Source organism: Eurosta solidaginis, chromosome 5 (genome assembly GCF_040869045.1).
Source record: "Eurosta solidaginis isolate ZX-2024a chromosome 5, ASM4086904v1, whole genome shotgun sequence".
Classification (NCBI taxonomy): domain Eukaryota; kingdom Metazoa; phylum Arthropoda; class Insecta; order Diptera; family Tephritidae; genus Eurosta; species Eurosta solidaginis.
The window spans coordinates 228,165,215-228,237,303 of NC_090323.1; the positions used below are offsets into that span (position 1 = coordinate 228,165,215).

The 72,089-nt window shown below is 38.6% G+C and overlaps 3 protein-coding genes across 11 annotated transcripts; 2 read left to right on the top strand and 1 right to left on the bottom strand.

Moving 5' to 3' along the window:
• Positions 1 to 6,517: 6,517 nt before the first annotated feature.
• Positions 6,518 to 9,636, bottom strand: LOC137233748 (uncharacterized). Its single transcript, XM_067757078.1, has 2 exons — positions 8,463 to 9,636; positions 6,518 to 8,398 (listed from the first exon to the last, which is right to left on the bottom strand). Exons 1-2 carry the CDS (start codon positions 9,196 to 9,198, stop codon positions 8,106 to 8,108), a joined length of 1,029 nt encoding a protein of 342 aa, XP_067613179.1. The 5' UTR covers positions 9,199 to 9,636; the 3' UTR covers positions 6,518 to 8,105.
• Positions 9,637 to 18,393: 8,757 nt separating this feature from the next.
• Positions 18,394 to 49,944, top strand: LOC137252672 (calcium-binding protein P-like). 8 transcript variants are annotated; one of them, XM_067788717.1, is made up of 8 exons: positions 18,394 to 18,512; positions 43,780 to 43,858; positions 43,931 to 44,163; positions 44,229 to 44,446; positions 44,511 to 44,739; positions 44,797 to 45,137; positions 45,190 to 45,763; positions 46,589 to 49,944. In XM_067788717.1, exons 3-4 carry the CDS (start codon positions 43,954 to 43,956, stop codon positions 44,367 to 44,369), a joined length of 351 nt encoding a protein of 116 aa, XP_067644818.1. In that variant the 5' UTR covers positions 18,394 to 18,512; positions 43,780 to 43,858; positions 43,931 to 43,953; the 3' UTR covers positions 44,370 to 44,446; positions 44,511 to 44,739; positions 44,797 to 45,137; positions 45,190 to 45,763; positions 46,589 to 49,944. The 8 variants fall into 8 exon arrangements, with proteins under 8 accessions (XP_067644818.1, XP_067644819.1, XP_067644813.1 ...); XM_067788718.1 differs by having other exon boundaries at positions 43,934 to 44,163; XM_067788719.1 differs by lacking the exon at positions 18,394 to 18,512 and adding an exon at positions 42,757 to 43,296.
• A 27-nt stretch (positions 49,945 to 49,971) lies between these two features.
• On the top strand, positions 49,972 to 54,726 carry LOC137252670 (tropomyosin-1-like). Of its 2 annotated transcripts, none has more exons than XM_067788710.1 (2): positions 49,972 to 50,503; positions 50,566 to 54,726. In XM_067788710.1, exon 2 carries the CDS (start codon positions 52,596 to 52,598, stop codon positions 54,150 to 54,152), a length of 1,557 nt encoding a protein of 518 aa, XP_067644811.1. In that variant the 5' UTR covers positions 49,972 to 50,503; positions 50,566 to 52,595; the 3' UTR covers positions 54,153 to 54,726. Both variants share the same exon structure in this region, with proteins under 2 accessions (XP_067644811.1, XP_067644812.1).
• The last annotated feature ends 17,363 nt before the right edge of the window (positions 54,727 to 72,089 follow it).

A 72,089-nucleotide genomic window follows, 5' to 3' on the forward strand; every position in this document is an offset into this window, starting at 1 on the left:
TACCGCCCTGAACTCAAAATTTTCTCCACAGTAGCGCCCATAAGCATTTGGAAAAGGCGAAGTAGGATTTACAGCAGGACTACTCACAAACGCATCACTAAGGGTGTCAGCATTTAGTTCGCATACATGCGTGTCCCTTCCATAACTCGCAAGCTCTTTAGATTACGCCAAAGAGTTTTTGGAGGTAGCGAAGGGTTTAGCCTTGAGGCAAAAAATCTACTTTTTTCGTTCCTTATTATCTTAGTAGCGATATTTCTGGCAGCTTTAAAGGCAAGCCATGCAACATTACTTTTACTCCTCCTCCACGATTGGTATGCCCTACTACGTGCTTTTATTGCCGCTTGAACTTGGCCATTAAACCACGGACACGAAACATTTCTAGGTCTACTTGAGCGAATAGGCACATGTATGTTAAAGGCATTAACGATTTTGCTGTTAAGGAACTCAAGTTTTTCATCAGCAGAAACTAGTAACCAACAATCACTCCAATTAACACAGGACAAATCAGAACACAAAGCATTATAGTCAAGTAGGCGGTAATCCCTAAAACTAAAGGTACTACCAGTATCACAGCGGTTAAATTGTATACTTAAGGAACAAAAAATAAGATCATGGTCTGATAAAAATGGCATCTGGTCAAATTTTAAAACTATTGAAGGGTCAGAAACAATAAAATAATCCAGAAGACTAGGACAACAATTAACACCAAACCTGGTTGGCACATTGTTATTGACAACACTTAGACCAGCACCAGATACATAATTTAACATACTATTACTATATGAGTCACGAACAAGCAGATTAACATTGAAGTCTCCACAAACTATTAAGCTGTCATAGTCTACAAGGTACCGAGACAACGTAGCAAATAACATATCAGGGCTGTTGGTTTTGTGTGGACTATAAACACAAGATACAAGGACTTTGGTAGACAAATCGTGCACCTCGACAAACAAGTATTCAATGCTCGAATCCACCGACTTGCAAATGAGTTTCACGTTAATGTGACTCCTAGAATAAACTGCTACGCCACCTCCTTTCCTACCCACCCTATCATTTCGAAACAATTTGTAGTTATTAATATTAAAGTGCCTATCATCAAGATCCTCAAGAAGCCACGTCTCCGACACGCAAATGACATCAACACATGAGTTTTCAAACACATATCTAATAAAATCTATTTTCTCAGCATTTAAACTTCTGGCATTAAAATGCACAATATTAAAACCATTGCTTTGCTGACATAATATGTTTATCATGGCAAGACTGCTGTCGCCCGCACCACACAACTTGCTGCTAAGGGTCATAATGAGTAATGTAAACAAAAGCAACCATACAAACAAACAAAGTCACAAAAGAGAAAACAGGCGAAAGGAAAAAACAAAAATTAAGATTAAAGAAACTTAAACGGACCATTTTTACATGTAGGAAAATACGGAGTATATATACGCATAAACAAATATAAAGTAAACATACAAAAGTTAAAACTAAGTAAATTATACTGCATACGCATAAGGCTGATAGTCAGCAGTAAAGTTTTAAATCATCATTCGTTGATATTTTCACTGCTACGGACTCTTTGGTAACTCTTCCAAACACCTCACCACGAAGTGTAAATACAGAGACAAATTTGCCTGCGCGTCTCAGCTTGATAGCTTCTTGAAGCAGCTTTCTATTTTCTAAATTGGCCATCAATACCAAGCGGAGCAAGAGAGATAATAGATTTTGTTCGCTTTCGATGTTCACTAAATGCTCGCAGCGTACGATTTCGATCCATCGGACTATAAAATTTAATTATTATTGCGCTGTCTGCATTTGTTGATGAGCGCGCAATTCTAAAAATATCTCTTATTTGCGGTGAAAAGAAGTCAATCGACAGGCAGATTTGGTTGTATAGACTTTTCAAGTTTTCTCCCTGTATATGCGGCACACCAAAGATTACCGCATCAGAGGCAAATTCCGGCATCGCTTTCGCAGTTTGCAAACTCTTCAGTTGATTTTGGAGGTTACTCATTTCACTCTTGCAAACACCAACCAACGCTTCCAAATTGTTTACGCGCATCTCTGCTTCGACCGCTTTTTCTTTAAGAGCACCAACTTCCTCATCAACTCTCTTAGTAATGCTAACTTCAAGTGCAGTTAACTTACCAGATATGTTGTCAAAGAGAGACTGCAATTGGACTGCATGTTGTTGCAATTGGTCTGATTGTTGTTGGACCTTTGCCTCCAAATCACGAAGCGCAGCTCCATTGCGCTCTCCTCCAATTTTGCTGTTTTTGCTAATGGAGAGCCCTTGCTTGACCGGCGTTTGAGAGGTGGAACGTTGGCAGAGGTAGCAGACATCATATGAAAAATGTAAAATGTAAATTAAGCGCGAAGCAACAAAAAAAAAAAAAATAAACACAGAAAACACAGCGATGATGTATATTATTATTTTTTTTTTCACACAATTATAATGAAAATAATTGGTAACACGAACAAACTTCTTGGAAAGTTGCTTATTTTCAGTTTTTGAGTTTGTTATATTAAAACCAAACTTTATCGTCCATCAATATAAATATTTGCACGGAGCTAACAAAAACACGTCCGAACACGCCTTCGACTTCTTCCAGTTTTTATACCCAGCTGTACTTGTACACAAGGTATTATAACTTTGGATACCGTCCGCCCGTCCGTCTGTCCGTTAACACGATAACTTGAGTAAATATTGAGATATCTTCACCAGATTTGCTACACGAGCTTATCTGGACCCTGAATAGATTGGTATTGAAAATGAGCGAAATCGGATGATAACCATGCCCACTTTTTATGTATATATATAACATTTTGGAAAACACAAAAAACCTGATTATTTAGTAAATAATAATTTGACGTGTGGACTGATATTGAGACTTGATAAAAATTTGAAAAAATTTTTTTTTTAAATGGTGGTGGCATCGCCCACTTGTGATAAAATCAATTTTACAAATATTATTAATCAGAAATCGTTAAACCTCTTACACAAGAGGCATATAAGAGAGAACTTGAGGTCATATATAATATCGCTGCAAACAACGGATATAAAAAAGCACTAGTAGATAAGCTCAGAAGGACAAATGGAGAACCAAAAAGAAATAATGAAAAAGAAAATAATAGCTGGACGACTATGACATATACTGGAAAAGCAACATATAAATTGGCAAATTTCTTTAAAAAATACAACATTAACACAGCATTCAAAACATCGAACAATCTAGGGCGAAAACTAAGAACTAACATTAACTCAGAGGATCCGTTTAGCAGCCACGGCGTATACAAGCTTACCTGCGGATGCCAGCATAGTTACATAGGACAAACAGGACGGCAAATAAGAACGAGGTTCAGAGAACATATTAGAGATTACAACAAAAAAATACGGAATCCAAACATTATACCCGAGTCTAACTTCGCGAATCACATGGTCGAGAATGAATGTTCCCCAGCAAACATCAATAAAACAGTTAGGGTTCTTCACATACAAGAAAAGGGCCGACGTCTCAACGTACTCGAAAATATGGAAATCTACAAACAGAAAACATTCGACGGTAGAATAATAAACGAACAGATAAACACCATTTCTGACACAATATTCGAGCCTTTAAAACTTGTTTACAGGAAACAACTTAATCACACAGGTACAACAGACAAACGCACAACAACAAATAAACACAAAACAATTAACACACCAAAACAAAAAACCGACAAAGAAGGTCAAACGACTAAAATCACAGATTTCTACCTACCCCAGTCAGCCACACAAATCGATTAGTAAACCACCCTCGGTTCTGAACGAACACACAGCACATACACATAACTAAATATACACAAGCATCAATTTGACAATACCTGCTCATATACCTACGAACTATAAATACAGGACAAATGACAACAACAGATCAGAACGAAAATCGACACTGATGATGGCACAACGCCGAAACCGGTTTGTCTCAAAACCAAATTTGACAAGGGATGACAGAAAATCGTTCCAATATACATCATCTATCGTAACAAAATTCGGCAGAGAGGTCGCCTTTGCTATAAGGAATGCTTTGAAGAAAAATTAACGAAATCGGTTAAGGACCATGCCCACTTCTATATAAAAGATTTTAAAAGGGTCGTGGTCGAATAAAATAAACTATATCTTTGCAAAAAGAGCTTTACATCAATGGTATTTCATTTCCCAAGTGGATTTAAAACAATAAATAGGACAAACTGCAAATTTTAAAAAATAGGCGTGGCACCGCCCCTTTTACGACTAAGGAAATTTCTATGTTTCGGGAGCCATAACTCGAAGAAAAATTAGTTCAGAATAGAACCATATGTATATGTATTATTGCGCAGCCTTTTAATACTATAAAGCACACAAAACAAACAACAACGGCATTTCAAGTGTACAGCTGAGTATGTAATGTTCGGTTTCACCCGAACTTAGACTTCCTTACTTGTTGTTATTGATATTAGAGAAAAATTGCAAAGTTTACACACGGCGATGGTTACTGAGACACGTTTCCGAATATCACTATCATCGGCTAGCTTCTCGGGAGATGAGTATTTTTTTTATTTATTTATTTATTTATTTATTATTTAAAGTCGACGACAAACTATGGTCGACTGCATAATATAAAAGATATATAAATATACAACTCAAAAGATCAAATTTAAGATATATCGAGCTTTCAACAATGTTATATTACAAACAAAGAAATATTAATGAACATTACTATTTAATTTCAGAATATAATAATAATAAGAAATATGAGCAGAAATAAGATCTTATGCCGAAATCTTATACTGGCGGAATGCATCAGATTCCGCTCAGCATGATTTCGGAATGCAGTGGATTCCAATCTCCCTGTTGGAATGTAACAGGATTCCAATCAGCATGTCATGGGAATCCGGCAGTGCCAAGAGTAGTGTAATGAGGATACGCCATCACAAGGCATAAAAAAGTAACATGACCTGTGTTGCTGGAATGCACCGGATTCCAATCAGCTCGATGCCTGACCCATAAGATTATACTGCCGGAATGCATACGATTCCGGTCAGTGACTCATGAAAAAGCATGTTTTTTACGTTGTTGGAATGCACCAGATTCCAATCAACACAGTACTGTCTTGTTCCTTCTTAATGATACATGTTGATAAATGTTCCTCCATCCTTAAGCGAGATAGTTCCTGTTTTTTATCGAAGGAATAAAATGCCGGCAAATTAAATTAGCTTGTATCTCTTAAATTAGATAGGCAAGTATTGCATTACGTATAGTGGCAAAAGTACATTCAAGACTGATGCAGCTATACAAGTCATTGTAGTGCGCGCACCAGATAAGAAGAGGATTATTTTTAGCAAAGTTTCGTCGACAAAGGGGTAAATAGAAAGGAACGTAGTGTCTGGATACTCTAGGGGGAACCGCAAAAAACAAGCGGCTGAGGAGGTCCGCGGAATCAATTTCTCCAATAATGAGCTTATGGATGAACAATACCCCCAGTAATATTCTCCGATTTTCCAGAGTGGGTAAGTTAATAAGAAGAAGTCTACTTCTGTATGGAGGAAGGTGGAGACTTGAGTCCCAATTAAGGCCGCGCAATGCAAATATCAGAAATTGCTTTTGAACTGACTCAAGACGCTTTATATGCTTTTGAGAAACAGGGGACCAAACGCATGAGCAATACTCGAGTATTGGACGAACCAGCGATGTGTAAAGAACCTTAGTGAGGTACGGATCATCGAACTCTTTAGCCCATCTTTTAACAAATCCAAGTAAACCCAACGCTTTGTTGGCTATAGATGAAATATGCATGTTAAAATTCAATTTCGGATCAAAAAGGACACCTAGATCATTTGCAATAGATATACGCTCCAAAGGCGTACCATCTATTACATAAGATTTCAATGCTGGCTTGACTCGGTGAAATGTCATATGCTTACATTTAGAGCAATTTAAAGCTAGTAAATTTGTTGTGCACCAACATTGGAACGAGTCCAAGTCGGCCCGAAGAAGATCCAAGGAACTCAAATCGGTAGGACAGTAAGTGTAGCAAAGTTTTACATCATCCGCATACATTATAGTACGGGAATATAATATTGTCTGTGGCAAGTCATTAATGAAAAGGCCAAAGAGCAAAGGGCCTAGATGACTTCCCTGGGGTACGCCATAGGAAATTCCGAACGATTCCGACAGATTGCACTTGAACAGGACTTTTTGGGTCCGGTTAGAAAGATAGCTTTTCAGCCACATTAATAGGTGAAACGGAAAGCCCAGTAAATCAAGCTTATGAATAAGCAACTCGTTGTTGACCGTATCAAATGCTTTGCTGAAGTCCGTGTAGATGACATCCGTTTGCTTGTTCGCTAAAAATCCTTCCATAACTATAGAGGTGAATACAAGCAAATTTGTAGTGGTAGACCTTTGACGAATAAAACCGTGTTGACATGGAGATAAAAGACTAGAACACTGATATTGCAGTTGATTGGTGACAATCTGTTCAAAGACTTTAGGAATGACTGAAAGTTTAGCAATACCCCTGTAGTTTTCAACTTTTGACCTACTACCTTTTTTATGCAGGGGTATAATAAAAGACTGTTTCCAAAGTGCCGGGAATGACGCAGATCCCAGAGATAGCTCAAATAATTTTAAAATAGGCTCATACATGTTTTCGGCGCAGTACCTAAGCACGCAACTAGGAACACCGTCCGGTCCCGGAGAAAAGGTGGGCTTCAAAGATTGAAGACTCTGAAGAACAATATTACCATCAATAGCAGGATTCCTAATGTAATTCGAGCTATCTAAGCGATAGGGATATTGACCAGAATGAAAACCACTGGATGAATACGTGGACTTAAAGAACTCAGAAAATAGTTCAGCAACGTCGTCATCAGTGCAAGCTTTTTTACCTCCAAAGGTTAATGAGGAAGGATACCCAGAAGTTTTCCGCTTTGAATTTACGAAACTGTAAAACTTTTTTGGATTTCTAAAAAATTGGGCTTTACAACAACTCAAGTAATTTTTATAACAAAGCTGATTAAGACCGTGAAATTTAGAATGAGCTATTAGATATTTAGAGAGGTCTGCAGATGCTCCAGATTTCTTGTACCTCTTAAGCCTAGATTTGATGTTATTAAGTCTGATAAGTTGCCTTGAAAACCAAGGGGGCTTATTCGAACATAGGGTATAGCGAGTAGGAATGCAGGTATCAAAGAAGCTATCAAGCGTACTGTAAAATATAGAGATAGCCGAATCGACATCAGTGCAAGCATAGAGATCCGACCAGTCATGGGAAGCCAACAGATCATTGAGCATAATGAAATTCGCTTTGTAGAAGCATCTAGATCGGGGACGAGACTGTACTTGAATCCTACGGGGTAGGCTGATATCAAGTGATATCTCTAGCGTAGGGTGAAGAGGGTCTTCTGGAAGGGATAAAGGTGGTATTTGCGTAAGGGCAGTACCCACCGAGCCATCCACAAATACTAAATCCAGCATTTTATTTCCACTATTTGGAACATTGTTAATCTGTAAAAGAGATGAGTCTAACAAGCAATTGAGAAACTGATGTTGAACAGTGGGAGTTAAAAAGTTTGAATCACTTATATTAACCCAACTAACTGTTGGCAAGTTAAGGTCACCAACAACAACAAGTCGATCGTTATCTCCCAACTTCGTATGCAAATCACAGATGGCCGAGCTATGACTAGCATAAACATCCATATCCGAACGAGGTGGTATATACGAACAGCAAACAATTACGGTATAGCTACCGAATGAAAGCCTAACTGCTATGAATTCGATATGAGAGATATTGTCCAGCGAAATCAACTCAGACGATAGGTTAGATTCAACAGCAATAAGGACACCTCCCGCTCTAGAGATGCGATCACGCCGATAAACAGCATATTTATTTGAAAAAACCTCAGAATTGTAATTATCAGGCTTTAGCCAGGTCTCCGTAAAAGCTACAACTTGTGCAGAAAAGTTGAAAGAATTAAGGAAGAATGGAACAAGTTTTGATCGTAAACCACGAACATTTTGATAATTAATGAGAAGACGGGACAGATCAGCAATTACCTTTGTGTTGTTATTACTGTGTTCGTCATACCGTTTTTTGGCTGTAATAAAACAGGTTCGGCCCTCGCCTTTCTCGTGAACAAGTGAACCACAGTATGCTTGGGCCAAAAAGAGGAATCAAGTACCTTATCGAAATATTCATCTGAAAGGGATATTTTAAATGAGGAGATATCTCTCTCATATTTAAAGTTAAATTTATACACATTGATGTTACTAGTGGGTGCAACACCAAGTTTAGAGCAAACGTAATGAGCAATGTCATTTTCGGTAAGCGAGGCGTGTAATCGGGACACAAATACAGCCCTACGAGGTGGCACGGCAGTCACCTGCAAAGGAGTAGCGGATAGCGCACCAGAGAGCTGGGAAGGTGCGGCCGTTATAGCGTTGGTTATCGAGCCCGTACTATTTTTTTCAGGTACACTTGTATCGCTATCAACAACCCCAGTATCGGTAACTGTTATTGTTGGAGCTAAAGATACCGGTGGAGGTGTAGGATGAATTGGGGAGTCCAGCGAAATCAACATTGGTGACGTAGAACAAACAGCCGCAAAAGTACCACTATTAGTTCGTGCATCGTTTAATTTGCCATAGATCGTCTCACTGGAAGTGTCGACACAACCTTGTGTAGATTCTTGTAGAGATTCCTGAGCTGCATTGTTCATAACGTCTTTGGTTAGCCTGTTCGTATTAGTCAACGCGGTTGAAGGGACATTCGTAGGAGGACAGCTTTGCCCCTGACTCGAAGACAAGTTGGAGTCATTGTTGGGCATACATTTCTTTCGTTTTGGGGATTCAGATATCACTTTCAATTTTTTAAAGTGAGCCTCCATCGTTTTGAATCTTTCGTTAAGGTCACGAAACCCAATAAAAATGTTGTTGAACTCTTTCTGAGTTTGCCTCATAAAAGCTCGCATGTCATTTTCTAAGGAACGACAATCATGACATGTCCAGTTCAGTCCAATTTTGCTGGATATTAGGTCAACCACCCGACCACCTATGTGAGAGAAACCGGCACAGATAACATGAGCCATATTATCACAGAGCCAACAACAAACATAAGTATCACCACGGGAAATTTTCTTTTGATTGGTGCACTTCTTGACACAGCAATCCAACATAATTGCAAAGTTAAACAAACCCAAAAGAAAAATAGGCAAAAGAAACTATAAGCATAAGATAAATTGAACAGCTGTTCAAAAATTATGGGCAAGAGTTATTTTGGAGCACTGGATGCAAATCGCAAGACAGCGTATAGCTAGCAGCGAACACAACACAAAGCAAAAAGGGCACACAATGACTTGCTAATATGTAGCAGCTACCAACAAAAAGGTATGCAGTTATCACAAATTTTCGTGAAAATCTATGATATATGAACACACAGACTGAATGTTTAAATTGCACAAAAAGCCACTATGTATATTGCACTGTGTAAAGATTTAATACGAAATTAAACTTATAAACTGTTTTCTATTATATGAATAAATATTTATAAAAGACAAAACTTGTTTACAAAGTAAAAATAATAACAATTCGAAGAGCGATCAAAAACACGTCCGCGCACGGCAAGGTTACCAGATGAACTCGAAATCTACAACATGCATACATTTATACTAGTGTGAAGGCAGATGCCGTTAACCACTCAGCCATATGAATGCCCCGCTGCTCGCTTTGCAATTGGTCTCTAAGTATTGCCTTTTTGTTGCTATATCCTCATTCACTAATTAGGTACATACTACTTCTATATGCATTTTAATCCCAATTGTGGGGAATAATTATACTGTGGCGAATATTAGCAACACTAAGCTGTTAGTAAATAATCACGCAATAACAAAAACATGAACCAGCCACTCTATTGTACGTGTACACATTAAAGCTAGCAACACTTATGTAGAAGGAGACGAAGAGCTATCTCACACACACATGTAGTCATCAGCCGAAGAAGTTACTCAACATACACACGCATTTGGCTATAAACTACAAATATACATGTACTATATATAACTAACCAAGCATGAGCTACAACTGTTCGCGAAATTACTAGACTTTAGGAGAAATTGGTTAACGAGGAAACCGAGAGTATAAAAGCAGCGCAAGCTGAGTAATAACGAATCAGTTTGCTTTAAACACGCAATTAGTTGTGAAGTATGAGTTATTTTGAAGTACTCTCCAAGTAGTATAAAAATACCATTTTGCAGATAATAATCTATATATATATAAAAATGAACGTTTGTATGTATGTCATCGATAAACTCAAAAACTACTGGACCGATTATTATGAAAATGGTAATATGGTATATATATGTATTTTTCCACAGGGAGTACTTTGATACCGGGTGACTAGGGTCTCGAGATATAGGCCAAAACATGGACCCGGGTAACTCCATGAAGCGTTTGTATAATATGGGTATCAAATGGAAGTTGTTGATGAGTACTTTGATACTGGATAGTTTTTGTACCCCTGGGTGACTAGGGTTTCGAGATATAGGCCAAAACGTGGACCCGGGCACCCCTAGAATGTGTTTATACAATATGGATATCGAATGAAAGCTGTCGATGAGTGCTTTAGCACAGGGTAGTTTTCATGCCTATTGGTGACTAGGGTCTTGAGATATAGGCCAAAACGTGGACCCGGGCACCCCTAGAATGTGTTTATACAATATGGATATCAGATAAAAGATGTTGATGAGTGCTTTAGTACAGGGTAGTTTTCATACCTATTGGTGACTAGGGTCTCGAGATATAGGCCAAAACGTGGACCCGGGTACCCCTAGAATGTGTTTATACAATATGGATATCAAATGAAAGCTGTTGATGAGTGCTTTAGTACAGGGTAGTTTTCATACCTATTGGTGACTAGGGTCTCGAGATAGAGGCCAAAACGTGGCCCGGATACCCCGAGACAATGTTTATACAATGTGGATATCAAATGAAAGCTATTGATGAGTGCTTTACTACAGGGTAGTTTTCATACCTATTGGTGACTAGGGTCTCGAGATACAGACCAAAACGTGGACCTGGAAACACCGTAGATTGTGTGTGTAATATGGATATCAAATGAAAACTGTTGATGAGTGCTTTAGTAGAGAGTAATTTTTATATCGCTGGGTGACTAGGGTCTTGAGATATAGGCCAAAACGTGGACCCGGATACCACTACAATGTGTGTGTAATATGGATATCAAATGAAAGCTGTTGCTGAGAGCTTTAAAGTAATTTCCATTGTGATATTCGATTTAGTCGCATCGACCTGGCAAAACTGATAAATAAGCATGCGAAGCCGAAGTAGAATATGTTTATAGAATATGGATAACAAATGAAAGCTGTTGATGAGTACTTTAGTAGAGAGTAATTTTTATATCGCTGGGTGACTCGGGTCTTGAGATATAGGCCAAAACGTGGACCCGGATACCCCTACAATGTGTGTGTAATGTGGATATCAAATGAAAGCCGTTGATATGTGCTTTAGTACGGAGTAATTTTAAATCGCTGGGTGACTAGGGTCTTGAGATATAGGCCAAAACGTGGACCCGGATACCGCTACAATGTGTGTGTAATATGGGTATCAAATGTAAGCTGTTGCTGAGAGCTTTAAAGTAATTTCCATTGTGATATTCGATTTAGTCGCATCGACCTGGCAAAACTATAGAATATGTTTATAGAATATGGATAACAAATGAAAGCTGTTGATGATGTAATTTTTATATCGCTGGGTGACTCGGGTCTTGAAATATAGGCCAAAACGTGGACACGGATACCCCTGCAATGTGTGTGTAATATGGATATCAAATGAAAGCTGTTGCTGAGAGCTTTAAAGTAATTTCCATTGTCATATTCGATTTAGTCACATCGACCTGGCAAAACTGATAAATAAGCATGCGAAGCCGAAGTAGAATATGTTTATAGAATATGGATAACAAATGAAAGCTGTTGATGACAACATTTTGATACTATATTAAATAATTCTTTTTGGCCGCCCGGTGCTTTTGTGCGGGAATTCGAGCGTAGGCGTAATACTAATATTTCAAATCTTGCTACACTTCCACATAACAATATTGCATCAAAAAACTGAATGTTAAATCGGTCCTAAATTTGTTTTATCAAAATGTTAGAGGTTTAAACACTAAACTAACTGAATTGTATTTGAAATCGTTTAACTGCAATTACAACATTATCGCTTTAACTGAAACTTGGCTAAAACCTCATGTATTTAACTCAGAGATTCTTTGCCGCTTGAACAGAATTGGGGGTGGAGTTTTGCTTGCGGTACATTCTTCTGTACCTTCAGCTGAGGTTAATTTACCCATTATTGATTCTACAGAATTCAAATGCATTAGAATCAATCTCGGAATGGGTTGTGTCTATATCGCGGTCTGCTATATCCCACCATCTTCTGATCCTTCGGTGTATATGGATCATATTTCCCTGCTCAAAATTGTTAATTCATTGATAAAGCCCATTGATTCGATGATAGTCCTGGGTGACTTTAATCTCCCGCATGTATTATGGACCATATCTGATCAGAATATTGTACCTATTTCTTCTAACCTGTCCAACAACGAATTTTTAGCCGATATAACTGAACTTTGCCTTAAACAGATAAATATAATTCCTAACATGTTCGGGAGGACCCTTGATTTGGTATTTGTCGATGATACATCAAAATGTACTCTAAGCCGGGGTGAACCTAAGATCGCGGGTTCGAATCTCTTACTGTACCTGAAGACCTTTACCATCCTTCCCTGGAAATAGCATACGAATTCGAAAGAAATTCTCCGAGTAGCATTGCTACTAAATACGACTCTAGTTTCAGATTTCAATTCGCGAAGGCTAATTTTAGTAAACTTAATCAAACTTTATCTACAGTGGCTTGGCCCAAATATGGTGTAGATATTGACAAAAATGTTTCTGACTTTTATACCACCATTTACGGTATTTTGGAAAAACACGTACCTAAGCGAAAACGTGTGTCTACCGAATCAGTCCAAATATGGTTCACTAAAGAGCTGAAGTCCTTAAAAAACAGAAAATCTCGCTTCTTCAAATTATACAAAAGGTCGGGCTCTCACTCCGATTACTTGCATTACTCTATTTTGCGTCATAAATATTTTGAATTAAACAAAAAGTGCTATATACGTACATCTGTAAGATGAAAAGGAAAATAACTTGCAATCCGAAAGCTTTCTATAATTTCGTGAACTCTAAACGTAGGGTTAAAGGGTTTCCCTCTGCTTTAAAATACCAGGGTGATTTGTCTAGCGACGATCAAGATATTGCTAACTTCTTTGCACAATTTTTCAAGTCCAACTATTCCAATGAATTTAATACTTTTTCAAATGAATATCCATTTCAGCTTAACTCACTTAACACCATTAATATTCCAGAAATATATCCGGATGAAGTTTTTTCATATTTAACGTCTTTGAAAGAATCTTACAAGTACGGTCCTGATTTAATTCCCACTTGTTTTCTTAAAAAATGCGCTGAACACATTTATCAGCCTCTAACTGATTTATTCAATATGTCCCTAAAAAGTGGAGTCTTTCCTTCTGCTTGGAAGGAATCTTTTCTCATACCCCTTCACAAAAGTGGTAGTAGGTCGTGTGTAGAGAACTATCGAGGAATAGCAAAGTTGTCGGCCATCCCAAAGTTGTTTGAAGCTATCGTTACCAATCAGCTAACTTTTTCCATTTCTACTTTGATTGCAGAACCGCAACACGGATTCTGTAAAGGCAAATCTACCATTACTAATCTACTTGAATTCACAACTCATGTTTCTAAGGGATTTAGAGAAAATCTTCACACAGATGTTATTTATACTGATTTCAGTAAAGCATTTGACAAAGTATCCCACTCCTTACTTATCTACAAGCTGGATCGGCTTGGCTTCCAACCTAGTCTCACCCAGTGGATCTCGTCGTATCTCTGCGGTCGAACGCAAAAAGTTATTTTAAAAAATACTTTTTCAAATGTCATCGATGTTCCCTCTGGCGTCCCACAAGGCAGCCACCTTGGTCCAATTCTGTTCTTGCTATTTATTAATGATATCTGTACCACTATAAAATATTCCAAAATCTTAATGTATGCTGATGATGTAAACTTTTTAGGTCTTATGCGTCTATCGAAGAACGTCCCTTGCTTCAAGCGGATTTAAACTGCCTAGTTACTTGGTGCAACGTAAATTCAATGCCGCTGAACCTCAATAAATGCAAATTCATGTGCCTATCTCGAAGATATTTGCCAGCAGCCTCTTACGTAATTAATAATTTTTGTCTTCTATCAGTAAAGTTTTCAACCTTCATATTAATGCTACTGTCAATAAGGCTAGAGGTGTTCTTTCATACGTGAAACGGTGGTCCAAAGAATTTACTGACCCTTATGTAACTAAAGCCCTTTTCATCACCTTAGTTAGAACGATACTAGAATACGGATCAATAGTCTGGAATCCACAATATCGAGTTCATGCAGATAGACTTGAATCAATACAAAAGCAATTTCTATTTTTCTCTTTAAGGAATTTTCAGTGGGACTCTGCGTATAATTTTCCACCTTATACTAGTCGGTTAAAGCTTATCAATCTTCCAACTCTTGCAAGTCGTAGAGAAATGCTAGGCGTTATATTTATGGCTTAACTCCTGAATGGACTGATTTCTAGTCCAATTCTTTTGAACGAAGTAAATTTCAACGTCCCATCACGGGTGTCAAGACATTACAAACCTCTTCTTTTGAGGCAGTGTAGAACTAATTTCGAATTAAATGAATCTGTTCGGTGTTTGTGTCATGATTTTAACACTCATTCATTTGATATAACGGATTCACTTTTTACCATAAAGAAAACTGATAGGATAAGACAGTTAACTCTTAACAAAAAAAAAAAAATCAAATAAATTAAAAATGTTCACTTATTTAACAATGTAGTATATATATGTATAATTTCTATGTAATTTCTAACTGTTATGTATAGTACTCAGCTGATGATTTTTATTCTGTAGCTGAGCAGTTTTAGATCTCGACGCTTAACAAACCTCCGCCTATCAACAACTCGGCAATAACAAATCCGTGCGTCATGCGGATGCGCCTCTCACGCCGGTCGGGCGGGCTTTGGAGGATTTAATCCGTTGGGTATTATTATTATTATTATTATTATTATTATTATGAGTACTTTAGTAGAGAGTAATTTTTATATCGCTGGGTGACTCGGGTCTTGAGATATAGGCCAAAACGTGGACCCGGATACCCCTACAATGTGTGTGTAATGTGGATATCAAATGTAAGCTGTTGCTGAGAGCTTTAAAGTAATTTCCATCGTGATATTCGATTTAGTCTCATCGACCTGGCAAAACTGATAAATAAGCATGCGAAGCCGAAGTAGAATATGTTTGTAGAATATGGATAACAAATGAAAGCTGTTGATGAGTGTAGAGTAGTAGAGAGTAATTTTTATATCGCTGGGTGACTCGGGTCTTGAGATATAGGTCAAAACGTGGACCCGGATACCCCTACAATGTGTGTGTAATATGGATATCAAATGAAAGCTGTTGCTGAGAGCCTTAAAGTAATTTCCATTGTCACATTCGATTTAGTCGCATCGACCTGGCAAAACTGATAAATAAGCATGCGAAGCCGAAGTAGAATATGTTTACAGAATATGGATAACAAATGAAAGTTGTTGATGAGTACTTTAGTAGAGAGTAATTTTTATATCGCTGGGTGACTCGGGTCTTGAGATATAGGCCAAAACGTGGATCCGGATACCCCTACAATGTGTGTGTAATATTGATATCAAATGAAAGCTGTTGCTGAGAGCTTTAAAGTAATTTCCATTGTGATATTCGATTTAGTCGCATCGACCTCGCAAAACTGATAAATAAGCATGCGAAGCCGAAGTAGAATATGTTTATAGAATAAGGATAACAAATGAAAGCTGTTGATGAGTACTTTAGTAGAGAGTAATTTTTATATCGCTGGGTGACTCGGGTCTTGAGATATAGGCCAAAACGTGGACCCGGATACCCCTACAATGTGTGTGTAATGTGGATATCAAATGAAGGCCGTTGATGTGTGCTTTAGTACAGAGTAATTTTTATATCGCTGGGTGACTAGGGTCTTGAGATATAGACCAAAACGTGGACCCGGATACCCCTACAATGTGTGTGTAATATGGATATCAAATGTAAGCTGTTGCTGAGAGCTTTAAAGTAATTTCCATTGTGATATTCGATTTAGTCGCATCGACCTGGCAAAACTGATAAATAAACATGCGAAGCCGAAATAAAGACATGAATTAATGATACCCACATACCTATATACATATGTACGTCTTATTCGATTTGCCAGAAATTTGGTGTATTAATTTGCCTGTATTAGTATCTAGGATCCTTTTTTCCGGGAACTAGAACAGAGACGGACTGGGACTGGGATTAGGACTAGGACTGGGGCTGAGACTCGGAGTGGGACTGGGACTCGGAATAGGACTGGAACAAAATACATACCATCCTCTGGGACTGACAATAAGGGATGAAGAAGAATGAGAAGAACGTGAGAGAAGAGAAAAAAGGGAAGGAGAAGGAGGCTGAGAAAGAGATAGAGTGAGACGAAATAGAGATAGATGAATCGAAAAAGGCGGAGGGAGGAGTGAATTAAAAGATTAAGAAAAATATAAGAGGGGGGAGGCAGAGTTAGACGACGCTTATTAAGATGTATGTAGATATACCAAATTTAGGGCAGAACAACGTCTGCCGGGTCTGCTAGTATTGATATAAAAATCCAATGTTTCTAAGCTCTTAGCGTGCCTATAATTATTCCATAGAATTAGTATGTACCTAATAAGTGAATAAAGGAATAGCAACAAAAAGGCAATACTTAGAGACCAATAGCAAAGCGAGCAGCGGGGCATTTATATGGCTGAGTGGTTAACGGCATCTGCCTTTACATTAGTATAAAGTATGAATATTAGAGATTTCGAGTTCAATACTCAGCTCCCGAGAAGCTAGCTAATGAAGAAGTGAAATTCAGAAACATGTCTTAGTAACCATCGCCGTTTGTAAACTTTGCAATTTTTCTCTAATATCAATAATAAAATTATTTGGCGCATAGTTATAGTCGTAATAAAATAGGTTTTAAATTTAGTTGCAGCTTTTTTGACAAATAGCTCATATAAAATTGTGTCACAAAGCTGCAACTAATTTTAAATTTAGAACTAAATTTACTTTGATTCGTTGTTTTGTTGATTTTCCGACAAGGTGGATAATTGGTGTATATTGGACCGACTTTCCGTCCTCCATTGTCAAATTTGGTTTGGAGCGAATCGACGATTAATCTGGTTGCTATCGAAAAGGTAGGGATTCATCATCAAAAATTTATCGATATATTACCAAAAGTGTTATGTATGTAACATATCAAATTCTTAACAGAGGCATTCTCCCACTTCACCTCTATTACAATGAATGTATGTAGGTATACTAATATGTATAATGTAGTTGTAAGCACTTTGAACTCAATAAAGAATTAGTCGTAAACAGAATTCCACTGCGTGTACATATCATTGTGGCGACGAGGCGGTGTACGGACTTGCGCGAAGGTCAGCTCAAGCGCAAAATAAAATAAGCAAAATTGTTTTTGCATAAGTGCAGTTGCCGAAGAGGCGTGATATTTTTATTATTAAAAATTAATAACATTAAAATTAAATATCGAGATGACGGAGACATCAGTTGCGTTCATCGGTTCAATAGAGGTTTTTAATATAGGCGACGATTTTGAGCTGTATAAAAACCGATTAGACCATCTTCTATCACTCAACAAAATAGTGAAAGATGGCGATAAAATATCATTTTTAATTAGTCTGGGTGGAGCAGATTTATATAAAACGCTAATTTCGTTGCTGGCGCCCAAAACAGAAAAAGACCATGATTACGATTATATTGTGGAAAAATTGACTTCACATTTCAAACCGAAGAAAAATATAATCGTGGAATATTTCAAATTCTTTAAGCGCGATCAGCTAACTTCGGAAAAAATTGCTGATTAAATAGTGGAATTGAAGCAAATGGCGCAGGAGTGTGACTTCGGTAATTTTTTAGACCGTGCTCTTTTAATTAAATTTGTATGTGGCTTGAATAACCAACACATACAAAACCGACTGCTGAACGAAAGCGACCTGAAAACGTTTGAGAAAGCTTGTACAATTGCATTGTCATTGGATATGACTTCCAACAACATGGAACTGATGAGAAATAATACGGTACACCATTTGCGAAGTAATGCGAAAAAGTCCAAAGCAGCTGACACAAAACAAGAAGACGTTCAACGACGGAGGAGCAGAAGCCGAAAACGGAGGGAGGTAAAGTGCTTATATTGCCAGAAATTGGGGCACATTGAACGTAATTGCTGGGAGAAACAAAAGGGCCAGAAATCGGTGGATAAAAATAAGGCGCGGGGTAAATATAAAAGTTGTTCGTTCAATTATTTAAATAATATTGCAAGCAATTCTTCTAAATCGTTGAAAGTTTTTGTAAAATTGGAAGGCACAGTTTTTAAAATGGAAATTGATACTGGTGCATGTGTGTCTGTATGTCATATTGCGGATTATAGCAAAACATTTAACCACATAAAAATGAGTTCGATAAGTAAACATTTGAAAGTTATTACCGGCGAAAATGTTGTGGTAGTGGGTACCGTTCTGGTAGACGTAGAATTCATGGGAAAGTCTTGCAATTTAGAGCTAGTTGTTTTGGATTCGAAATCCAGGTTTGACCCGCTTCTTGGTAGAAATTGGCTAGACGTTTTTGTTCCGCAGTGGCGTAACATGGTTGGCAATGGCGATATAAGCCATCTCAGTAATAGTCCAAAATTAAGTAACCTCGATTTTCAGAAATATAATCAATTGTTTTCCACAAATAATAATTCAACTATTAAAAGCTACGTAGCTGAAATAGATCTGAAGGATGACCACTATGCAATATTCGCTAAAGCTTATTCAGTACCTTTTGGATTGAGAAAAAAGGTTGAGGACGAAATTGCTCGCCTGTGTGAAGAGGGTGTTATAGTTCCAGTTAGTAGAAGCAGGTGGGCTAGTCCTATTGTGATTGTGAATAAGGGAGACGGCTCAATAAAGCTATGTGTCGACTGTAGAAGGACAGTTAACAGGTTTGTGGAGATGGAATATTACGTTATTCCACGTATCGACGATATTTTGGCGAATTTAAGTGGATGGAAATATTTTTGCAAATTAGACCTGACGGGAGCTTATTTACAGGTTAATGTATCAGACAGATCTAGGGAATTATTAACAATTAACACGCACATTGGGTTGTTTCAATTCACGCGTCTGGTGTATGGGCTAAAAACCGCACCGCAAATTTTTTCGAAAATATTAGATGAAATTCTAAAAGGTCTAGAAAAAGTACAGATTTATTTTGATGATATCCTTATTGGTGGTAGCGATCTAGATAATTGTGAGAAAAATTTGAAAGCGGTTTTTGATAAGTTGTTAGAGTACAACGTAAAAATAAATTTTGATAAATGCAGATTTTTTGAAACAGAAATACAGTACTTAGGGTACAATATTAATGGCGAAGGCATAAGTCCGGCGAAGAAAAAGGTAGAGGCCGTGGCGAAAGCACCAGCGCCAGAAAATAAACAGCAACTCAAATCATATTTAGGGATGATTAATTATTACAGCCACTGTATTAGAAATTTATCTAGTGAGCTTCATTTGTTGTACGATTTAATAAAAACTAACGTCGTTTGGCAATGGTCGGCGAAGCACCAAGAGGTATTTGACAGAAGTAAGGAATTAGTAACAGGAATGAGTAACTTAACGCATTATGACCCAACGAAACCTATTATAATTTCATGCGACGCTAGCCCTTATGGAGTAGGAGGTGTTCTCTCCCATATAGTTGATGGTGAGGAGAAACCTGTCATGTTCGTTTCCAGTACATTGAAACCCGCTGAGCGGAATTATTCCCAACTGCATCGGGAAGCGCTCGCAATAGTTTTTTCAGTGCGGAAGTTCCATAAATACGTATATGGGTTGCCGTTCGTCATTGAAAGTGATCACCAACCCCTAAAGGGAATTTTCTCCGATCGGAAAGATCTCCCAGTTGTAGCGTCCAACCGGTTACAACGATGGGCAATTTTTTTGTCGATGTATAACTATACGATAAAGTATAAGAAAGGCTCAAAGATGGGTCATGCAGATGCGCTATCACGGTTGCCTTTGGCTGGAGAGACTGAGGATGACCCAGATAGCATAAATATTTTTACTTTGGTGCAAGAAATACCGCTTAACTTGGAGGATGTAAGATCGGCATTAGAAAGCGACGAAATGTTAAAAACGATTATGAGGTATGTAAAATTTGGTTGGCCAGATCGATTGTCAAATGCGGAAAAGGTATTTTATAGTAAGCGGTTATCGTTGGGAACCGAAAAAGGCTGTCTATTTTATGGAGATAGGTTAGTTATACCTAATAAATTAGTTAACAAAATTCTAGAATTGCTGCACAGTGAGCATACAGGTATCGTGTGTATGAAATCCCTTGCTAGGACGTATGTCTGGTGGCCTGGTATAGATTCTGATATAGAAAACTATGCTAAAAGCTGCGAAAGTTGCTTGAAAACCCAGAACACTACAAAGCCAATTGTGACAACTTGGCCTGAGTCAAAGTATCCATTTCAACGCGTTCATTTAGATTTTTGTAAATTTGAGAAAAATGATATTTTGGTTCTGTATGACACGTATTCAAAATGGATTGAGGCAAAAATTTTGAAGACCACTACCGCGTCTGCGGTAATAGCAACATTGCGCACGTTATTTGCAACATTTGGGCTACCGAAGCAAATCGTTAGCGATAACGGACCTCCATTTGGATCGAAGGAATTTGTCGAATTTTGCAAAAGTAATTCTATTGAATGTCTTAAATCGCCTCCTTACCATCCGAGGTCGAATGGTAGCGCTGAACGGGGAGTGCAAACAATAAAGTCCACGCTAAAGAAGTACCTTTTGGATCCTCGAGTTAAATGCAAGCCTTGGGACCTAAAAATAAATAATTTTTTAATGAAGTATTGAAACACCCCTACCACAACAACAAAAAGAACACCTGCAAGTTTAATTTTTAATTATAAACCAAAAACGTTGGATTGTATAAACCCAAAGGGAATGCAGACCTCTCTTGAAAAAGGGGTAGGAAAGTAATACACCAGTAAACGAGAAGAAAAATTGCGTACAAAAATCCATTATAAAAAGTAAGGCCAAGCTAATAGAGTTTAAACCTAATGAAGTTGTATTATATAGAAACATTTTCGGAAATTATTGTAAATGGATAAACGCAAAAGTTTTACGAAAACTTAGTAATGTAAGATATTGCATTTGTATAAATGGCAAGCAAAGAATTGCACACGTAAACCAATTGAAAAAATTCCATGGAAAAATTGTTAAGTTTGATTCCAATATAAGCAAATATTCCAAGAAAGAAGTATTTGAAATCAATCCCGAAATAGATTCCAAAGAGCAGATAAAGAAAGAAAATATTAAAAGCGAACAAGAACAATTAGAAGAATTAGAATTAAGGCGTTCAGAAAGAATACGGGAAAGAAAAATTAAGAAAGCGAAGTATCAAAATTAACTGCGAGAATTAATGCATCAAACAAGAACAGAAAACATGTAACGGTTTGAATGCAAAAATTATTTTATTTTACTTAAAGCACATCCTTGTGTATGTATACTATGTACAATTAACATCTAAGTTTGCGTGGGATTGTTATGTATGTAACATATCAAATTCTTAACAGAGGCATTCTCCCACTCCACCTCTATTACAATGAATGTATGTAGGTATACTAATATGTATAATGTAGTTGTAAGCACTTTGAACTCAATAAAGAATTAACCGTAAACAGAATTCCACTGCGTGTACATATCAAAAAGGATATCAATACGTTTTCGGAAATTTGTTATCGGAGTGTTAACAATGTGTTATCGATATATAGATTTTGTTATCAAAAATGTATGACTTTGCTGCTTAAAAGTTATCGATTTCTTATCGGAGTGTTATCGATGACTCATCGGTCTGTTAGTCGCTGTTTACACATAAATACTTTTGAAGCACCTTATTTGAGTTTCTTGTTTTTGGTTTTGAGCATATATGTAATACTCCTATATTGCTAATAGAAAATGCTCGAATTGTGTTTTGAATTCGAAATCAAAACAAGACAGCCTATAACATATTTGTGATTGTAGCAGCATAAGTGTGACAACAATAAATTTAAATTTAGGTACATTCGATTATTGAATACAAAAACGAAAAAGTTTAAACAGCAATATATCGGCACTCTAATGTTTGGGAATGTACCTAGCCTTTTGTAGCAATATAGGAGTATTACATATATGGTTTTGAGATGTTTTTTCATTAACCCCTCTTAGTAGGGGAGCCGACTGCAAAAATCATGTAGCATGTTGTATTGAAATGAGACCAGTATAACTTATTTACTGGTATCTGGGGAAACCTCAAACCGTGTACTTGCCAGATCCTAGCTTGGCAGGATCTTGGTAATTCGTCGATGAAAAGTCAATTTTCGGCGAAAATATGTTGCATAGTGTATTCAAATAAAATATTCAAATTATGAGAGTTGGCAGCGCCCTGACCCCAAAAGTACCGACTTGCCACCTCCTATCCTGGAAGAAACCCTTGGCAAGTTTGTTCAAAGGACACGGTATGCTTGAACTATGTTTTATTCCGAAGTCATACTATCTCTTTTTTTTTTACGGATTCCTTCTTTGTGAGTTAAATTAAGCTCAGCAAAAAAAGTTTACGAAAATTTCCCGAGCTCTTTTTGAGAAAATTGCAATTTAGTGCATCATCGTGTAATATAAATTACACTGTTTGGCAGTGAAAATATTCTTTCGACGAGATATACCTCAATTCGTTGGTCTAGTCGAACACATAAAATCTGCATACTTAGGGTTTTTAATAGACCCTCAAAGTTTGGAGTTAGGGATCGAAACCCCTTTTTCATAGGTTGATTCATATAATATTCTACAAACACCACAACAGTGTACAAACTGTTAATTTGTAAATTTTCATATATGATGAATTTCATATCAAATCCAATATGCGTTGAACCCGACCCCCTCAGAATTTGATGAAATTTTGCATGGGGTTACATCTTACCCACCCAAACACAACCTCATTTTTAGAAATTGCATTTTCGAAAAATTGTGGGCGTGGCAAGGTATCGAAATATCCGAAAATATTAGAAAAATTACGATAATAGGTACTTTTAAAGTGTGTTTAAAGTGTGTGTAAAGGAATGGCTTTACCGATTTCAAAGATCTTCATACCATTAGAAAGGTATTGAAATAAGCTTTCAAAAAAATACACTGTAAAAATTTTTTAGTACACTGAAAAAAAAAATTTTTTTAAATAAAATTTAAAACTGAAAAAAAAAACTTCAAAGATCAAGCGATTTTGAAAAATAAAATTTTATTTTAGAAAGGTCTATTTAATATATATAACATATCTGAAAACTAAAATGGGTTTTTTTTTTTTTTTTTAATTTATTTAAGTAAATGCATCTCTTGGTTACTTTCTCATATTTGGATATCACGCGTAAATTAATCAACCAATTTGAAAATTTTTTATACCGTTAGAAAGGTATTAAAATTACCTTTGAAAACATATACTGTAAAGAGTCTATATTTCACTGAAAGAAAAAAAATTTTTAATTTGTTTCTACATTTTTTTTTTTCAAACTGGGAAAACACTTCAAAGACCAAGCGATTTAAAAAAAAAATTTTTTAGAAAGGTCGATTTAATATAAAAGCTAGAATGGTGTTTTTTTTCTTTTAAAAAAATGTATAAGTAAAACCATCTCTTGTTAACTTTTTTTTTATTTTGCTATTATTGTGTGACAAAAAAGGTACCTAGCTATACTTTGGAAGTTATACAGATACAGATACTATGACTAAGTATTCTAATAGATTCGAACAAGAATCGTATTATCGAATTTTTCCGACACGCACAATAAATAGACATACACTTAATAAAGTTAATTTTTTATTTTTATTTATTTAGATTTAATATACAACTTTGCGCAGCTCATACTGCTGACTTTCGGAATATTTGCTTACTTTTAGTGATTTTTCATCTAAAGGTACAAAAGAATGGAAGCTTTGAGTTCCCGTAATAGTTTTGGCATTTTTGTATCTTGAAAGTAGCTCTTCTTTTGTTTTGTTGTATTCATCAGCGTCTGCGTAAGCAACTTTTATGGAGGTGTTATACGTTTGTGAAGCCCAATGATAAAGGTCCTTCGCCGTTTGAATTTGATTTTTATTTGCCATGCTATAATTCCGAGCGCCTCTTTTTAATGTCCCACCTATACCATCACATGCAGATTTTCCATTGCTAGTTGCGTAAAAGTGCCACTCAGCGAATATTTCGAAATCAATTTTATGATGACATCAATTAATTAAGTTGTATTTGTTTATGTACTGTGCTCCTGCACCATCTGACAAGTAGATAATTTTCGTAATTGAATTGCTTATATTAGTCTTAACAAAATTAATCATTTTTGAAATATATAGATGAACTGCTATGCTATCATGGATATTACAATCGGATATTATGGCAAAGGTTCTATGAATTAAATTATCGTTATCTTTGTAATAAATAACGAACGGATGTATGGTGGCTTGATTATTATTCCAATGATATCCTTGAATGGCATCTTGTATAACAAACGCATAGTTTTCAGCGAAATCCATTTGAATTAGCAGTTCTCCTGGCAGCAGTGTCATTTTTCGTTCACTTACGAAGCGGGACTGGCGCTTAGCTGTGAAATGATGTGACACCAGCTTATTGATGTGATGTACAAAATCGTCAACAAATGTGTTTGTAGTAGAGGAAATGGTTTCGAGATTACATCTGAGTGTTGTGTTCCATTTTTTGTAAATGACTTCTTGAATCGAATTTTTTTCGTAATATTCCAACATCATCGTTCTAAGGTTCGTTAAATTATCGTAGCACCGACCACACATTGATACGCAACACTCGCTGTTTTCTATATTACCATTACAGACAACGAATTTAATAACATCTTTATAGCTTCTGAAATTATGTTGACCTTCCATCGATTTCAAACCAGATTTTTTGAACATCAGTTTTACATTCTGATGCAATGTGCACACACAAACATTTTGCTGGTTTCCAACCCCAAGTTTGATACAATTCTCCGGTCGCAACATGGTAAATTTTTTAAATCCTTACTGAAGTGAAGGATGTATTTTTCTAAATTCATAGTATTGTAACGAATTTGCTGCATATCCTCTTATTTGCCCCTTTTGCTAGGTTCGTATCGCTAAACTGTTGAATAAATAACTCCAATATTGAATAATGCAAAAATGGCCTTTATTAAAATGCTTCACAATAACACTCAAACTGTGCAACGAATACCTTAATAACCAAACTGATAGCTCAAATGAAACTCCACTATTCAAAATAATACTGCTATTGCTCGCTAGATATCGTGTTAATCAAACTGCTTGACAACTCAAATCAAACTGAATTACTTCTTACTCGCTTGCCCCGCTTTTATAGTTTACGCTGCATACTTCTAGGCTCTTCGATTTCCAGAACTTACTAGTTGTTTCGGCTACAAAATCGCCAGCCACAACTACGTGCACAAATTATTGCTCTCTCTTGTGACAACTCAGTATATAGTTCTCATATAGTTTCTACTTGTTTACAATTGTCTACTTTTTAGCGCTTCTCAGATGTACATATGTGAGTTTGTAGTTTACAGTCTCCCGCACACACATAAGCGTATAAGTAAATTCATCTGTGTGTGACATCTCATCTCTCGCTGCCTTGTATGTAAATGTTGCTCGTCGGAATGTGTACATATGTGTAGACGCAATTATTGATTCGTTTATGTAGATACATAATGATTGAATTATTGATGTGAATTCACGTCACTGCTTAGCATCGGCCTGGAGATGGCAGCACTCCTTAGTTTTGCTAATATTCGTAACAGTATGTTTCACGAAGCGATGACAGCATTAGTCTTTTTTGAACTTTCTCGCGTATGTTTCCTTGTCTTACTACAATTGAGTCCTGTGACCCAGGCATGATTCGGCTGATTTCATCATCTTCATAAAACAATTTTACTGTGTTTAAAGTTTGTTCAGGTAAACTACGCCTGTCCATGCTAGAGCGTTTGACGTCCGAAAACTTTGTTTTATTTTTTTGTATATCTTTGCTAATTTTTATCAATTCGTAAGATAAATCATGCCCAAAAATGTCTTTAATTTCCTTAGATGTTATGGTGTTTGGTAATAGAGATAATATTTTTTGCTTATCCATATTATTTGAGCAGTTTTCGATTTGATATTTCATGTTCTCCAAAATTTGTTCGTAGTAAGCTTTGATCTTCTGATAAAGTTGACAGTGAACCACCTCCAAGTGAATCCGAAATACTCTGCGCAATTTGCTGTGTTTTTTTTTGCAGTATGAATCCCTTTCTAAATATTTTCGCTTCACTGGCGATGGATGGCTTCCAAGATGAGGAATAACATGCTTATTTATATTGTCGACGAGTTCGTTGCGTTCGAGTGATTTAGTATAGCTGCTGCATGTTGGAACTTCCTTATATTCTTGATACAATTCACCGCTAGTCAAGATTTCTTGCTCCTCTTCACTTTCCGTTTCAGTAGAACGCTGATTATCAGTAATCTTGATAGCATCCTTAAGTTTAAAGCGACAACTTTCGCAAATACGCAACGATGAATGTCGGAGACTGCTGGAAAATGCTCAGATATCAGCGCTGCTTCGTTTAAGCTAATGTTTCGAAGTTGAGAGGAACATTTTCTTGATAGCTGCACACATCTGTATTTATTAGTTGATTCAATATCAATGCCTAGTTTCGTTCTGGTCTGTGTCTATCCGTTGTGTTGTTTTTTATAGTCCATGGGTGCTGTGGCAGGTAATGTCAATCTATGTGTCCGTGGTAGGTAACGTTAATATGCGTGTGTGTGTGCGCGGTATTGATACGTCCGAATTGTTACCTTTTCCAAGGGTTGTTTTTGTAGGTATCTAGACATACCGCTTGTTAGCTAAGCGGTAGGTTGAGGTAGGTAGAAATCGGTGATTTTTGCCGTTTGGTAAATTTTTCGTTTCTGTTTGTTCATTGTTACGTGTTTGGTTGCTGTACCTTCTGGCTTGTGCTGTTTTTTGTAAACTAGTTTTAAGGGTTCAAATATTTCGTCAGAGATAGTGTTGGTTTGTTCGTTTATTATCCTGCCGTCAAATGTTTTTAACTTGTATATCTCCATGTTCTCAAGTACATTGAGCCGCCGACCTTTTCCTTGTACGTGAAGTATTCGAGCCGTTGTTTTGATGTTAGCTGGGGTGCACCCCACTGGAATAAAAATTTTTTACAGTGTATTTTTTCAAAAGGTGATTTTAATACCTTTCTAACGGTATACAATTTTTTGAAATCGGTTGATTAGTTTACGCGTGATATCAAAATATCAGAAAGTAACCAAGAGATTCATTTAATTAAATAAATTTAACAAAAAAAAAAACCCCATTTTAGTTTTCAGATATGTTATATGTATTAAATAGACCTTTATAAAATAAAATTTTATTTTTCAAAATCGCTTGATCTTTGAAGTGTTTTTTCAGTTTTCAATTTTATTTAAAAACAATTTTTTTTCAGTGTACTAAAAATTTTTTACAGTATATTTTTTTGAAAGCTTATTTCAATACCTTTCTAATGGTATGAATATCTTTGAAATCGGTAAAGCCATTCCGTAGTAATCACACTTTAAAAGTACCTATTATCGTCATTTTTCTAATGTTTTCGGATATTTCGATACCTTGCCACGCCCACAATTTTTCGAAAATGCAATTTCTAAAAATGAGGTTGTGTTTGGGTGGGTAAGATGTAACCCCATGCAAAATTTCATCAAATTCTGAGGGTGTCGGGTTCAAAATGTACGTTTTTTTCAGCCTTTGATATGAAATTCATCATATATGACTTGTACATAATTAGCATCGATGAAATGTGCAACTTATTCTTTGCACTGAATCAGCCCAATTACGCTAGGCTGATTTAAAAATAGAAATTTCAACTCTTATTTAAGAATTCAAACGTGGAGCGTTTGGTGTAAAGCGCACAAAAAATAAATTAGCTAGGTCACCGGTGGACCTTACCTTTGAACAAACCATCGATGCTAATGCAGCAAACACTTGAACAGGTATAACCCACTTCACAAATTCGATTTCAGCCAGGCAACGATGGGATCACAGTATGCGAACTAAAGTATTATCTCATGTATTCCAACAGGCCGTACTTGCAAACAGTGATGATATTCATATGCATTGCAAAAGAGTCGAATCTAAAAAGAACAAAATAATTTCGAAAGCATAATTTCGGTTGTGAAAAAGTCAATAAATACATTTCCTTCAAATAATCACAAGGACGTTCTCTTCAATATATCCACTGGTAGAGCAGCTTCGCCTGAAGTTGCAGACTTCCTTCTAAACGTCGTGTCACTGGGGAAAAAACAGAAGGTAACTTTTATGGAAAATGTTTCTGCGGCACCTGGTAGTTTTGAAAAACCCAATAAGCGGAATATAATTTCCAATTTTTCCTCTCAGTGTACAAAAAAGAAAATTTGCAGTAAAGATGGAAGCAAAACGGCTTTGCTTAAGATGGAAAGAGATGTTTTTGGAAGGCTTTTGGGTATAGCTGCGAAAAAAAATTGGATATTGAATTTTGTCTCACTTTTCCACTAGCTCCAGTACCTCCAGCTTGATTTCAGTATTCGGGAGAAATGCATCGTACCGAAAAATCAGCGTTGGCAAAACTTTTGACATCTTGCGCCAACCCAGTGTGTCCCCCTTCTGTTAATGTGGATATAATCAACGGTTTCTCTTTTTTATATCATCGTGGAGCCTCACTCCAACAAACATGCGGAAGGTTGGCCGAATTCCTCTTGCAAAGAGTATGTAGCACTTTGTCAACGAAAATACATCTAGTCTTCGATAGATACTTTCATCCATCTATCAAAGATCTTCAAAGGCAGACGCATACAGAATTTGACGTTCCATTCACTATACGTGGTCCGCTTCAACCACGTCAAATGACTTTGTAGGTAGCTTGAAAAACTTTCGTTTTAAAGAGTGCTTCATGAGATTCTAACAACTCATTGGGAGAATGATGAATGGTGGCTGTTCTACAAGACAAGAAAGTTTTCATAACAGTTAAGGAGCAGTGTTTTTCGTTTTCCGTTTCAGACAACCATGTTGTTAAAAAAGTGGAAGGAAATTTAGAATGCCAGCAGGAAGAGGCTGATAATTGGCGGACACTTATATTCTGATTATTTTACTAAGTAATTTATACAAAGTTCCTGACAAGCAAATTTGGCTAGCTTGTCCTCAATCAAGGAAAAAGAATCGCAACCTAGATAAAGAGTGCAATGATTGTTCGGTACTAGCGTCCATCCTTTGTTATACTTTAGCTCTGCCAGCACATCATGCTTTCACTGGATGTGATTATACATCGTCGTTTTTTAATCGAGGGAAAGCGAGGGCTTTTAAAACTTTGGAAGGTAATACACTTTTTCAACAAGCGTTCGCTTCTCTGACTGATCCAACCGATATATGTGTTGAAAAAAAGATGGAAGTTCTACAAGAATTCACTTGTAATATGTATAATTTGAAATGCTGCGGCAGTGTCAACTATGCATGGTTACAAATTTTCCAAAGGATGTACGGAACAACAAAAGGTAATGAAAAATGTATGAAGAAAATTAAGGGCTTTGACTCAAGTACTATTCCACCATGCTGGAAGTCCCTTAAGCAAAAACTATTAAGGACAGCTTACGCCAGTTCCATGTGGCTAAACGTGACTGAATCAACTTGTGTTAAGTTTCCTGCGGAAGAATGTGGTTCATTTAATTATCACGGAATTTTTAAACCGCTGGTTCGACGGTGAATCGGTACCTCTTGATGTTGATGAGGTGTTGGGATTTTCTATAAACAGTTCGGAAGAAAATGTGGAGACTGAAGATTTCGATGAAATAGTATTGGCCGGAGACGAATCTGATTTAGGATAAGTACTTTTTGCACAGTTAAAATAAAATAACGTAAATATATTCACTTTGAGCTAAATGAAATTGAAAAATATTTAGCAAAAACGTGCATTATGGTGCTCCTTATTTCGCAAATGTGATCTTTATTGGCATTGCAGCTCGCTAGGCGAAAAATTTGTTTCATATGCATATAACTATACAACGAAGGCGCAGACTAATATAAAAATGTTTTCTTTAATTTATGCATACAGCAATGTTGTTTATTTCAGTATGTTTGAAATATGTATTAATAAATAATCTCTAAACCGTATGCGAATATAATCCTTAGTAATAAATCCTTTTGAAATAGTTCAAACAACTGTGAACTTAAAACCTGTACATTTTTTTCCTGCCACGTGTACGAGAAAATAAGATTACCCTTAATGCAAAATTTCAGATCGGTAAAAGCTGTAACATATAGTGCACCACCTTTAAACCGACTTGCCAAGGGTTTCTTCCAGGATAGGAGATGGCGAGTCGGTACTTTTGGGGTCGGGGCGTTGCCAGCTTTTATAATTTGAATATTTTATTTAAATACACTATGCAACATATTTTCACCGAAAATTTACTTTTCATCGACGAATTACCACGATCCTGCCAAGCTAGGATCTGGAAATCCACGGTCTGAAGTTGCCCCAAATACCAGTAAATGAGTTATACTTCCTATTTGAATACAACATGCAACATGTTTTTTGCAGTGGGCTCCTGGACCATCTGTTACGTTAAGAAAAACTTACACATGCGTGGTTAAGGTCAAGAGATGAGCAGTCCTATGTTTTCAATGTATATCGGCTTAAAGGTTTATAATCTCAGATACAGCTTTCAACGTTAATAAAATTTATAGTTATTCTTTGGGTTATAGAAAAGTTTTTGGTTTATGAACATGTATATTAACGCTTAGGATACATGCTGAATTTCTATGCTAAATGCAATATTGTTGTTGTAGCGATAAGAACACTCCACGAAGGCCTTGGGGAGTGTTATCGATGTTGATGGTCCTTCGCCGGATTCAGTTCGGTACATTCCGGTACCAAGCCCGACCATCTCGGGAACGATTTTTTATGAACACATGCTACATTCTAGGCCATCCCACCCTTCCACACCCTAGATCCATGAGAAGTTCCGGGTCGCCAGAGCCTCGGCTGTTAATGAACAGGATTCACCACGGATAGGTGAGGTTGACAATTGGGTTTGGAGGAGCTATATATTGTGCTGGCAACCCCTTGAATCTATTTGGTATTTTAGTCGCCTCATAATTCTAAAAGATCTGTGGTATTCATTTTTTATTATTTTTTATTCGATAGCTTCTTATGCTCAGAACAGCAGCTCTGCTCAGGGAATGACCTTATGGTGCGCCCACGTATGTTTGTTTATTATCAGTTATTAGAATAAGCTAAATTTTGCTTTTTAGGCTTTTAAGAAGAAATTTTGCTTACACACTATGTTCCTCCTTTCAAGAGTGTTATGGATTCGCATCTACTACGGGAGCAGCAAGGAAGGCAGTCGGCATGATCTGGGGTAGCACTGTGGCTAGTCATGTCGGCTGGGTGGGGTCCGCCAACCTTACTGTTTCTGCGCCATAACAAAAAAAAAGTTCCTACCATGCCTTTCAAAACTGACAGAAGCGCAGAACTAATTCAAAACGCTTATAAGTTCAAAGTAAAACAACATGCGGCCGAACCGGATGTCACGGACAGACCGTTAAACATTCAAAATTCAAAAATTCAAAAAAACAAAACGCAAAAAAAATTACCGAACCGGAAATGACCGGTTTCTAACGCTGTAAATCCAACTCAAAAAAACCGCTGAAAATTTAAAAGAAAAACAACCAAAAAGAGAAATGGCCCGAATATATAGAGGGGCGCCGCGGGTTTTGTTGCGACGCCCGGTGCATTAACCCACCCTCAAAACCCATGGCCACTGACGCACCTAGATTTTCGGTGGCCCCTTACCTGTATTACCCTATGCCTTCTAAATAAATAAGGAAGTCAGCATTCCCATTATTACTATATTTTATTTACAACTCATTATAAAAAAATCCAAGGTTACAAAAACTTAGGGTACGACTTAATTCCTAGCAATAATCAATTAGGAGGCATATTAAGCTATCTTATGGTATTTTAGTTTAATCTACATTTGATTGGTATTTGTGTTTTGTATTTATTAAATTCTTCCTAACACAACAATTTGGCAAAAGTAGTTTACATTAATAGTCAGAACAGTGACAGAGAACAATCTGAAATTCAAAAATAGTTTAATACGTAGATAACCAACCGATAGTTGGTAGGCCAAGACATAAAGGTTTCATTATTGTTATTTATAGTCTTATACTGTTTTCACACAGAAACTTAATGATCTCATTTCACCTTCTAATGAAATCTTAAATTGTTTGCTTTCACACAGAAGTAACTGCTCGATTTGTATGAAGGATGAAATGTCAAGCGAATAAAATGACAATGCTATATGACAGACAATCATGGCGGAACGATACAAGGTGGCAGCATGGTGACATACCTGCATACATAAATAAGAATGCCAGGTACTTTGTTTTTGTAAATTCGATGGACAAATGTCAAAATCGTACTGCGCCGGAAGTTGATGTATCAAATCAAATAAAAAAAGGTTATAATCAGCTGTTCGATGCGGCCACCTTGTATCGTTCCGCCATGCATACAATGACATTTACTTTGACAAATGACATTTTTAAGCACTGAACACACCAAAAGAAAAGAAGCGGAACGCTGCCAACAGAGTTGCATTGTGCTTTTGACTTCATTAGGCATTCGATTAGCTACTAATGAAATAATTATAGATTCGAATTTTGTAGGGAAGATTGAGCTCAATAAGCGTCTTAATGTAGAAAACTGCCTTTATTATTCAATAAGCCGTATGTGTGAAAACAGTATTAGTTATCCCATTATATTGTGATTTACTATCGATTCTGTGATTTTTGGGTATATTTGGTTTAATTTTACTGTACTTTGTGGTATGTTATATTATCGGGAACGATTTTTTATGAACACATGCTACATTCTAGGCCATCCCACCCTTCCACACCCTAGATCCATGAGAAGTTCCGGGTCGCCAGAGCCTCGGCTGTTAATGAACAGGATTCACCACGGATAGGTGAGGTTGACAATTGGGTTTGGAGGAGCTATATATTGTGCTGGCAACCCCTTGAATCTATTTGGTATTTTAGTCGCCTCATAATTCTAAAAGATCTGTGGTATTCATTTTTTATTATTTTTTATTCGATAGCTTCTTATGCTCAGAACAGCAGCTCTGCTCAGGGAATGACCTTATGGTGCGCCCACGTATGTTTGTTTATTATCAGTTATTAGAATAAGCTAAATTTTGCTTTTTAGGCTTTTAAGAAGAAATTTTGCTTACACACTATGTTCCTCCTTTCAAGAGTGTTATGGATTCGCATCTACTACGGGAGCAGCAAGGAAGGCAGTCGGCATGATCTGGGGTAGCACTGTGGCTAGTCATGTCGGCTGGGTGGGGTCCGCCAACCTTACTGTTTCTGCGCCATAACAAAAAAAAGTTCCTACCATGCCTTTCAAAACTGACAGAAGCGCAGAACTAATTCAAAACGCTTATAAGTTCAAAGTAAAACAACATCCGGCCGAACCGGATGTCACGGACAGACCGTTAAACATTCAAAATTCAAAAATTCAAAAAAACTAAACGCAAAAAAAATTACCGAACCGGAAATGACCGGTTTCTAACGCTGTAAATCCAACTCAAAAAAACCGCTGAAAATTTAAAAGAAAAACAACCAAAAAGAGAAATGGCCCGAATATATAGAGGGGCGCCGCGGGTTTTGTTGCGACGCCCGGTGCATTAACCCACCCTCAAAACCCATGGCCACTGACGCACCTATATTTTCGGTGGCCCCTTACCTGTATTACCCTATGCCTTCTAAATAAATAAGGAAGTCAGCATTGCCATTATTACTATATTTTATTTACAACTCATTATAAAAAAATCCAAGGTTACAAAAACTTAGGGTACGACTTAATTCCTAGCAATAATCAATTAGGAGGCATATTAAGCTATCTTATGGTATTTTAGTTTAATCTACATTTGATTGGTATTTGTGTTTTGTATTTATTAAATTCTTCCTAACACAACAATTTGGCAAAAGTAGTTTACATTAATAGTCAGAACAGTGACAGAGAACAATCTGAAATTCAAAAATAGTTTAATACGTAGATAACCAACCGATAGTTGGTAGGCCAAGACATAAAGGTTTTATTATTGTTATTTATAGTCTTATACTGTTTTCACACAGAAACTTAATGATCTCATTTCACCTTCTAATGAAATCTTAAATTGTTTGCTTTCACACAGAAGTAACTGCTCGATTTGTATGAAGGATGAAATGTCAAGCGAATAAAATGACAATGCTATATGACAGACAATCATGGCGGAACGATACAAGGTGGCAGCATGGTGACATACCTGCATACATAAATAAGAATTCCAGGTACTTTGTTTTTGTAAATTCGATGGACAAATGTCAAAATCGTACTGCGCCGGAAGTTGATGTATCAAATCAAATAAAAAAAGGTTATAATCAGCTGTTCGATGCGGCCACCTTGTATCGTTCCGCCATGCATACAATGACATTTACTTTGACAAATGACATTTTTAAGCACTGAACACACCAAAAAAAAAGAAGCGGAACGCTGCCAACAGAGTTGCATTGTGCTTTTGACTTCATTAGGCATTCGATTAGCTACTAATGAAATAATTATAGATTCGAATTTTGTAGGGAAGATTGAGCTCAATAAGCGTCTTAATGTAGAAAACTGCCTTTATTATTCAATAAGCCGTATGTGTGAAAACAGTATTAGTTATCCCATTATATTGTGATTTACTATCGATTCTGTGATTTTTGGGTATATTTGGTTTAATTTTACTGTACTTTGTGGTATGTTATATTATCTTAGCTTTATTTAATTTAATTTCATTTTATTTCCTTTTGATTTAATCTAATTTTGTTTTATGTTATTTTATTTTATTTTATCTTATTTTATTCGCCTTTAAGAAAATGTGTCTGAACATATATGATTAATTTATTTTGATTGTAATTTTTAGTTGTATCTGTGTTGGGAAGTTTCAGAAACTGTCTTTAAATTGCCTACTTTTACTATTATGTATAATAAGGTTTGTATGGCTGTGAACATATGCACTTTTATGTGTGTAATTTCATGTATGTATGCATATCCGTATATATGCGAAAAACGCAAGTGTTATAAGTTTTAAGCTTATTAACGCTTCTTACGTTTCTCAAAATATTTAAGTACTCTTTTTATTCATAATCTACGTTTAAAGTTCGTATGTGTTTACGTACTAATATGTTTTTCATGCTTCAGCTGTTGACATTAACTCTTTAACTATGTTAACCTTAGTTTAAAATTGAATAATCCGAGATTTCAAATTGGGTATGCCGTAACTATTTACGCTTCTATAATGACCCCAGTTCACTCCTTTAAATTTTATACATGAAAAATCTTAAATGGAGTTCATACCCACCCATCATCTGGATGACGAATTTACCTCCGTATCAATAAGCTTTGATTACTCCTTGCGACTAAATACCGACTTTTGTTAAACAATTGAACCAACTTTCCATTGAAAATCCGATTGCCTTCCTATGCTCACACTTCTCAATAAATGAATTCAAAAAAAAAAAAAATTATGGCTACACAAAAATATGTTTAGACTTAAAGAAATGTGGATGCTGTTCCTAGACTACGATGTCCGATAGCATTTATGCCGACCGTCTTCCAAAAAAAAAATGAAAAAAGATTACAGTGTATGAAACCGTGGTACGGAAGCTCCGATGTGTTTGAACCGCTGGTAATTTAAGATCGATATGTTCCGGCTTCAACATCCTACATGGGATACGCTTGTTAAAACATCACACTACCATTATTTACGATGATGTCCATAGATAATGTTGGATGTTGTAGTCGTGCGTGCACCTCATTCAGGTTAACTATCGGCAATTACCTGAGGTTTTAATTAGCACACCTTCGAGCTTCCGGATACTCCCATCCGCTGATCAAATATGTTTATAATATAATATTGAATTACGCACTAAATATGATGGAAAATTGAATCGTAATCATATTCACAAATGATTCCAAAACATTGATTGATAATTGTTGTTAAATACGATAAAAAAAAATTGTGAAAGCTAATAAAATGTCATATCACATATGGTGATGAAACGAATAAAGGGGAAAAGAAAATGTGGCTTGCAAATGATTATTCAAGAATAATCCCATCCAGGGTACACCCTTCTCCCGACGATACATTGAGTTTTGAATTTGAGCGTTTTCAAGCAACTTCCTGATACCCTTCCAAAATGCTGGTTGGGTATAACTACAAGTAATCCCCCCCCTTACATATCATATATATACATAATTTTAAGCATATTTTAAATGGTATTATTTACTGCATCTAACATAAGTTATCAAATTTAATGGTAGGCAAAAAACTTGGTTTTCCGTATCCGGAACGAACTCACCGCTTTCGTGTTGGTCTTGGTGTCACGGCTGGGTCTGCTGGTTGCTGTTGCCCCAGTGGCTGTTACGGCCGGCCTATATGGGTCGGCCCTGCTGGTTTTTGTGGTCACAGTCGATGTTATAGCGGCCTATATGGGTCGGCCCCGCTGGTGGTTGCTACCAAAGTAGATGTTATTGGTGGTACGTCCGGTGCTTTCGCTGGCGCTATAGCTGGTTGTAGCGCGCTTGGTTGCTAGTGCTATCGCTGGTGGTTGCGCGCGGTATTGCACGCAATGGTGGTGTTAACGCGCGGTTGGTGGTGGTTGCGCTCTAGGGTGGTGAGTGCAGCAGTATGGGTATCTTAAGTTGTTTATGCTCAATTGCTGTCGTGCTCGATACGACGTCTTGCTGGTATAGGTATCAATGTGGAACACCTATCATTTTCCCCACCGCTGTTTAGGTGTTATACACTGACTACAAAAGTGCTCATATATGTATTCATAGGTTAATACTGTATGCCGTGTAGAGGGCGCAAAGCGGGCGCAGTTCACAGGGATTACCTACATCCGTATACACTCCATCGTGAAAGTGGTACCTCAACACGATTGGACAAACATTTCTTCTAATTGCCGATTTCCTCGATTAAACTTTGCTCCAGGCAATTCCAAGCATATAAAAGGGGGATTTTCTCGCGGTCGGGTTACTGATTAGCCACTTCGGTTTGCTGTGTTCTTCTTATTACTGATTCTCAACTTTTCCTGCGTCGGAATGGGACTGCGCAATACACGTTGTTTTGCGTAAAAAGACCAAAACCACAGCAGTACCAAGCCGGTTCACTAATAACTTAGTGCTTGTTTGTTTTCGTTAATTTGGCTCATAAAATCTGCTGCCAGCACCCAATTAGTTAATTTTTTTATACGAAAAGGGAATCGTGAATATAATAGAATCACAAAAATTGTCCGTACATCTGAAAACACTTCAGACCAAATTATATTCCTTCAGATTTGATTGAAGGATTGTATCCTTAACAGCTGCAAACGCGAATCTAATATTTTCAGTATCCGTAGCACATGTGAAAATGAGAATATATGACTTTTTTCCGGCAGGAATGTTTAATTTTTTCTTTGCCGCGATTTTTTCTCTGCCTGCCGGCGCTGCTAATTTTCTTCTTCCTCCCGAAAACAGCGTGTTTTTTCTAGCGATCATCATTTTCGCGGCCGTGGCGACCTCTAGTGTCCATTTTCGATTAAAATTGCCATGGGTCCTTTCCTTTGCCATCACTAGCCACTAGGTGCGTTCCAAAGGTGACTATCCCAAGCGGACCATAACAAGAGATATTAGAAAAACAAAACAAAAAACGTCACCAAATGACCTTGGCGTAATAGAAGGGTTAAACAACTTTTTATATATTTTAAACACAAAGTTTTATAATTTTAATTTAAATTTTTAATATTTCACAATAAATTTTAAAATTTTCAATAAAGAAAACATTTTTAATTTCAATTTAATTCAAAGTAAATGTCAAATTGCTGCTGAGAAAGAGTCGTCGAGTATAAATATGATACGCAACTCCAAAATGTCGCATAGTCAGAATAAAACAAGTATGGAAGGTTAAGTTCGGGTGTAACCGAACATTACATACTCAGTTGAGAGCTATGGTGACAACATAAGGGAAAATAACCATGTAGGAAAATGAACCGAGGGAAACCGTGGAATGTGTTTGTATGACATGTGTATCAAATGAAAGACATTAAAGAGTATTTTATGAGGGAGTGGGCCATAGTTCTATAGGTGGTCGCCATTTGGATATCGCCATAAAGGTGGATCAGGGTTGACTCTAGAATTTGTTTGTACAATATGGGTATCAAAAAAAAGGTGCTAAAGAGTATTTTAAAAGGGAGTGGTGGTAGTTGTATAGGTGGTCGCCTTTTCGAGATATCGCCATAAAGGTGGATCAGGGCTGACCCTAGAATTTGTTTGTACAATATGGGTATCAAAAAAAACGGTGCTAATGAGTATTTTAAAAGGGAGTGATCCTTAGTTCCATAGGAGGACGCCGTTTCGAGATATCGCCATAAAAATGGACCAGGGATGACCCTAGAATTTGTTTGTACAATATGGGTATCAAAAAAAAAGGTGCTAATGAGTATTTTAAAAGGGAGTGATCCTTAGTTCCATAGGTGGACGCCGTTTCGAGATATCGCCATAAAGGTGGACCAGGTGACCCTAGAATTTGTTTGTACGATATGGGTATCAAATTAAAGGTATTAATGAGGGTTTTAAAATGGAGTGGGGGTAGTTGTATAGGTGGTCGCTTTTTCGAGATATCGCCATAAAGGTGGACCAGGGGTGACTCTAGACTTTGTTTGTACGATATGGGTATTAAATGAAAGGTGTTAATGGGTGTTTTAAAAGGGAGTGGGCCTTAGTTCTATAGGTGGACGCCTTTTCGAGATATCGCCATAAAGGTGGACCAGGGGTGACTCTAGAATATGTTTGTACGATATGGGTATCAAATGAAAGGTGTTAATGAGTATTTTAAAAGGGCGTGGGGCTTAGTTCTATAGGTGGACGCCTTTTCGAGATATCGCCACAAAAGTGGACCAGGGGTGACTCTAGAATGCGTTTGTACAATATGGGTATCAAACGAAAGGTGTTAATGAGTATTTTAAAAGGGAGTGAGCCTTAGTTCTATAGGTGGACGCCGTTTCGAAATATCGCCATAAAGGTGGACCAGGGGTGACTCTAGGATGTGTTTGTACGATATGGGTATCAAATTAGAGGTATTAATGAGGGTTTTAAAAGGGAGTGGTGGTAGTTGTATAGGTGGTCGCCTTTTCGAGATATCGCCATAAAGGTGGACCAGGGGTGACTCTAGCATACGTTTGTACAATATGGGTATCAAACGAAAGGTGTTAATGAGTATTTCAAAAGGGAGTGGGACTTAGTTCTATAGGTGGACGCCTTTTCGAGGTATCGCAATAAAGGTGGACCAGGGGTGACTCTAGACTTTGTTTGTACGATATGGGTATTAAATGAAAGGTGTTAATGAGTGTTTTAAAAGGGAGTGGGCCTTAGTTCTATAGGTGGACGCCTTTTCGAGATATCGCCATAAAGGTGGACCAGGGGTGACTCTAGAATATGTTTGTACGATATGGGTATCAAATGAAAGGTGTTAATGAGTATTTTAAAAGGGCGTGGGGCTTAGTTCTATAGGTGGACGTCGTTTCGAAATATCGCCATAAAGGTGGACCAGGGGTGACTCTAGGATGTGTTTGTACGATATGGGTATCAAATTAAAGGTATTAATGAGGGTTTTAAAAGGGAGTGGTGGTAGTTGTATGGGTGGTCGCTTTTTCGAGATATCGCCATAAAGGTGGACCAGGGGTGACTCTAGAATGCGTTTGTACAATATGGGTATCAAACGAAAGGTGTTAATGAGTATTTTAAAAGGGCGTGGGGCTTAGTTCTATAGGTGGACGTCGTTTCGAAATATCGCCATAAAGGTGGACCAGGGGTGACTCTATGATGTGTTTGTACGATATTGGTATCAAGTTAAAGGTATTAATGAGGGTTTTAAAAGGGAGTGGTGGTAGTTGTATAGGTGGTCGCTTTTTCGAGATATCGCCATAAAGGTGGACCAGGGGTGACTCTAGGATGTGTTTGTACGATATGGGTATCAAACTAAAGTTATTAATGAGGGTTTTAAAAGGGAGTGGTGGTAGTTGTATAGGTGGGCGCTTTTTCGAGATATCGCCATAGAGGTGGACCAGGGGTGAATCTAGAATGCGTTTGTACAATATGGGTATCAAACGAAAGGTGTTAATGAGTATTTTAAAAGGGAGTGGGCCTTAGTTCTATAGGTGGACGCCGTTTCGAAATATCGCCATAAAGGTGGACCAGGGGTGACTCTAGGATGTGTTTGTACGATATGGGTATCAAATTAAAGGTATTAATGAGGGTTTTATAAGGGAATGGTGGTAGTTGTATAGGTGGTCGCCTTTTCGAGATATCGCCATAAAGGTGGACCAGGGGTGACTCTAGAATACGTTTGTACAATATGGGTATCAAACGAAAGGTGTTAGTGGTATTTTAAAAGGGAGTGGGCCTTAGTTCTATAGGTGGACGCCTTTTTGAGATATCGCCATAAAGGTGGACCAGGGGTGACTCTAGAATATGTTTGTACGATATGGGTATCAAATGAAAGGTGTTAATAAGTATTTTAAAAGGGCGTGGGGCCTAGTTCTATAGGTGGACGCCTTTTCGAGATATCGCCATAAAGGTGGACCAGGGGTGACTCTAGAATGTGTTTGTACGATATTGGTATCAAATTAAAGGTGTTAATGAGATTTTTAAAAGGGAGTGGTGGTAGTTGTATATGTGAAGGCGTTTTCCAGATATCGACCAAAATGTGGACCAGGGTGACCCAGAAAATGATCTGTTGGATACCGCTAATTTATTTATATATGTAATACCTGCAAATATTTCAAGGGTTTTTTATTTCGCCCTGCAGAACATTTTCATTTTCTTCTGCTTAATATGGTAGGTGTCACAACCATTTTACAAAGTCTTTTCCAAAGTTATATTTCGCGTCAATAAACCAATCCAATTACCATGTTTCATCCCTTTTTTCGTATTTGGTATAGAATTATGGCATTTTTTTCATTTTTCGGAATTTTCGATATCGAAAAAGTGGGCGTGGTCATAGTCGGATCTCGTTCATTTTTTACACCAAGATAAAGTGCGTTCAGATAAGTACGTGAACTAAGTTCAGTAAAGATATGTCGATTTTTGCCGTAGTTATCGTGTTAACGGCCATGCGGAAGGACAGACGGACGACCGTGTATAAAAACTGGGCGTGGCTTCAACCGATTTCGCCCATTTTCACAGAAAGCAGTTAACGTCATAAAATCTATGCCCCTACCAAATTTCAAAAGGATTGGTAAATTTTTGTTCGACTTATGGCATTAAAAGTATCCTAGACAAATTAAATGAAAAAGGGCGGAGCCACGCCCATTTTGAAATTTTCTTTTATTTTTGTATTTTGTTGCACCATATCATTACTGGAGTTGAATGTTGACATAATTTACTTATATACTGTAAAGATATTAAATTTTTTGTTAAAATTTTACTTTAAAAAAAAATTTTTTTTTAAAGTGGGCGTGGTCCTTCTCCGATTTTGCTAATTTTTATTAGGCGTACATATAGTAAAAGGGGTAACGTTCCTGCCAAATTTCATCATGATATCTTCAACGACTGCCAAATTACAGCTTGCAAAATTTTAAATTACCTTCTTTTAAAAGTGGGCGGTGCCACGCCCATTGTCCAAAATTTTACTAATTTTCAATTCTGCGTCATAAGTTCAACTCATCTACCAAATTTCATCGCTTTATCTGCCTTTGGTAATGATTTATTGCACTTTTTCGGTTTTTCGAAATTTTCGATATCGAAAAAGTGGGCGTGGTTATAGTCCGATATCGTTCACTTTAAACAGCGATCTGAGATGAGTGCTCGGGAACCTACATACCAAATTTCATCAAGATACCTCAAAATTTACTCAAGTTATCGTGTTAACGGACGGACGGACATGGCTAAATCAAATTTTTTTTCGATCCTGATGATTTTGATATATGGGAGTCTATATCTATCTCGATTCCTTTATACCTGTACAACCAACCGTTATACAATCAAACTTAATATACTCTGTGAGCTCTGCTCAACTGAGTATAATAAGTTTTAAATTTAGTTGCAGCTTTTTGACATAATTTTCCATGAGCCATCTGTAAAAAAGCTGCAACCAAATACAAAGCCTAGTTTCTTTTGACTATGACTATGCGCCTATTATTACGCTCCATTGGTGCGTGAACCAGATACGGATAGAAATTTAACATGCAAATGCAACATCAACGTTGTGATCCTCATATGTATCTGGTTCAATTTCTGATCCGTATAGCAGTTCTGTTCGTTTCATTTTCTGTAGTAGATTTTTTGACAGCTAACCACTTTTGAGTTGGTAGCACTCATGGCTCAACTATGTGGTTGGCTCATCTTTACAGCAACAAAATACCTTTGTTCACATTGCCAAAGCCAGCGTGTTGGTGTTAGACGAATGGAATGGAATGAAAACATAAAACTTAGCAGCATTTGTAAGTAGTAAGACAATGTTGTAAATTCGTTGGTTTCATTTTAAGCTTGCTATCTCCTTCTGACAATCCCTACTCCAGTGAAATGAAAAAAATAAAATCAGCTGGTGAGATGAGCAACCATATAGTTGAGCCATTGTAGCACTGAACTAAATACCCAGCAAAAATATAGTGACTGAAAATGGCGACCAACAAGAAAATATCCCACATTGTTCCGCAATTGTTAGTATGACAGAATGAGATGGCCTAATTGAAATGTCCGATCCATATACGCTTGCCTTTTCTTACATGCTATGTACCCTCAAATACGTCAAAAAAATTTTCTGCGAATCCGCCATTTGTTGTTTTCAGCTTGAAACGCCGCAGACGTACGGCATTGAAAAAGTTGCAAATTTCCAAATAAATAGAAGAAAAAGTGTTTTAGGTCTGTATAAAAGATAAAAGTGTACATTTTTCATAAAAAACATAATTCACCACAATATCAGCAAAAGCAATCTCTAAATTTGGTGCTGTAACGTGTGTTTGTATCTAGAAGAAATCCTGCGAAGCCCCCATTGCTATTGAGAAGTAAATTTTGAGCACAGACAAGCGTGGACCTAATTTATTATAATTATTAAATCAAGAACAATTATAAAACTGAACAAGAAATACCAAAGAAGTGTTAATAATACTTGCAAAATCAGGATCTTAATAGCTTGGTAAGTGCGTATAAAACTAAAAAAAAAAAAAAAAAAAATCTAACATCATAGATTTCCCAGAAAATGGCTTTTCCCATATCGCTACACATCCACACATTCATTTCCATTAATTTTCATTATTGGTGCTACAAAATCTGCATCGTTCAATCTGTTATTTTGTAGGATTTGCTTTAATATAATTTGAATTAATAAAAAACTATTATTTACAGGATATCGAAAATTTTTCCCCATTATCACCAGAGGTAATTTCGCGTCAGGCAACAATCAATATTGGCAGGATTGGACACGGTAAGTCCACTGTTATGAAAGCTATTTCCGGAGTTCAAACAAAAAGCCATTTTTTATGCAATACCACGACAGCAGCAACAACAACCTATCTGCCAATGCCACAACAGTCGGGCTATCCACCACAACCTGGTCCACCTGGTTGCCCTCCACAACCTCAACAGCCAGGCTATCCTCTACAACAACCAAGTGAACCAGGTGGTTACATGGGTCAAATGATGCCACCAATACAACTTGGACAGGCGCCAATGCCCAGTCAGCCACCCATGCCGGGTCAACCCCCAATACCCGCACGTCCTGGTTATAATGTATGCTAATACAACTAATATATTTCAAATATTGCTGATGATTATTTTTGTATTATTTTCTCTAGCAACCACCTGCACCTGGTACTGGTATATATCAACAGGCACAACAGGATGATCAAGCCCAACGCCGTATACATCCCGATCAGATGCCAAATCCAAAAAGCGTTATCATTGAAAATCAGTGCTGGTGGTGCTTTTATTACTAATCAACAAGGTTTATTGCCACCATTCGTGACCACAAAATATGTGGTACAAGATCAGGGTAACTCCTCGCCACGTTACGGTAGGTATTGATATTCGAAATTAATGTTTTGTTTGGCAATTACATTGATCTTTCTCGTTTGCAGGTCCTCTTTGTCTTGCATACCTGCAACAGCTGATTTATTAAAAACAACAGCTTTGTCTATTACACTTACCGTCTCACCAATGGCACGCACGGTTGAAGGTGATTATTCGCCCCCATTGTAAATTTTGGTGAATTGGGTCCAATTAGATGTAATCGTTGCAAGGCTAATATGCAATTTGTAAATGCTGGTCGTCGTTTCCAATGTCTAATGTGTAAAGTAACAACAGATGGTAAAAAAACTCTTTCACTTTTACATGTGTTCATTGATCCATATTTTTTCTCAATAGTGCCAACTGAATATTTCCAACACTTGGGCCACACCAGACAGCGTGTCGATAAATATGAACGTCTTGAACTTGTATTGGGTACATGATTTTTTGTGTAAAAAATGTTTGGGTACCGATAGCTCTCAAGGTAAACTTCAACTCATATCCAACATCAATGCCTCGCAATCAATTGTGGACGCTGTACGCACTACATTGGGTCCACGCAGTATGGACAAGCATATTGTTCATGCCAGTGGTAAGGCCACAATTTCAAATGATGGTGCAACCATTATGAAACTATTGGATATTGTGCATCCAGCCGTAAAATTCTAGTCGACATCGCCAAATCTCAAGATGCTGAGGTAAGTTTTTTTTAAATTAGAATATGTAGAATAAAAATTTGTCTCTTATCAGGTCGGCGGTGGCACCACTTCAGTAGTATTTTAAGGAGGGCAATCTTAAAACAAGTTAAGCCATATGTTGAGGAAGGCGTGCATGTACGTATCATCATTAAAGCTATATGTAAAGCATTAAGATTATGCATGACCAAAAATGGCATGGCTGTACATGTCGAAGCGCCAATCAAAGGAACACCAACGTGCTTTATTGGAAAAATTCGCTGCCACAGCAATGACCTCCAAACTTATTAATCAACAAAAAGATTTATTTTCTAAAATGGTTTTGGACGCTGTACTTTTCTTTGATGGACATACAAAAAATATAAAATGGCATTAAATATAGAATTGGAATTCAAGGCTGAGCGTGATAGTGTTGAACTAATTGTTGACATAGGTCTGACCAAACACAAATTTTCATCAATGTCCTCCAACGGGAGTCCGAGTAAACTTGCTGTTTCAACAGGGGTGGGCCATAAAGAGAGGAGTCTTAGAGGTGTTGGTTCCACATTACAATTGAGGAGATGGTTGGTGTCATGTGGAGACACATTGCAAGCAGGAACATTTTGTATGTCGGGGTTGATTCTGGATAGGTAAGAGTTTAACCTGTTACAGTATCCAGATCGAAGTTGGGCTAGAGTGACTCGCGTTTCCCTAGGGAGCTTGCGTTCCTGTTCTGCAAGTTTAGGGTATTGTTCTTTGAGTACTGAGTTCACCGGGAAATTTCTGACATAGAGGTCCGACGCCTGTTTATGGAGTTAACCAAGGACCTGCTTGTGTGTTTCTTGCTTCATACGGCTGAGTTCTCAGGTGCCGTATTTCCTCATAGTGCTTACGGAGGTGACTCCTTGAGACCCTCGGCGGTGTTGGCTCATCAATCAGATGTCTGTTGGGATGCCCAGATTCCTGGGTATTCAACAGAAACTGTGCGGTTAGCATTTCATTTCTTTCACTTATTTGGAGTATTCTCGCCTCATTATGTAGATGAGGTTCTGGGGACATAAGGAGACAACCCGTGGCGGTTGTGAGGGCAGTATTTTGACAGGCCCGTAGCTTCTTCCAGTGGGTAATCCTTAGGCTTGGCGACCATATGGTGTAGGAAAAAATAAGGACTCCTTCTGGTGGTGAAGATAGCTATTGATATGTAGAAGTTAAACAGAAGTAGGGATAGGCCACTGGTTTGAATGTGAGCTTTTTTTGAAGTTATTGCAAAAAAAAGCGTTGGGGATTTTTAATATCTTACGAGGTACCTTCGTGTATGTTCCTGAGAATGAAGAATGAGACCTCTTCAAACTCAATTTTCACCAGGACAAGGCCACTGAGACTTTGCTATACTTTAACATACAATACTTTACCCCTTTTTAGCAAAACTATAATTTTGATTTTATTGAATTTTAAAAATGTTTCTTCCTCTACAGTTCAGCATATCTTTTGCCAACACAGGTTGGCGATGTGTTTGCGCAGGACCGTGCCTTCGCTACTTTATAATGAATGTCAATTCCCATCAATGGATATGGCGGCGCGCGATTGACCAACAAGACGATGCCACGACACCTTTGAGTATTCTTGATCTGAAAATTAATATGCAACGAATTTGTACAACAAACGAACAACAAACTGATATAATCTTGGTTAAAAAGTATCTAAGAATCTAATAATTCTAAGCTTTTCCCTACGTTCCTATTCTAAGCTTTTCATGCTCTAATTAAAAAAAAATATTCACCAATCGCATAAAGTTTGCAAAGATCTTTAAAGCAATTCAATTGCAACGAATTTCTCAATAATTTTTAACCAAACTTTACAAACTAGATGTATAACAAAAAAATATTTTGAATATAAATATTTGCTGACGAATTTAACTGACAGTACTAATACCATCAACTAAATGGTCCTTATAAATATTGTAATCACATAATTTAAAAAAAATATTACTATGAGTACCTACGTTTACTATTGCAAAATTCGAAAAAAAAGAAAATAGCATAAAGTACCCTCAATGTAAAATTATTCCACTGAATATATATATCGCATTCTAAACTAAAAAATGTGAAAACTTAAAAAAATTTTAAATCGGTATTTAAGTGTAAATCGATCCATGAAAGCATCGTAAAATATCTTATTTTTTTTTGGTAGTTAACGTTATCGTTTTGCCTGGTTTTGTTAAGAATTTTGTTATTTTTGTGGTATAAATCAACATTCAACACAAAGTTACTCTGATTATGAGTTGAAATACTTCTTGGTTTAGGTTGCGATATGTAAAATTACATATTTTTGTACACAGTTCTAAAGGAACAAAATTTATATTTCTCTATTAATTAAATTATTAAAAAGATATTGTTATATTAATGATATAGAGAAGCGCCCACACGAATACAAGTGGTTTCAAACCTCTGGTAGGCAATTCACCACTTTAACTGTCAGAAAAAATGTTAAATTGTTCATTTTATTTAAAAAAATTTTGAAAGTTGCAATTGAAGTTCTAAAAGCTCGGGAATTTCAATTGAAGTTCAAAAAACTACAACTAAAGTTCACAATTTTCAATAGAAGTTCAGTAAATTATAATTGAAGGTCAGGAATTTCAACTGCAGTTCAGCAAATTACAACTGAAGTTCAGAAAATTACAATTTAAGTTCACTTATAACTACAAACAGAAATTCTAAACTTCAGTTTTAATTTTCTGAACTACAAATAGAAATTCTGAGCTTGAATTTAAATTTTCTGAATTTGAATTGATATTTTTGAACTACAATTGCAACTTTCGAACCTCAATTTTGTAGCTTTCTGAACTAAAATAAAAAAGGTATAGCATTGTAACGTAGCGTTACAATAACGTAACTCCCTGTATTTCCTTATTCACTTAAACCTGAACCTCCCTGTACTTATTTTTCTATAGCATAGCCAATAACCACTTGTACTTATTCTTTTATAGCATAGTCAACAACCACTGATAGCAAACCAATGAAAATCACAATAATTGTGTGTTGACGTCTCAACCAGTTTGCGGCACCACCCATATAAACATCGAATTTGCATTTTTGCAATTCAGTCCTCGCAGGTGAGCCCGCGGGAGTGGTTGTCTTTTTAAAGACAAAATAACCACTAGCTAGCTGAGTGGAGGGGGCGCTGTCATGGCGCGGGTCACCCTCCACCAGGGCTGGACGACGCAAGTGGTGTTTTCGGACTACTTTTCCCTCCGTCGCCCACCTTGGTGCTTGAGCGGCCCGCTGCCTCAATGACCAAATACCCCCTTCCTCCCTCAGCTCGGGCTGCGTGGCAGGGGCGCCGTCATGGCGCGGGTCACCTTCCACCAGGGCTGGACGACGCGAGTGGTGTCTTCGGACTACTTTTCCCTCCGTCGCCCACCTGGGTGCTTGAGCGGCCCGCCGCCTCAATGACCCAAAGCATCCCTCCCCCTCAGCTCTGGTTTAATAGGCTGGCCGAAGCGGTGGGACCACTCCCACTAGTTAGCTAGGGAAAAGAGGGTGCTGGTACGCGCTCCGTAGCCCACCGCCGCTGCTACGACGACCGTTGGGCGTCTGCCATCCTACCGCCTGTAAGCCGCTGCATCCGTCTCGCCGCTGCTACGAAGACCGTTGGCCGTCTGCCATCCTACCGCTGTTAAGCCGCTGCATCCGTCCGGCCGCTGCTACGACGACCGTTGGCCGTTCGCCATCCTACCGCCGTTAAGGCGCTGCATCCGTCCCGCCGCTGCTACGACGACCGTTGGCCGTTCGCCACCCTACCGCCGTTAAGCCGCTGCGTCCGTCCCGTCGCTGCCACGACGACCGTTGGCCGTTCGCCATCCTACCGCCATTAAGCTGCTGCATCCGTCACGCCGCCGCTACGACGACCGTTGGTCGCTTGCCATCCTACCGCCGTTAAGCCGCTGCTACGACGACCGTGGCCGTTCGCCATCCTACCGCCGTTAAGCGGCTGCATCCGTCCCGCCGCTTCTACGACGACCGTTGGCCGTTCGCCACCCTACCGCCGTTAAGCCGCTGCGTCCGTCCCGCCGCTGCCACGACGACCGTTGGCCGTTCGCCATCCTACCGCCGTTAAGCTGCTGCATCCGCCACGCCGCCGCTACGACGACCGTTGGCCGCTTGCCATCCTACCGCCGTTAAGCCGCTGCCTCCGTCCCGCCGCTGCTACGACGACCGTTGGCCGTTCGCCACCCTACCGCCGTTAAGCCGCTGCATCCTATCGCCGTCAAGCCGCTGCTTCTATCCCGCCGCTGCTTCCGTACCGCCGTACCAGTCCGTCCGTTACCCAACCGTTCAACCGCCCTACCGAACCTCCTCTACTCCAACGACCGTTAGCCGCCGCTCCGCCCCCTCGCCACCCTGCGACGGAAAGCTGCTGCCCGCCTAATATCTCCAGCCGTAAATATCGTGTATTTATTCAGTAGGGGTTTGTGGGACTTTTACTTGACTCTGGATTGACTGAGCGTTACCCCAGCCTTAGACAAAACCCACCTCATAGCATTAGAATTGGCAAATTACAAGTCAACTTACTCAAATTGTGAATTGCCTACTCGCGATTTGATGGTTTACTGCAACCAATAGTTCTGTTAGTTCTTCTCTTTTGTTTTCTATATCATTAATTAATTTATTTAAGTTTCCCTTAACTTTGTATGCATACAATCGCATACAATAAAATTTGTATTTATGGCTCACCAACAAGACTGAAAAACTATTCCTTCTTTAAGACTTATAGTTAATAATTTACAACTATTATAAATAATCTAATATATTATAAAAATGTTGACCAAAAATATGTTAATGGATTTGAATTAAAGAAATGTTTTATTTATATAGCAGTATAATCCAAGTAAAAAAACGGTCATAATACTAGTGAAAAGGCGGTCATATAAAAATACTGTAAAAATACTCGTAAAGTTACAGGTACATAACTTAAAAAATGACTGCCATAGCGTGAATGTAAGAACATGTTACGACCGACTCGTTGCGATCGACCCGTCATGTGATAAAAAAGTTGTGTCCGACTACGGTGCGTCGCAAACAGTAGTTGAATCTAAACGGGTAATCGAACACACCAAGGCGCTAGCGAACAAAAGCTAAAATTCGCCATTAAGCTACGAGTTAAGCCGCAGCCAAGTTAACTAACAGCCGGAAAACCTTTTTTGGAAAGAACGGCGACCACACCAGGCGAAAATTTAAGCCGACAAATTTAGAGGCATCTTATTTGCACTCTGAAGGTGGGAGCTCAAAGACTGAGGCCAATACAACCCGGCGCCTGGAAGAACAAAAATTGGTGTCGGAAAACAATGTGGAGTCTGGGAATTGACGGCAGCGGAGGACCACGTTAAAAAGGTAAGAATGGCAATTAAAATACCTTATTATGGTGAACTTTAATGGTGGTTGATCCCTGACAGGTGTGCTGGGGTGGGCCCAGTTCCACAAAATATCGCATAAAAATCGAGCCCGGAACGTAAGAGTGGTGAGCCGGAGTAATTCGGTGACAAGGCAGCCGGAAATAGAGGAATGCCATAAAACGAACTTGAAGGCGAACGTAAGGTAACACCCTCTTGTTCTGTAGTTGTTGTTGCGGGAAATAAAGGGATATGAGGCGGTGGTCCTTCATAGACATCTGGATAACGTAAATAATTAGTGACTGCTGGCTGCTGACTTCCACAACCATTTTTTTGGGTCAATCTTCCGGAAAAGCGCACGATTCAACCCATCCGCGAGGGAGGCCTACAGTGATAGCTGCTCGCCCAGCCGTACTAACCCATACCACAAAGGTCAAGCCCCAGGAGGGTCCGATTACAAACGGAGCAATAATCCCGGCCGCGAGTTATTATAATAATTATATATATTGTTACGAATATTAGCAAAACTGAGGAGTGCTGCCATCTCCAGGCCGATGCTAAGCAGTGACGTGAATTCACATCAATAATTCAATCATTATGTATCTACATAAACGAATCAATAATTGCGTATACACATATGTACACATTCCGACAAGCAACATTTACATACAAGGCAGCGAGAGATGAGATGTCACACACCGATGAATTTACTTATACGCTTATGTGTGTGCGGGAGACTGTAAACTACAAACACATGCATATATCTTATCTGAGTGGTCACAAGAGAGGGCAATAATTTGTGCACGTAGTTGTGGCTGGCGATTTTGTAGCCGAAACAACTAGTAACTTCTGGAAATCGAAGAGCCTAGAAGTATGCAGCGTAAACTATAAAAGCGGTGCAGGCGAGTAAGAAGAAATTCAGTTTGATTTGAGTTGTCAAGCAGTTGCGATTAAGACGATATCTAGCGAGCAATAGCAGTATTATTTTGAATAGTAGAGTTTCATTGAGCTATCAATCAGTGTGGTTATTAAGCAAGCTATTCGTTGCACAGTTTGTTATTGTGAAGTACTTTAGTAAAGGCCATTTTACATTATTACAAATTTGAGTTATTTATTCAACAGTTTAGTGATTCGAACTTAGCAGAGGATTGCAAATAAGAGATTTACAAGCAAATGCGTTACAATTGGTGTCAGAAGAGGAATTGTTGAATAAATTCCGAAGATTGGGAATACAACTTGGACATGGCAAAGTTCGGTGAATTGAAGATCCAGCAACTGAAAAAGGAGTTGGAGAACCGTGGATTAAATACAACCGGCAATAAGATCGAACTTCAAGCACGGCTACGAGAGGCAATGGAAGCAGAAGGAATTGATGTGGAGGAGTATGTCTTTCATCTTGATGGCGAGGAGACAACAAAAATTGAAGAGGAAAACGAAACATCGCAGACAGTTACGAGCACAGACTTGAACATGATATTGGCTGCAATATCTGCACAAACATCGACAGTAGCATCAATGTCGTCGCAATTGGCATCCCAACTGGAAGCGCAAGAGGCACGTATAACAGAAATGTCAGCCCAGATGGAAGCACAAGAAACGCGTATATCCGAAATATCGTCGCAAATGTCATCTCAGCTGGAATCGCAGGAGAACCGTATAACAGCGAAGATTGAAGCACAAGAGGCACGGATATCCGAAATGTCGGCTCAAATTTCAGCACAGATATCATCGCAAATCTCTGCTCAACTGGAAGAGCAAGAAGGACGTATTTCCTCGAAGTTGGAGGCGCAAGATACAAAAATTTTACAGTTTGAAGAAAAAATCGAGGCCGAGGTAGATGCTTTGAGAGGACGTATCGAGCAGTTGCAACTAAATCGCCCAGCAGTTTTAACGAGTAATCCAAAGGTAAAGACACCATCTTTTGACGGTCTGTTCCTTTCCAGGTCTTCAAGCTTCAGTTTGAGAAGACCGCAGCAGTGAACAACTGGAATGCGGAAGATAAAGTTGCTGCATTGTTCGTGGCATTGAAGGGACCAGCAGCGGAAATCCTGCAGACGATTCCCGAAGGAGAGCGGAGGAATTATGAAGCATTGATGGCTGCTGTAGAACGACGTTATGGAAGCGAGCATAGAAAACAGATATTCCAAATTGAGTTGCAAAACCGCTACCAAAAAGCAAATGAGACATTGCAGGAGTTTGCTTCAGATGTTGAAAGGTTGGCTCATCTCGCAAATGCGGACGCACCCGTGGAATACACCGAGAGGGTAAAAATCCAGAGTTTTATAAATGGCATACGAGATGTGGAAACGAAGCGGGCTACATATGCGAATCCCAAACTAACATTTGCTGAAACGGTATCGCATGCTCTGATACAGGAAACAGCGTCGCTTCTGTGTAAGCCAGTTTTCAAAGCACGCCGTGTGGAAGTAGAAAGGCCAGAGTGGGTAGAAACAATTTTGGAAGCACTGAAGGGATCTCAACAGAAGAATGCCGGAGTTATTAAATGTTTCAAGTGCGGCAACCCAGGTCACATTGCACGTCATTGCGATCTTGGTCCTAATAGTTCCAACAATGTGGGTGGCCATAAACGCAAAGCTGGAAGAGATGAGCAAGAGCGAGTAAGAGGTAGAGAGCTAAATCCAGCTGTTGAATGTCCTGTGATATCTGTGTCGCAAATCGGAAGGAAATCAAGCAGTCTTACCGTCAGAGGGAATGTGGATGGTAAAGAGCGTGTACTGACTGTAGATACGGGGGCATCTCATTCCTTGATTCGATCTGATTTGGTCTACAGGAGAGTAAAGTCATTACCTGGAGCAAGGTTGCGTACGGTAACAGGCGAATATAATCAAGTCCAAGGCGAAGTGGTATGTGAGGTATTAATTGGAAAAGTCATGGTTCTACACAAATTCGTTGTGGCGGAGATCGTTGATGAAGTCATATTGGGAATGGACTTCTTGGTTGACCATGACGTCAGGATCGATATGCGGAGGAAAATTATGCGATATAAGAACCAGGACATACCACTTAACTTTAGTTTGGGAAAAGGGTTCAGCAGTAATCGGGTACTGGTGGAAAAGACTCGACAAAGACCACGAAAGTCAAAGGCAAAGGTAGATAGATCGAATGGGCCAAATAAATCAAAATCAAAAGTACCTGCGAGAGAAACACTGGCATTGACAAAACCTAAAAGACGCAGGAAAACGAAGCAACGAATTTCCGAGAAAGAATGCGAGGGTAGTTTCAAGCCGGAGCGCACTACTCTTGTGAAATGTGGGAACGATACCGATTATGGAAAGCAAATCCGTCCAGCGCAAGCTCTACGAAGTGGTTCATTGACCAAACAACAGAGTGTGAAGGAACGGCCCAGGGTAATGAGTAGTAAGATGAAACACTGGCATGACAAGAACTCTAATTCGGAAGGTTTCTTGGCGGGAGATTTGGTACTGTTAAACAACCCTCACCGGCGGAAAGGTGTTCCAGCCAAATTTCGGTGCAGTTGGGAAGGCCCGTACAAAGTTGTGAAGAAGATCAGTGATACCATCTACCGCATACAAACCACTGGGAAACCACGGATTAGAAGAGTGGTACATTTGGAGATGCTAGTGGCGTTTAGATTGGGAGATTTGTCTGATCGGGACGATCAGATTTAGGTGGAGGGCAGTGTTACGAATATTAGCAAAACTGAGGAGTGCTGCCATCTCCAGGCCGATGCTAAGCAGTGACGTGAATTCACATCAATAATTCAATCATTATGTATCTACATAAACGAATCAATAATTGCGTATACACATATGTACACATTCCGACAAGCAACATTTACATACAAGGCAGCGAGAGATGAGATGTCACACACCGATGAATTTACTTATACGCTTATGTGTGTGCGGGAGACTGTAAACTACAAACACATGCATATATCTTATCTGAGTGGTCACAAGAGAGGGCAATAATTTGTGCACGTAGTTGTGGCTGGCGATTTTGTAGCCGAAGCAACTAGTAACTTCTGGAAATCGAAGAGCCTAGAAGTATGCAGCGTAAACTATAAAAGCGGTGCAGGCGAGTAAGAAGAAATTCAGTTTGATTTGAGTTGTCAAGCAGTTGCGATTAAGACGATATCTAGCGAGCAATAGCAGTATTATTTTGAATAGTAGAGTTTCATTGAGCTATCAATCAGTGTGGTTATTAAGCAAGCTATTCGTTGCACAGTTTGTTACTGTGAAGTACTTTAATAAAGGCCATTTTGCATTATTACAAATTTGAGTTATTTATTCAACATTTTAGTGATTCGAACTTAGCAGAGGATTGCAAATAAGAGGATTTACAAGCAAATGCGTTACAATATGTTACATGTGAGGTCAGTTGTGTGAATTTGGTACAGCCTGATAACCCCATACGTATCATTAGGGGGTGTCAAAAACACCTGGCCTACAAGTGAATTTTTGATAGTGAGGATAGGTGTTATGGTGGACTATGCGTTGCTCCGAATTGACGTATCTGGACCTCCAAGCTATGTATAAACCTCGAGGAGAGTCAGATCTTTTACCCGTATGGTTATTCCTGACACAAGAGACATAGACAAGTGTACATTAGGATGATTTGAGTTTGAGTTAACAAGGTGAGGTAGGGTCGTCCACAGCAATCTGAGGTGAGTCAACTCAAGTCAACAAGCACGCATACACTCTGATCGGGCCGCGACAAGGTGACCTTCCATCAAGGGTCACAGGGTTGAGCCACTTCAGGTTGTTTTGGTCAGCCCTCTCCCACATTCAAGGATGTATCCATGGTAGGAGTTTCTTTATGTGCATGGGCAAGTGGGGCATGAATGCTCAGTAGGAGCCTGCATATATTTAGATATATAATCTAATCCACATTTACATACATACATACAAACGGGAAATGAATTCCCTGTAGGAATATTTATACTTTTAGAAATACCAATTTAAAGCAATTTAGTTTATACCTACACATAAGTGGGACGTGATCGTCCAATAGGAGATGCAAATCGGTGCAGGCAAGTGCTGCTATCCATAGGGGACCGCACAAAGGTTCGAAATTAACTGTAAACAAATGCATTAGTCTGAAGGCCTATTGCGGCTGCTGCGTGGACTGTGGAAAATAGAACCCACCTATATCCGACGAGCTAGTTCGTGCTGAAAGGCAAGCATACCCGCATTTCGCGACAAGTCCAACGCAGCCTAGTGGAGGCCAGAGGAGGGGTCGAGCTCCATCAACTCTCCTGCAATAAACAGTACAGCACTATAGTTTGTTTACATTTCTATAACCTAACCGTATATGTGTGAGCAGTATGGACAATCACATAAATAGGTACGACGGAATGGACTGGTCACAAAACTTGACCCTGCCCTTTACAAATGCTAGTTAACGATTTACGTGTTCCATCGACACAGATTTTAGTCGTTTTACTAACTAATTTACTGGTACATTTTTGCTGGGTACTTGTACATTTGTGTATACATAAAAGATTTCGCCATATTTAAAAGCAAAACACTGAAAAAGTAAACAACTTGAAGATGATGTAAGGAAAATAAATAGTTTGTTTACGTGCGAAACTATTTAAATGTTAATAATTCTATCAGTATCTTAAAATTTTGGGTACGTTTCTTCTTATTTTTAACAAAATAGATGTTTTATGTTAGTGCTGCCAGTTCTCATAAAGTTGATCCAGATCGTTCCAATGAGATTTGAGCCAGAGCCAGAGCTCGATAACCCAATGGTATGGCCCTTATGTGTGTAAACTACGACTTAAGGGCCAATTAATGGTGACTTATAACCATAAAACCATAACCAGATAAAACAGCTGATCGAACCTACCTTATGGAAATCAATGTAATCGATTAGTGGTGCCATACCATAACGCTAACGCCATAATCATACCATAGCCAACCAATTGGTTTTTGGTTTCTCGCCATATCCATGACCTAAAAATATTTGGGTTGGTGAATTTAATAACTTTTTGTAGAGTTTATTCATTGTTTTGGATACGTTCTGTTTAAAAGGCTTATTTTGTGTGGAATATGTTTGCCATTTTTTGCGTTTTCTTCATGTTTATGAAATGTTTACAATTTTTAGGTTAAGGCACCACTAATCGATCACATTGGAGATGTTTATGAATATGGGTATGGTTACGACTATGGCGTTAGGGTTAAGTAAGTTTAATTAGCCCTTTATGAAACACATACCATCAAAACTTCAATTTAAAGGTTATATATAAATTGTATACCCTCTCTAGCACGAAAAAGAGCTTGCCCATGTGCCGCTATGTCTGAATTTGGTTTCCACGAAAAACTTACACGGCTGTGCAAAATGACGTTGAGCAACACCATCAGCTCAGTCAGAATTGGGAAGGACATATCCGAGCCGTTCGAAACTAAACGAAGTTTCAGACAGGGTGCCCCCTATCGTCCGATTTGTTCAATTTCATGCTGGAGAAAATTACACTAGCTGCAGAACTTAACCGCTCTGGAACAATATTCTATAAAAGCTTGCAATTACTGGCATATGCTGATGACATTGATATCATCGGTCTAAACACCCGCGATGTAAGTTCTGCTTACTCCAAACTGAAAAAAAGAAGCTGTAAAGAAGGGGTTTGATGGTGAATGGGGACAAAACAAAATACCTGCTATCAACGAGCAAAGAGTCAGCACCTTAGCGTCATATGCGCCTTGGCAACCACGCTACTATTGGCAGCCATAATTTCGAAATAGTAAAAGATTTCGTTTATTTGGGAACCAGCATCAACACTAACAACATCAGCGCTGAAATCCAGCAAAGAATTCCTCTTGCCAATAAATGCTACTTTGGACTAGGTAGGCAATTGAAAAGTATGTAAAGTCCTCTCTCGGCAAATGAAAATCATACTCTACAAGTCACTTATCGTACCCGTCCTGCTATATGGTGCAGAAGCATGGACCATGGCAACATCAAATGAAGCGGCTCTGCGAGTGTTCGAGAGAAATGTTCTTCAAAAGATTTATGGACCTCTAGGTGTTGGCGGTGGCGAGTACTGAAGAAGATTTAACGATGCGCTGTACGAGCTCTACGCACGTTACCATTCATTCAAGCCAGTATGGAGACAGGCTGTCGTTACGCCCTTGAATCTGAGTCAAAGCCCTAGAAAGTAAAATTTTTAGAATTTTCAGTAACTCAAATTTATTTAGTCCATGAACTAATTTACACAACAATATAATTTTATATATTTAAAAATTAATAAACAATAAAGTCGTAGGCTGAAGATGTCATCTATAAGTAAACTCAAATACATATTAATAATACATTAGTAAAACTAATATCTATGTGCAAATTTTCATTGCCTTTCAATTTAAAATTTTTCTTTTTCCACACTTAATAATGTTTGGCCACTTAGCCGACCTTGCCTTATCGTGGATCGTAAATATGTCAAAATCAGTTTTAATTTGCTGAATGAACGTTCGCAGCTAGCAATTGATACAGAGATAGTCAAGAGTATTTGAAGTGCCACTCGCAAGTTTGGAAAAACATCTACTTCATATGACATTATAAAAGTAAGTAATTCTAACGGAGTTTTAGGTTCAATTTCTTTTTTATTGCAAAGTAATATTTTGCGTCACATATTTCGATAAAAAGTTCTGTTCCATCGAAATTTGTATAATAAAATTCACCCGAGTTCTTACAATTTCTTTCTTTCCAAGTCGTTATTATCTTTGTTTAACAAATTTCCAATGTCTAAGAAAACTCAAAATTTAAAATAAAAGTCATTTAGTCGCGTAATTCTTGTACGTATTTCTTGTTAGAGATGATCGAGAACACTTTTCGTAACGCGATAAATTTCACATTCTGTGGAAAGACCAACATCTCTAGCCGATTCTCAGGGAATTTTGCTGCTATTTTGCAACATAATTGTAGGTTAGGTCTAGTTGAACAGGCCGGTCCATGAGAACCTCACATAGACTGAATGAGTCCGTAGTGTTACCAGAAGTTTGTTTTAACGACCAAACTGAAAACCCCTATCAAAAACCAGGATATATGTTATAAAATAACTCCGTCCTCTTGGCAAATACTAGAAGCTTCCTAGGACTTAAGCCACTTGCTGCTTCTAGATCTGACAGCCTTATAACTCCTAATAGCAGGAGTCTTAGCATGGCAAGCGCAGGGCACGAGCACAGAACGTGTTCGATCGTTTCCTCCTCCGCAGCCCTCCTATGAGGCGCAACGACGTAGATGCCAGTCCTATGGAGTTCGGCTAAGCCCTCACACAAACGACAAGGTGCCTACCCTGTGTCAGTTGTGGTGTTAGTGTGCTCTGCTGATTGTTCTAAGTGTTCTACTACATTTTCTGGCCCATTGACGATAACGCTAACAGATTTTATTCTGGCGTACCATCATGTTTTAGATTCAAGTTTTTGTTAAAGCATTTTTTTAAATAATTCTTATCGTAACGTTGATCGTGAGAAAAAAAAAGATATACATATGCGTTCAATTATTCCACATGTCGCAAGTGTTCCGGATATATGCATGCATTTTTTGGTATAGAAAATTTTTTTCCAGAAATCAGTTATAATAAAAACACTATCCAAGAAGTTCTGCTTTGCAGACCCTTTGGCGCCCCTGTTAGTAGCGCCCGGAGCAAGATGCCCCTTCCTCCCTCACTACGCCACTGTATTTAAATAAAACAAGCTAATTTCATATTTTCGCAGAGATTTTCTAATATATAGCTTCACTAATGGGCTGCGTCTATTTTTTGTCCCACCCGTGACAGCTATAAAACTTATTATAATTTGCATATATACAAAGACATTGTGACTTTTTTACATAACAGGCTCAGTGTCCGAATGTTAAAAATGGTGGAGATAAAAACCGTCCGCCCCGACAGCACCCCTTGCTGTGGTAAGGCCGTCATTACTTCCGGAGAAGGCTCCGTTCAAATACTGTCGAAAATATCCCCTGGCTTCAAATTATCCAATAGGCACGGTCTGCATAACACCCTGGATTAGGAGATAGGCGGTTCTTCGTCACCGACATATACATATGTAATACTCCTATATTGCAAATAGAAAATGGTCGCAATGTGTTTTGAATTCGAAATCAAAACAAACGAAATCGAACAAATAACATGGTGAACTACTCACCACAACATGATAACTTTAATTTTAACAAGATTAACAATTTACTACCAATTCCATAGTTTCACATATTTATATTGATCGTTTGAATTAAAATCACTTTCCATTCGGGTACATAAAACCTGCTACAGTGATCGTATGGAACGATACTGCTCCAGCTTTTCAAAGTTTTTTCTTCATAAACAAATATTAGGTTAGGTTAGGTTGGGGTGGCTGCCCGAGGGCACACTTAGGCCAGTAGTACTAGGCCCGTTGTGATACCACGAAAAACACCGTTACCTCTCCTCTTCGAACCATTTTGAGGACCTGATGAAATCTACCAGGTCCTTGACGTCATGCTCCACAACCTGACTCATAGTATCAAGAAATGGAGCTCCCAGAAAGCGCTGCCGTGCTCCGCTTAGCGCTGGGCAGTTGCAAATGAGGTGAACCACCGTTTCCTCCTCCTCATCTTCTTTACAACTCCTACAGCACCGACGATAAGGCGCTCCTAGCCTTTCTGCATGCCTACCTATGAGGCAATGACCCGTTAGTGCCCCTACAAGTGTGGAAATTGTATCCCTTCTTAGGTTGTAAACGTGACGGGACCTTTTAGGATCCCATTTAGGCCAGGTTTCTTTCGACGTTCGACATCCCGGTGTTTGTAGCCATCTTTCGTCGGCTTGACGGTAGATGTGCTCTTTTAGCATTAGCTTGCATGTGGACAGGGGCATACCTAAGCGTTCTTGTCCAGGAAGAACCTGCTTGGTTGTACCCTGCCTAGCGAGTTCATCTGCAATACAGTTTCCCTCGATATCCCTATGTCCAGGGACCCATGTGAGGTGTACACGGTTCTGTTGAGCCATCTCTTGAAGAGATCGGCGACAGTTTAGTGCTAGTTCAGAATTGAACGAGTGGGAGCCCAGGGATTTTATGGCAGCTTGGCTGTCGCTGAAGATAAAAATTTCTTTGCCGACAATGTATGTCCCTATCCTAGCTGCGGCTTCCATTATGGCTGCAACTTCTGCCTGGAATACACTGCAGTGGTCGGGTAGTCTGAATGAGAGCTGGAGGTCAAGGTCCCTTGAGTATACTCCACCCCCAACTCTCCCGTTTAGCTTGGAGCCGTCCGTGTATATGGAAATGCTGTTGCCCATAGCAAGGCACTTGTCCGACTCCGTCCAGTCATCCCTGCTGGGTATGTTTATCTTAAAGTTGGTTTCCGCAACTGTTGTGGTCGCACAGCGATCCGTGCTAGGAGGGAGAAAACTGTATTTGTTTAGTATACTTGAGTGTCCTGTGGTACTGTTGTTCCAGCACGACAACTCCCTTAGACGCAGGGCTGACGTTGCCGCTGCTCGATGACCAGCCAGATCCAGTGGAAAGATGTCAAGAATGACCTGAAGAGCTTCGCTAGGCGTTGTTCTTAGAGCCCCGCTTATGCTTATCATGCTGGATCTGTGGACTTTACCCAACAAGTTTAGGTTTGACGCCTTGCTCAAGGCTGGCCACCATACGACTACTCCATACAGCAGTATGGGTCTGATAATCGCGGTATAAATCCATCTGCATATGTTGGGGGTGAGTCCCCATTTTTTGCCAATGGCTCTTTTACACGTATATAATGCAATGTACGCTTTCTTTTGTCGCTGGATAACGTTGTCCTTCCAGTTCAGCTTTTTGTCTAAAACTACGCCTAAAAATTTGGCTTTATCTGCCAGGCTTAGGCGCACCCCGTTTAGTTCAGGTAGGTTCAACGATGGTATTTTGTATCGTTTGGTATATAAGACAAGCTCTACTTTATCGGAGTTGACGCTGAGTCCACATCGGGAAGCCCACAAGGAAACCTCTCGCAATGCTACCTGCATCAAGTCGCACAAAGTTTGAGGAAACTTGCCTCTGTAGATAATCGCTAGGTCATCAGCATATGCCACGACCTTCCCGCTCCCCCAACTAGTATCTCTTAATAGCGAGTTTACCGTTAGGTTCCATAGTAAGGGGGAAAGGACACCACCCTGGGGCGTGCCCCTTGCGACAAATCGTGTTACCTCAACCTTCCCCAGTGAGGAGAGCACTTTCCTTCCCCTGAGCAGTTGATCAATTAGTCCCACTAGGGGTCTATTTACGTCCAGATCAGTTAAAGCAATGTTAACGGCGTCTGGACTTATGTTGTTGAATGCTCCTTCAATGTCTAGGAAGGCCACAAGACAATAATCCTTTTCGAACAAGGATGTTTCTATAGTAGAGACTAGGCTGTGTAGCGCAGTCTCCGTAGATTTACCTTTGGTGTACGCGTGTTGATAGTCCGAAATGAGATTCCTATCAATGCTTGTAGTGAGAAAATCGCTAACTATTCTCTCTAGGGTCTTGAGTACGAAGGATGAAAGACTGATAGGTCTATAGTCCTTCGGCTCGTAATGAGAGGCTTTGCCTGCCTTAGGAATGAATATGACCGTGGCGCTCCTCCATGCACACGGAATATAGTTCATAGCCAAACAAGCGGTATATATGTGCCGCAGCCAGTTGGCTGATACCTCCAAGGAGTAGATAAGTTGAGCGGGTACAATCCCGTCTGGTCCAGCAGCCTTAAAAGGTTTAAAACTTTTGACTGCCCTCCTCACTCCCTCCTCAGTGATGGGTATATTCACAGCTTGGTTTGCTGCAGGTACATCCGGTGCGTTTGTCATATTTCCCGGGAAATGTGTGTCCAGGAGCAGCTCTAGAGTTTCCCCTTCTGTGCTGGTCCAGGTACCATTCGGTCTCCGCAGAAAGCTAATAGCTGTTTGCGTCTTAGAAAGCACGCACCGTAGCCTGGATGTGTCCACGACACTTTCGACTCCAGTGCAGAAGTTTCTCCATGAAGTTCTCTTCGCTTGTCTCAGGACTTTTTTGTAGGTTCTTAGTTTGTCCTTGTATTCTAGCCATTGTGACCCGTTATCAAGGAATTTGGCTTTGTTAAACTGTTCTCTACAGGATTTACGAAGTAGGTCCAGATCATGGGACCACCAGTCAGGCTTACGCTTACCGCGCGGTTTTGGCAATGGACAGGCCTGTTCTAAGGCTTTTGAGAAAGCCGATGTGAAGGTTTCTACCAGACCCTCTAGCTCCATCGTTGATGAGAGGCTTTGTGGGGGCAGTTCTGGTAGTTCTCTTGCTAACAGCTCATTATGTAGTTCCCAGTTTGTATTACGTGGGTTACGTCTCGCAATGGGCTGATCGACGAAGAACTCTAACATTACTTCAATATAGCGGTGGTCTGAAAAGGAATGTTCATCAAGAACACGCCATTTTTTAACCCACCCATAAACGCTTTCGCTACAAATAGTGAGGTCAATAACCTCTCTACGGTTTTTAGTAATAAAAGTTGGTTCATTACCTACATTGCAAACTACAAGGTTAGTTGTTAAAAGGTACTCAAAAAGTGACTCACCCCGAGTGTTTATGTCGGAACTACCCCACTGCACGTGGTGGGCGTTTGCGTCTGTCCCAATTAACAGATGGCTTGAGTCGGCCACCAGATCCTTTACCGTCTTTTGTGGAGGAGGTTCCTCTGCGTCGTACGGCATATAAACGGAGGCTAGCGTTAATTGGGTGCCTCCGCTTGACAAACTGGCCGCTGTGACGTCACCATTGCTATAATTAGGCAAGAGAAAGATATTTAGCTCTGACTTTACTAAAATGCATGTTCTCACTTTACCTTCATCTGCAGCTCGGATGAGCTTAAACCCAGTGGCCCCCAATCCGCAAATCCTTGAGTTGTTCACCCAGGGTTCTTGGATAAGGACCACTTCGACGTCGCCTTTAGAAAGGCGACTGATGAGAGCAGCCGAGGCTGCCTTACTTTTGTGCAGGTTTATCTGGAGCAACCTCAGCATGAGCTTGCTCAGACTCCCCTGCCTCCATCACCGTGATGTTGGGATCCTCTCCGTCGCTATCCAGCAGAGCATCCTCCATCGACAAATTGCCCAGAGCCCCTGCGCAATTTGACGTGGCGGAAACCAGGCTTTCGGCGTCGGAGATTTCCGCTTCCACTTCGGGTGCCTCAATGTCCGTGTCCAAAGAGGCACTCGAAAGGGATGCGCGCTGTGCGTCCCCACGGTATACGTGAATTACGACCTCCCCGAGGCCGTAAAACACTCTTCCTTTGCTCCGTCTAAGGGGCTCGAGAGCTTCCTTATTCAGGGCTAACACGACCTGTCTCCTAGGTCCTTCAGCGTCCTCGACTTGGATGACACTCCAGTCCTGCGTTGGGAGAGCCGGGTTTAAACAAATATTAAAAGCAGCAAATATTCCAAACATCTTTTGATATTTGCCACTATTTCAAGCGATTTATTGAGTTTTGAAAGAAATTAATTATGTATTGGTGAAGTGCTCAGCTAAAGCAAATTGCTTAGCTACGGTATGGTTATCACTAAAGGGCCAATTAATGGTGACTTATAACCATAAAACCATAACCAGATAAAACAGCTGATCGAACCTACCTTATGGAAATCAATGTAATCGATTAATGGTGCCATACCATAACGCTAACGCCATAACCATACCATAGCCAACCAATTAGTTTTTGGTTTCTCGCCATATCCATAACCTAAAAATATTTGAGTTGGTGAATTTAATAACTTTTTATATATTTTATTCATTTTTTTGGATACGTTATGACTAAGAGACTTATTTTTTGTGGCACATGTTTGTAATTTTTTGCGTTTTTTCATTTATAAGAAATTTTCACGATTTTTAGGTTAAGGCACCATTAATCGATCGCATTGGAGATGGTTATGGATATGGGTATGGTTACGACTATGGCGTTAGGGTTAAGGAAGTTTAATTGGCCCTTAAAGCAAAAGTTACCCACCGACGTGTGTAACCTACCATACGTATGCCGTACGTACACACGTTTGAACGAAATTCATGCCCGTAGTGACAAAAAAAAAGTTGCCAGTGACCTGTTTGAGTGCATGCTTATGGAAACATCAACTTTTCTTTTTTAATTTTTGATGTTGTAAAAGGCTGGAATTAATGTTAAATAAGTATAAATTCAAATTATTTCCATAATATTTCAAACTTTAATTAGGTGTTTTTGCAAGAAAACTACAATTGGTCAAAAATCAGCTCACATTTTCTTACGGAAAAAAACAAAATTGTTTTGATTTCTACGTTCCGAGCTACGTACGTACATACGTGCGTTGAACGTCGGTAAGTTTTCGTTTACATTGCACATTCATAAGATAGGTCGTGTCAGCTGTCACATTTTTTGTACGTGCGTTCGTGGGCAACTGCAGCTTAAGGCGTTAATGTTATGGCACAAGGCGATTCGCCTTGCTATGGCATCAATAACAGAATACATTAGTTTCCATAAGGTTGATTGCATCAGCTGTTTTATACGGATTTTGCCAGGGCCATGAAGTAGTTATACCGCAATTTTCTTTTTATCTCATGTTCTATATGGGGCCGTATATCAGTTTTATATGGGCAGTTATAGAATTTAAGTAAAACGAGAACACGTTAATATCGTACAACGTATATTTCAGAAAGAAAGAATTCCATTCCTAAAAATTTATTCAACGTTAGTAGTACAATATGACAATAATTACAAATGTGATACAATATATAGGTAGTAGGTATATTTCTAACATTCTATTATAATAAATATTTTTCTTTAAATCGCAATTATAAACTTTTATTTGAAGATAACACAAAAAAACTATCGCCATTTCGACTGCTGATTGGAATATCACCATGTCTCAGCTGCCATTTCGAAAAAGCTCTATCTTAGAATAATTTCTAGGTAGGTATACATATGCTTTGACGTGAGCTGCAAAGTGTATGAAAAAAAGTTCTGAAATGGGGCGTTCAGCCGAGTTAGGGTTCTAACAAGTCCATTTGTAACATTACCAATTCTTCAGAATCAATCAAGGCGTTCGTTGAAGTGAAAAACTCTTGAATGCCACAATCAGTTATATTTGTAAAAACAGTCGGTAAACTGTGGTCCGCACAATCAAGATGATGTGATGCCACCGCACAAAGTTCTCCATTTATAATGCCCGGTGTCCCAGCATCTATCATGTATATATCTGCTGTAGCATGCGTAGCACAAATCATTGCTTGTGTTAACGTTTTTCCTCGGTTCTCATAACGTGACTTACAATCATTATGTTCCATTAAAGACAAAATCGAATTCTCATTTTCTGCAATTGGCCGACCCAATCGACTAATATGCATTTGTGTGGGCCTTTCAGAAAATGTGCAACTGCACAATTTTATTGTGTCTACTCTTGGACCGCGCTTAAACTCTCCAATCACTGTTATCACACCAATATTCAAATCTTTTGTATATTCATTATATCCATTTGGCCAAGCTAAACCCCTCACATTGAGCATTTGTCCTTGTCCCATTATATAACGTAAACTCGTTACACCAGCTGCGACAACGAACAATTTTATATGAAAACCTACCAAACAACTTGCAGTTGTAATCACCTTCTGTTCAGAGATTAATGAGCCAACACATCGACGTGTGCCGGCAATAAATATTTGTGCCAAATATGGACTTCCAACTATATTCTGATCACTGTCACTTAACATGCGATATTCGGAATTGGTGTAAGTCAAAATGCAGCCTAGCATGACAAACAAGAGCGCTGAATAAGTGTGTAGATTCATTTTTTTAGATTAAGACTATTTTCAGCGCTTTTTAAGTATACAGTACACCTAGATCAATTTTGTGGACGCTATTTATACATAATTTGGTCGTGTGAATAAAAAATAAACAAAAACCTTTCCTTCTAGATTCCAGGAATTTTAACAATAAAAACGCTTCTAACATTTGAATTAAAGCTATTTACTCGTATAAAAAGTAAAAAATTTTTTTTCACTCAACCTATTTAACCTTGACTAAATTTTTGGTTAGAAGTGCGTAATTAAAACTAAAATGCCCTTAATGATGAAAAATAAAAAATATTTGTACAGCTTTTTGAACTGACATTTCTAAAGAAATTTCTTATTATATTAGCTTTATATTCTTATGAAAAGAACAAATCGTACACTTAATTAGTTTATCTGTTTCCAAACTGCTAATATGTTCTATCCTATACTGCCACATAACCAAAGTGGGGAGCAGTGCCATAAATGTTAAGCAACAACACTGCTCGAACTTAAGCGGGATGACATAATCAAGATCTTGTTCAGTGTTAATGAGACCTTAATTTCTTCTTCTTTTTTTCACTGAACCATTTAACCTTGAGGAAATTTGTGGTTAGAATTGCCTAATTAAAATTTCAACAGTGGTGGATCCAGGGGAGGAGGGGTGTGGGGGGGGGTGTGGTGGGGGGGCGGTCGACCCCCTAAAATCTGCAATCTATAAGACTTCGGTTCAAATATTTAATGAAATAAATGGTTTTGCCTAAGAGGATAAATATAATAAGAGAAGTCACTCGTTACTTTGCATAATGTTTTTGGTTAGGGAAATCGCAGGTTTTTTTTTGTGCGAGATGTGCATAAATGTCTTTATACGTTTTCGTGGGGTATTTGCGTTTATTTTTCAGACTGTATTTAATTAATTAATTAATTCTCTTTCCAAAAATCACATTTGCATAAGGTGCCTACACGACATGAATAAATGCGAGAGAATTAAATATGTCCCTCATAGAAAACATTAGGAATCAATTTTTGAAAGTTCCAGCGAGTTACTCGCCACTCGTAGCAGACTGTTGGCTCTTATTATATTTATCCTCTTTGGTTTAGCTATATATTCATTTCCAATTTCCATGTGTTTCGCTGTGGGTAAAATCAGCAGAAACAAGTAAGGAAGGCTAAGTTCGGGTGTAACCGAACATTACATACTCAGCTGAGAGATTTGGAGACAAAATAAAGGAAAATCACCATGTAGGACAATAAACGTAGGGTAAACCTGAAATGTGTTTGTATGACATGTGCATCAAATTGAAGGTATTAAAGAGTATTTTAAAAGGGAGTATGCCATAGTAGGGTGGACGCCATTTGGAGATACCGCCATAAAAGTGGACGAGGGCTGACTCTAGAATATGTTTGTACGATATGGATATCAAATGAAGGGTGTTAATGAGTATTTTAAAAGGGCGTGGGCTTAGTTCTATAGGTGGACGCCTTTTCGAGATATCGCCTCTAGAATGTGTTTGTACGATATGGGTATCAAATGGAAGGTGTTAATGAGTATTTTAGAAGGCAGTGGGCCATAGGTCTATAGGTGGACGCCTTTTCGAGATATCGCCATAAAGGTGAGCCAGGGGTCACTCTAGAATGTGTTTGTACGATATGGGAATCAAATAAAAGGCCTTAGTTCTATAGGTAGGCGCCTTTTCGAGATATCGCCATAAAGGTGGGCCAGGGGTGACTCTATAATGTGTTTGTAGGATATGGGAATCAAATGAAAGGCCTTAGTTCTATAGGTGGACGCCTTTTCGAGATATCGCCAGAAAGGTGGACCAGGGGTGACTCTAGAATGTGTTTATACGATATCAAATGAAAGGTGGTAATGAGTATTTTAAAAGGGAGTGATCCTTAGTTCTATAGGTGGACGCCTTTTCGAGATATCGCCATAAAGGTGGACCAGGGGTGACTCTAGAATGTGTTTGTACGATATGGGAATCAAATGAAAGGCCTTAGTTCTATAGGTGGACGCCTTTTCGAGATATCGCCAGAAAGGTGGACCAGGGGTGACTCTAGAATGTGTTTATACGATATGGGTATCAAATGAAAGGTGGTAATGAGTATTTTAAAAGGGAGTGATCCTTAGTTCTATAGGTGGACGCCTTTTCGAGATATCGCCATAAAGGTGGACCAGGAGTGACTCTAGAATGTGTTTATACGATATGGGTATGAAATGAAAGGTGGTAATGAGTATTTTAAAAGGGAGTGATCCTTAGTTCTATAGGTGGACGCCTTTTCGAGATATCGCCATAAAGGTGGACCAGGGGTGACTCTAGAATATGTTTGTACGATATGGGAATCAAATTAAAGGCCTTAGTTCTATAGGTGGACACCTTTCCGAGATATCGCCATAAAGGTGGACCAGGGGTGACCCTAGAATATGTTTGTACGATATAGGAGTCAAATGAATGGCCTTAGTTCTGTAGGTGGACGCCCTTTCGAGATATCGCCATAAAGGTGGACCAGGGGTGACTCTAGAATGCGTTTGTACGATATGGGTATCAAATGAAAGGCCCTAGGGAATGGGCCATAGGTCTATAGGTGGACGCCTTTTCGAGATATCGTCATAAAGGTGGGCCAGGGGTGACTCCAGAATGTGTTTGCACGATATGAGAGTCAAATTAAAGGCCTTAGTTCTATAGGTGGACGCCTTTTCGAGATATCGCCATAAAGGTGGACCAGGGGTGACTCTAGAATATGTTTGTACGATATGGATATCAAATGAAAGGTGTTAATGAGTATTTGAAAAGGGAGTGATCCTTAGTTCCATAGGTGGACGCCGTTTCGATATATCGCCATAAACGTGGACCAGGGGTGATTCTAGAATGTGTTTGTACGATATGGGAATCAAATGAAAGGCCTTAGTTCTATAGGTGGACATCTTTTCGAGATATCGCCATAAAGGTGGACCAGGGGTGACTCTAGAATGTGTTTGTACGATATGGGAATCAAATGAAAGGCCTTAGTGCTATAGGTGGACGCCCTTTCGAGATATCGCCATAAAGGTGGAACAGGGGTGACTCTAGAATGCGTTTGTACGATATGGGTATCTAATGAAAGGCGTTATTAAGTATTTTAAAAGGGAGGTGGCCTTAGTTCTATAGGTGGACGCCTTTTCGAGATATCGCCATAAAGGTGGGCCAGGGGTGACTCTAGAATGTGCTTATACGATATGGGTATCAAATGAAAGGCGTTAATAAGTATTTTAAAAGGGAGGTGGCCTTAGTTCTATAGGTGGACGCCTTTTCGAGATATCGCCATAAAGGTGGACCAGGGGTGACTCTAGAATGTGTTTGTACGATATGGGAATCAAATGAAAGGCCTTAGTTCTATAGGTGGACGCCTTTTCGAGATATCATCATAAGGGTGGACCAGGGGTGACTCTAGAATATGTTTGTACGTTATGGGTATCAAATGAAAGGTGGAAATTAGTATTTTAAAAGGGAGTGATCCTTAGTTCTATAGGTGGACACCTCTTCGAGATATCGCCATAAAGGTGGACCAGAGGTGACTTTAGAATGTGTTTGTACGATATAGGTATCCAATGAAAGGTGTTAATGAGTATTTTAAAAAGGAGTGGGCCTTAGTTCTATAGGTGGACGCGTTTTCAGATATCGCCATGAAGGTGGACCAGGAGTGACTCTATAATGTGTTTGTATGATATGGATATCAAATTAAAGGCACTAATTAGGGTCTTAAAAGGGAGTGGCCTTTAGTTGTATATGTGAAGTCGTTTTCGAGATATCGACCAAAATGTGGACCAGGGTGACCCAGAACATCACCTGTCGGGTACCGCTAATTTATTTATATATGTAATACCTCGAACAGTATTCCTGCAAATATTCCAATGGCTTTTGATTTCGCCCTGCAGAACTTTTTCATTTTCTTCTACTTAATATGGTAGGTGTCACACCCATTTTACAAAGTTTTTTCTAAAGTTATATCTGGCTTTGATAAACCAATCAAATTACAATGTTCCATCCCTTTTTTCGTATTTGGTATAGAATTATGGCATTTTTTTTTCAAATTTCGTAATTTTCGATATCGAAAAAGTGGGCGTGGTTATAGTCGGATTTTGGCCATTTTTTGTACCTAGATAAAGTGAGTTCAGATAAGTACGTGGATTAACAACCCTGTCGGAAAATCAACAAAACAAAATAAGTACGTGGACTAAGTTTAGTAAAGATATATCGGTTTTTGCTCAAGTTATCGTGTTAACGGCCGAGCGGAAGGACAGACGGTCGACTAAAATCTGGGCGTGGCTTCAACCGATTTCGCCCATTTTCACAGAAAACAGTTACCGTCATCTATGCACCAAATTTCAGAAGGATTGGTAAATGTTTGTTCGACTTATGGCATTAAAAGTATTCTAGACAAACTAAACGAAAAAGGGCGAAGCCACGCCCATTTCGAAATTTTCTTTTATTTTTGCATTTTCGTGCACCATATCATTACTGGAGTTGAATGTTGACATAATTTACTTGTATACAGTAAAGATATTTAATTTTTTGTTAAAATTCGACTTAAAAAATTTTTTTTTTAAAAAGTGGGCGTGTCCTTGATCCGATTTTGCTAATTTTTATTTAGCAAATATATAGTAATAGTAGTAACGTTCCTGCCAAATTTCATCATGATATCTTCAACGACTGCCACGCCCACTGTCTAAAATTTTACTAATTTTCTATTCTGCATCATAAGGTAAACCCCCCTAGCAAGCTTCATTGTTTTATCCATCTTTGACAATGAATTATCGCATTTTTTCGGTTTTTCGAAATTTTCGATATCGAAAAAGTGGGCGTGGTTATAGTCCGATATCGTTCATTTTAAATGGCGATCTGAGATGAGTGCCCAGGAACCTACATACCAAATTTCATCAAGATACCTCAAAATTTACTCAAGTTATCGTGTTAACGGGCAGACGGACGGACGGACGGACATGGCTAAATCAAATTTTTTTCGATCCTGATGATTTTGGTATATGGAAGTCTATATCTATCTCGATTCCTTTATACCTGTACAACCAACCGTTATCCAATCAAAGTTAATATACTCTGTGAGCTCTGCTCAACTGAGTATAAAAATGCACCATTCTTGTATTTGAAAAAAGAATTGCGTACTTTTCGTTGAAATTTGGCAGCCTTCGTCACTATTTCATGATCACGGTTGCCACACCACATCTTTTTTCTGGACAAAAATTCCTTTTGAAAAAACAAAAGAAGGACCAATATTTTTAAAATGTCACAAAACAATTATTTATATAGGCCTTCGCGAATTTCAGTCCCTACATAGCGTTAATGTGTTACTATATGGCAGCGGTAATACATTCACGCCAGGAAATCTCCATTATTTTGGGAATTGTGGCACGCTCTGACTTAAGCTATACATAATTTTACATAAAGATAAAAAAATATGTAAAATTAAGTCAACCTATAGTTCTTTGGGGAGCTCTTACTAGTTGATGGAACCTATCCCCCTCCGGTCCGAAATTCGGTTAATGCAGCAGAAATTCTTTGAAAGTCGGGGGCTCGTACTTTATGAACAATGTGGAGAGTTGCTTAAATGTGGATAAACTTTTAGTGTTTTTCAGCTAAGATAACTAATAAAAATAGTCGTGAATTAGCATAATTGACACATTTATAATTTTTCAAAACCTGTATAAGAGCTTTCAATACACGACCCGAAAAAACGGAAAAATAAGATATCCTTTCCAACAGGTTGTTTAGGGCTCACAATAAGTGTAAATTTTTCACGAAACATGAAATTTCTCATCAAGATCAATAAAAAATGAGGGTTTTCCCAAAA

What these genes read in the sequence shown, in the direction of transcription:
- LOC137252670 (XM_067788710.1), top strand. Translation starts at nt 52,596, where the DNA reads ATGGCTGCTGTAGAACGACGTTATGGAAGCGAGCATAGAAAACAGATA.
- LOC137252672 (XM_067788712.1), top strand. Translation starts at nt 43,873, where the DNA reads ATGAAAGCTATTTCCGGAGTTCAAACAAAAAGCCATTTTTTATGCAAT. An exon ending in CCGCACGTCCTGGTTATAAT is followed by an intron (nt 44,164 to 44,228) that starts GTATGCTAATAC and finishes TATTTTCTCTAG; the next exon opens with CAACCACCTGCACCTGGTAC.
- LOC137233748 (XM_067757078.1), bottom strand. Translation starts at nt 9,198, where the DNA reads ATGTTGGATTGCTGTGTCAAGAAGTGCACCAATCAAAAGAAAATTTCC. An exon ending in TACGGGCTCGATAACCAACG is followed by an intron (nt 8,399 to 8,462) that starts CTATAACGGCCG and finishes GCAGGTGACTGC; the next exon opens with CGTGCCACCTCGTAGGGCTG.